General features: G+C 45.0%; 5 protein-coding genes across 5 annotated transcripts; 2 read left to right on the top strand and 3 right to left on the bottom strand.

Annotated features, from left to right (window-relative positions):
* Window positions 1-4,492: 4,492 nt before the first annotated feature.
* Window positions 4,493-6,402, bottom strand: LOC126557471 (E3 ubiquitin-protein ligase makorin-2-like). Its single transcript, XM_050213263.1, has 2 exons — window positions 5,367-6,402; window positions 4,493-4,976 (listed from the first exon to the last, which is right to left on the bottom strand). Exons 1-2 carry the CDS (start codon window positions 6,368-6,370, stop codon window positions 4,508-4,510), a joined length of 1,473 nt encoding a protein of 490 aa, XP_050069220.1. The 5' UTR covers window positions 6,371-6,402; the 3' UTR covers window positions 4,493-4,507.
* A 13,865-nt stretch (window positions 6,403-20,267) lies between these two features.
* LOC126563568 (antigen 5 like allergen Cul n 1-like) lies at window positions 20,268-21,848 on the top strand. The gene is made up of 4 exons (XM_050220217.1): window positions 20,268-20,274; window positions 20,705-21,201; window positions 21,274-21,509; window positions 21,578-21,848. The coding sequence occupies exons 1-4, from the start codon at window positions 20,268-20,270 to the stop codon at window positions 21,846-21,848; spliced, it is 1,011 nt and encodes a 336-aa protein (XP_050076174.1).
* Window positions 21,849-21,879: 31 nt separating this feature from the next.
* LOC126559756 (antigen 5 like allergen Cul n 1-like) lies at window positions 21,880-22,784 on the bottom strand. Its single transcript, XM_050215933.1, has 2 exons — window positions 22,237-22,784; window positions 21,880-22,149 (listed from the first exon to the last, which is right to left on the bottom strand). Exons 1-2 carry the CDS (start codon window positions 22,782-22,784, stop codon window positions 21,906-21,908), a joined length of 792 nt encoding a protein of 263 aa, XP_050071890.1. The 3' UTR covers window positions 21,880-21,905.
* A 1,935-nt stretch (window positions 22,785-24,719) lies between these two features.
* On the top strand, window positions 24,720-25,448 carry LOC126561605 (glycine-rich selenoprotein-like). The gene is made up of 3 exons (XM_050217856.1): window positions 24,720-24,847; window positions 24,926-25,010; window positions 25,098-25,448. The coding sequence occupies exons 1-3, from the start codon at window positions 24,829-24,831 to the stop codon at window positions 25,261-25,263; spliced, it is 270 nt and encodes an 89-aa protein (XP_050073813.1). The 5' UTR covers window positions 24,720-24,828; the 3' UTR covers window positions 25,264-25,448.
* Window positions 25,449-28,389: 2,941 nt separating this feature from the next.
* On the bottom strand, window positions 28,390-52,957 carry LOC126557424 (chitin deacetylase 1). The gene is made up of 7 exons (XM_050213202.1): window positions 52,903-52,957; window positions 37,841-37,935; window positions 34,055-34,166; window positions 33,783-33,910; window positions 32,236-32,378; window positions 28,833-29,438; window positions 28,390-28,751 (listed from the first exon to the last, which is right to left on the bottom strand). The coding sequence occupies exons 1-7, from the start codon at window positions 52,952-52,954 to the stop codon at window positions 28,403-28,405; spliced, it is 1,485 nt and encodes a 494-aa protein (XP_050069159.1). The 5' UTR covers window positions 52,955-52,957; the 3' UTR covers window positions 28,390-28,402.
* Window positions 52,958-71,113: the final 18,156 nt, after the last annotated feature.

Below are 71,113 nucleotides of genomic sequence, written 5' to 3'. Positions count from 1 at the left end.
AGGCCGTGGTGATGAAACACCTAATGTGATTAGACAAAAAAAAGGAAGAAAAGAAAACAGAAAATCGAAAACAATAACTTTTTAATTGTTAGAAATCCTTAACACTTTTTTTCTCTCGCTTGTTTCCTTCTCTTTGCTTTTCATGTTTTGTCGTATTCTGTTTACGCATTTACGTTTTGTTTTCTGTATTTGATTTCGTTTCATATAAGTTTTCTGTTTTGTTTGTTTTTTTTTTTACACACTACCACTCACTAATTGCAGATCGTCTTAAAAACAAACCTTAAGGCATCTATGATTTCCTTCCATGTGTTTCTTTTGTTTGTGTTTTTACCATCTTCTCTCACATTCAAACCACTCTCCCTCTCTCTCTCTCTCTCTCTCTCTCTCTCTCTCTCTCTCTCTCGTTCTTTCTTTCCTCTCATACACACGCACACACTCAGGTTTAATAAAGAGAGAAAACTATCCTCCCGAAACAAAGTAACATCTTGGCGAGAATGATAAGAATTCAATCTCTTCCAACACCACATTTTCCATGTCCACAAAAACCCGCAAAATTATGATGAATATCTCATGTGCTTGATCAGATCACAACCCCATTACTCGTGTCCGTGTTTGCTGCGTTTCTAGTCAATAAAAAAAAACTGACGTTTTCGAGACTTTTCCCCCGGTTGTACCGGCGTTAATGGGGTCTTTGAATTAGTCTTGATGTATGGCGTTTTTAAACGATTATGCAACAAGTGCGATTATGCAAAATAAAGTCAAGGTAGCGCTAGGAGATGAGTAGCCAAGATTAGCTAAACAGTCTCTAGCAAACGCTGCTTAAAAATTGTTCTCAACTCTTCGCGCAACTTCCGCAACGCTACAAGAGAGTGTAATACCCTTGGTCCACTACTCTTTGTGGACTAATTTTCCCCCAAATGTGATCCTCGGAGTACTTCCGGATGGAATCGTTCGGTTTTGGAGCTTCGAAAAACCCACCTTCAGAGCACATCTTAATGATCTGAGAGGCATCTCAGGTGTCTAGGATGTTGGAGATTCTACTTCGACAGCTCATCTTCGTCGCGCTCGAGTTCATCCAGCGAAAATTCACAAGGTTTTCTCAGTGTTCTTGGAGGGCTAGAGAAGATTACAGCGTAATGGCGGACAATGAATACCTCCCGAGGTTATGGAGCCTAAGAAGAAAGGGAAGAATTCAATATTGTCGCTGGCGTCTAAAACTTGCTCAGCTACTTGTGTATTAATTTGAAGCAAGGCCTAAAGATGCTTTAGGCGTGGAGCCTTGTGATCAGTTGTACTTTGGATCACATTTAAAAAAAATCTCTCGAAGTTTGTAAAACACGAAGCAGCAAGAGCAGACTCTTTTGAACATGTGGATGCTGTTGCTTTATCACCTCTGGACAGTATCCGCTCTAATATTGGGGTTTGTTGCTTTGTTTGTTCCGCCAAGATGGGCGCCATCTTGATTGCTCTTGTTCTCTCTCTCTCTCTCTCTCTCTCTCTCTCTCTCTCTTTAACTTATAAACTTAATCCTAAAAAGAGGCTTACATACTAATCGTGGATACTGGTTTGATTAACGCGTGGACAGGACCACACAAACACACCCACACACACACACACATAGACGAGCTCACTGTACCGAAACAGTGGATGCGGAAACAAAAAAATCAAACGTAACAAACACGTGCATAACAAGCGTTTGATTTTTGTTTTCTTCTTGTTTCTTCGCTTTTGATTTGTAATCCACTGGCGATATTTAATATATATATTTAAAAAAAACAACACAAACGAGTGAGTAGTCCGTAGTTCGTAGTGTGTGTGTGTGTGTGTGTGTGGGTGTGTTTGGGTACCATATTTCTTTTTTCCCCCCTCCACACTGGGGACGATGGCGCCACAACATTTTTTTTTTGTTTGCTTATCACTCTCCGGTTTTTTTTTGCTTCCCTACCTCCCTTTGCCACCACATATAGCATCCTTTGCGAAGGATTTAGCTCGCATGCTCTAAAACACCCACAGAAGCACACACACGGAGTTTTGTTTTTCTTCTTCGTTTTGTATAAAAGCTATAAAAGATAGGAGAAACAATATTTATATATGTATATATATATATATATATATATATATATATATATATATATATATATATATATATATATATATATATATATATATATATATATATATATATATATATGTGTGTGTGTGTGTGTGCGTGTGTGTGTGTGTGTGTATCGTATCACAAAAATCAAGTAAATCGTGAGTATGTACTAGAGTTAGTATTATTTCATACTTCTTATTTTGGTGGGTGAAACTACCCGCCCCATGGCTGCTCTCTCTCTCTCTCTCTCTCTCTCTCTCTCTCTCTCTCTCTCTCTCTCTCTCTCTCTCTAACGCTCTTTGTGTTTTTTTTCTACTTCCGACTTCATTTGACTCGGCGCGTTCCTGTCTGGGTTTTCTGACTCTGTTTTTTTTTTACAATACGTTGACATAATAGCTCCTTGCTTATCATAACTATCAGATACAGGGGGTTTGTTTTCTTCTTCTCTATTTATATATTTCTTAACACATCGAATCCAGCCTTTCACAGTTTGTTTCAAAACACGCATGTATGTCCTATTATTTCCGGTTGTTTTTTTTTAACAAATCTTATGTGTTTTCTTTTCGGTAAACTAAAGATAACAGTGCACATGCAAATTTAAAAGAGAAAAAACACCTGCTACTACACCGCATCCTATTTTCATGCTGTTTCTCCCAGAATCCTGGATTTGATTACTTGACTACGCTTGGTTTTCTCCCGTTCTTGCTCATTTCGCGACTATTCGAGATTTTCCTACACAATTTCATGATCCCTTCCTTTCTCCTGTTCCAACCCTCCCCTCCCCTCCCTTGTCGCTTATTCACGCCATCCGGGAAATACACTTTTACAACGAGAAAAAGCAGTACCGGAGCATCGAAAAGAGCGAGAGAGAGAGAAAGAGCGGACGGGATCAAGCGCACATCCGCCTGAAAAAAAAAAATACAAAACAAAACTGCGCGGGAATCTTACGAACACGCCCAATATATGTGTTTTTTAAGCAAAGCTCGCTTCCGTTTCCTAACTTTTGCCATTTCCACACGGACAATACTGAAATAAGCCAAATTAAATTACATTATAAATTACAATAGCGGATGTCAAAAAAGGAATGGCGGGGGGGGGGGGGGAGGGGTGGATGCAATATAATTTAAATTTTGTTTCTAACTGCCTTTCAAAACTAACTATCTTCAGTAAACTAATTGCTCATCACTACAGAGTGAAATTAAACAATAATTGACTATCTTGAGGAAAAAACACAATCATCATCAAGAGAAGAAAACGGCCGCCAAACCGTACAGCTTGAGTACGGGCGGACGAACTAGAATGCGTTCTTCGTTAGAATTCCTAATAATTTATCGACAACAATAATTTAAATCCATAGCGTTGCTAATAAATGGCAAAATAAAAACCAACTCTTCCCCGCTTCTTCCATGCTCTAACACATTTTACCGCGCTTGTGATCTTTTCCCCCTTTTTGGATTCATTTGAGCTTCATTAGAGAAGGGCGTTGGTTGCGTGCGTGTGTGTGTGCTACAGATATCGCTAGGGCTTACGGTGAGGTAGATAGATTTTGGGATGCACTTCAAAAAGGGAAGAAAAAATCGAATTTGTCTAGCCTGCGTACGAATCTCGTTGTGAGTGGGCCAGGAAAAGGAACATTTTTCGATCTCTCTCTCTCTCTCTCTCTCTGCTCACTATGGCGTCCTCTAACTTTCTTGTTGCGTTTTTGGATGTAGAAAACAAGTACATAGAACATAAAAAAAATAATTTGGTATTAGCAAATAAAGATCTCGGTGCAGATCCGAGGATCCACCAGATGCGGCTTGGAATGCTGTACTGCCATTTTTTTTCGTGCGCTTTGCTGTTGGTTGTATGGTTCCGAGTATGAGGGCTGATGGACTGTTTACCCTTTCCCTAACCTTGATTTGAGCATTTCCGTATTTTTTTTCGTTTGTTCTGTCCCTCGGGAGAGAGATGAACATATCAAAACCATCCTCTCCACGTGGTGCCGATTTGATACTTATAAATAGTCTCCATGATGTCCTGTTTCCTGACATTCGGCACACGGGCACAGTTGCACTTCGCTAAGCTATTCCCCCGCCTGTGTTGTGCGAGTATAGTAGTAGTGTAGAATCAGCTAACGATCCGTAAGGATTGGCACACAACAGCAACATAAAAAGGTCTGCTCGGTTCTAAACGCACTTTACCGTATCATTCCATGCGTGCGTGCTTCAAAATCGTGAGTGTTTTTTTTTCTTGTTTCGTGTATGTGTGTGTTTTAAACTTTGGCTATTAACTGTTTTTTAAACGCTTTTCTCTCTCTCTCTCTTTTTCTCTCCCTTTCGCTCATATGCCTCTCACCTACGAGCGTTCCAAAACTCCAATCTAACTTCCCCTGCACTACCCCAAAAAGCTGGTTTAATGCTTCGTTGCTGATCATATCAGATCAAACATAAAATCATCTTCGTAGTCAGAGGAGTCGGACGGGAAGCCTCCGCCCCGCCCGGAAAAATATTCCAGGTCGTCCTCCGAATAGTCCAGATCGGAAAAGATTGAATCCATGTAGTCGTGCAGCAGCCAGCTGCGCGGTGCGATGATGGTGGCAAAGATTTCCTGCAGCTGCAGCGTATCGGCATGATCCATATCGCGGTGGCGGCCCCGGGTCAGGTTGCGCCGGCGGGACGGCGCACCGAGATCGACCAGCTCGCCGGACGGTAGGGCATGGCGGTAGAAGCACTTATTGCCGAACGGGCAGTTCCCGCTGCCCTTCTTGAAGTGCATACAGTCGGTGTTGTTGCAGGCTTGTTTGTAGTTTTCGATCAGGCGCTTCTTCTCCTCGCCACACTCTACCCACACAAAGCTGGGACAGACAAAGTCGGATGGTACGCGACAGGTTGGGCAGCTCCTAAAAGTGGCAGAAGCAAACGGTATACGTAAGTACTACAACTCTATTTGGGACGGTTTCTTTTGCGGAGGAATACGGGGGGCCATTCTGGTGGACAGGGCGAAGGTTATAGAGCCTAAGAAAAAGGCTCTATAACCTTCGCCTGGCTCTATAATTGTGAGGGCTGGCGGCCGCCATGTACGATTTTTTTCCCCTCTTTCCGCTAAGGTTCACCTAAGTCGATCAACCCGTCGAAGTTTATTTAAATTATTCATTGAAAAAATTTAAATCACTCACACACTCTAACTCAGTGCGTACACCACTACGCATCACCAAACAAAAAACCGCCCCAACTCATGGCTCTTGTACGAGTCAGAGCCACAGTGGACAGTTCAGCACGCGACCATTTACCTTTTAATTTTGTTGGCAAAATTGTTTGCCTTGCGCCAGGTCCGGATGCAGCCGAGACAAAATGTGTGCTTACAGTTGGGCAAAATGCCGAATCGCTGCTCCCGGGCCCGCTTCTCCATCACCACCTCCAGACAGATGCCGCACGATTTGTCGCGCGAACGCTGCACCGCGAACGCGTGCTCCATCTCCAGCTCGTGCTCGCGGATGCAGTCCGCATTGTGGCGGCGCTGCTGCTCCTTGTCCCGCGGGTCGAGACAGTATTGCTGGCAGAGCTCGCACAGCTCACCGTGCAGGTACACACAGTCGGCGATCGGACAGATTCCGTCCTTCTCGTAGTTGATGCAGAGACCGATTTCGCCGGGTGCAAGCGCAATGTCCTGACCGTTGTGATTGTTGTTCATTGTGACGACGTTCGCGTAGGAAAGCAGCGACGAACCAGCGTACCCGACCGCACCATCCTCGGCGTCCGCTGCCTCCTCCTCTTCTTCCTCCTCCTCGTTGTCCGCCTCATTATCAGCTTCATTATTTCGCTCTTCGTCGTCCTCCTCCTCCTCCTCTTCGTCCTCGTGCTCCGCGTCTTTCAGTTCCTTGTGCTGGAGCTTCTTACGGGGAGTTTGTTCCTTTTGCTGCTGCTGCTGTGTGGAAAGTTTCGATTTCGGCACAAAAACGGGCGCATCAATCCAACGGGAAAGATCCAGCGTGGTAGGATTTAGCTTGCTCTCCGTATCTTCCTTCTTCTTGGCCGCCAGCGTATGGTTGGCGGCTGGGCTGGTACCGGTGCTGCTGCTGTTGCTGCTGCTGTGGCTGCTACCGCTACTGCCGCAGCTGCTACCGCAGCTGCTACCGTGCGTCTCGTGTGCGGTCGGTGCAGCGGGATGGATGAAGCGGCACGAGCTGCCAAACCGGCACGTACCGTACTGGAAGAACCGGCAGACGATCTGCGCCGCGGCCGCATTATCCAACGGTGGAACCACCGGCATCACCACATCCTTGCCCTTCTCCATCGCGGGCAGGATTTGGGGCGCGTGGGAGCCTATTTTGGACGCAAAGCTGGTGGCGAGCAGAGCAATGGAGTCGGTGAAGTCTCGCTATTCTTCGCTGTGCCGTTCAGCGAGACCTGGTGCTGATGTGCGGCCACAGTGCACGCACCTGTGATATGCACTAAAATACACTGTTGAACACTGCCCACCAACAGTGCGTATATTTTCTTCCCTAGCACCGTGTGGCGTGTGTTTGCGTTGGCTCACGATCGCGCACTAAACCATTAGCTACGGTGAAATGAAAGAATGAGAAAACAAAATTAGACAAAAATATTTAGCCAAAATAAGTCGCTACGGGAAAATCGCCAAAAATCTAGAAGCAGCTCATAAAGAAGGTTTTTGGTTCGACATTTGTATCGTACGTTTGGAAAAAATAGCATTCTGGTGAGGGAATCGCAGAACGTATTGGGCGAGGGCCTTCAAACAAGGCACGCCGGCGGACGATTGGTCGCGGTTCGTACATATGCAAGTGTGCAGTGATGTCATGTTTGGGGGTTTGCTTGCTTGAGAATGGTCGCACAGTAAGATCGTATCCAGATGGTCAGTCATATGCATATGGGTGACCTGATTGTGACCACAATACCCTAGGCAGTTACCGATTCTGTACGGTTGGTGGCGACTGTACAGCGTGATTCTTGTTTTTTTTTTTGGCGATAAAGAAATCCCCTGATTTCCACTTCCTGCTACGATTAACGCAAAAGAGCGAGAGCGTGCACACATTGTAATGGGTGTTGCGGGTTGTGCTACGATTAAGTCATCTACGCAGGGAGAAAAATGCCATGTGAATTCACCATACACAACCAGCACCAGCCTACAGTCGTACTCCTGTGGCTGTGTTTATCTCGTAGGATACTCGTTCGCGCAACGGGGCGGCCCGATGGCAAAAGGCGACTGCAGCGCCGGTCTTCTCAGAAGGCAGGACCGTGTTTCAAGTCCCGTCCGTTACCCCACCGTCTGTGAGGACTGACTTTTCAACAACGTGGTATCAGCAAGTCTAGTAAGCCATTCGAAGGACGGCATGACCTAGTAGGTCGTTAAGCCCTAAGAAGAAAGAGATGCGCGCATCACAGTCGGTTTCCATGACATAGCAAATTAGAATTACAAAAATATTTTAAATTTAAATTCGCTGTACGAACGTGTGCTAGTGACGGCTCAGCAACAAGATGAATCACGTTTCGGGGAGGGTTCACAACGCAAGTGGTGTGGACAGTAGCGCGGATCCAGCCGCACACATTATTGCCGAAATGGTTGTAGTGATGTGTAACACCTCACTTTTTTTTTCTTGAAATCGGAATAATCCGACTTCGATCGACATTCCGGAGTTTGCTCCAGAGTAACTCTGGACTTTTTGGGGCGTTAAATCCGCTTTTTTTACGTCGAAGTCGGAGTGGATTCGTGAATTCATTCCCCAGTTCACATCACTAAATGGTTGATCTATTCGTTCTATCAAAAGGCCTCGAGCCACGGGACATTTTCAACTGTTGAAATCGATGCGAAACTGTCAAATTTTTTCAAATGAGTGATTTCAGCTTTTCCTCCATCTTTCGTGACCCGCGACCTAAAGACCACGGGCCACGGGAGATTTCGAAATCCAAATTTCAGGTTCACATCGCTTTTTGTGAACCTGGAGCATACAAAAGATTTGCAAAAGCTGAACAATTTTGAGAGTTTTTGACTGTTTCGCATCGCATTTCAACAGTTTGAAATTTTCCCGTGGCCCGGAGCATTTAAAGAGAGAAAGAAAAAAAGGACCCAAGGATACGTTTCCTTTGGTAGCGAATAACGGCAAGCGGTAGAAAGCTGTAAAGAAAAACAGAAAAAAACGGTATAAAATTTCTTTGTTTTCATCGCACGACGGTAATGGAGGAAATTTCTTTTCCATTTTTTTCTACCGTTCTTCTTACTTCCTCGCTTTTTGGGTGATGGCACTTGAGCGTTTGCTCTGCAACATGGCGTTTACTCGTACGCTCACACATATGCATGTATGCAACAAAGCTATGCAAAACGCGGCTACAAGGGGAAGTATGGAGGGATGGGGGGGGGGATGCTGAGTTGCGTCTGAGCGTGTTTCTTCTTCTGTTCCAAATTTGATTAGTCAGTTTTGTTTTCTTTTCTTTATGTGGAGTGACACAACTTAACCAAATTCCCGAACACGGCGATGGTGCTTGAATATGCAACGTCAATGTATTTGTGTGTGGTTCGCTGGATGCGAATAAGGGCAGAATGTAGCAGTGAGATACAAAGAAGCGGATGGTTTCGACAGAGAGGAAATGAAATTCTAGCCTATCAAAAAATGGCGTAAAAGCTTCAAATTTTGCTTCTTTTCATATAGAAAGTAAGCAAAATGTCGCACACACATACACACACACACACACACATGGGAAGCGGATTTTTTTCACCCCTATTTTGCTGATACATTTTATGCAGGTTGTGTAAATTCCGGAACGCAACTCTCGACACACATACAGACACACACACACACTAACGCGCCGATGATGTATGGAAACTGCCGGGGATGGAAGACTATTTTGAAGTTGATTCATTCTCATGTGTTTTCTTTCCGCTGCTTTTGTTTTCATTGTTGCTGTTGTTTCGAGGAAGAAGAGGAGAGAGGTACCAGAAGGAGAAGGGGGGGGGGGGGGGTAGTTATGAATGAGTAGCAGCCCCTCCGAGAGCTTGTTTGATAGAAGAAGAATGTGTCGCCGGGAAATAGTTTCGGAATTACGCGCTTGCCACTAGCACACACACTCGCACAAAAACACACTCACTGTTTGATGAAGACGAATATTCTTCCCTTTTTGGGTTGTGCGGAATCACTTTTTGCGAAAACTAAAAGCGAAAACAGGAAAAACACACGTTACACACGCGCGCAACGGACGTTCCGCAACTGCTTTTATTGCTGTCAGATGTGCTTGGCTGTGTGTGTGCGTATACGTACGCCATTAAACGCAGCTGGTGGTTGATTGAAATTCTTCACTCGTTTGTGTGTGAGAGTAAGTGTGTGTGATAGAGAGAGAGAAAGCTTCTATCGCATAGGAAAGTTGGATGGATTACACATGTATTCAAGGGGACAGAGCACAGAGAAAAAAAAACCTCATTTTACAACACCATTTACACCCAAAAACATCCCTACTTTACATCAGGACCAAAAATTCATCACTTATACAGCGTGGCGGGTGGATGTGTGTATGAGTACACATTTGTTTTTCTTTATATCATGGATACTGCGTAGTGCAATTTTACAAGCCTACACACAATCCGGGAGTAGGAAAAGTTTTAGGGAAAACTATCAGCAATGGCAGCAGCCAACCTCCCTCCCTTTCCCCTCGCAGCAATCGCAAATAACCAAAATGCAGCCATACTCATTGCTCACTTACACGCACACTCAAACGCGAAATAATAACGACGTGACAACCACGATCACCGAGCCATCATTTAAAAAGAAAAGGGAAGTGCTTCGGAGACGGATCGAGAAACGCGATGGAGGCAGAAGGATAAATTTTGCCTCTCCTTGGGTGGTTTGGAGGGTGGTAAATTTTTGTCGTTCTGACTGTGTGTGGTCCGCAAGCAACGCTACGGACATTGCCCGTGTTGGAAAAGCATTCCACCCAGCGGCTTTTCCAACCAAAACACCCACCGAGCGTTTGTATGTGGGTGTGTGGATGTGTATGTGTGTTTCGAAAGAGGTAAGAAAACTAGGTTTTGGATGCTACAGTAAAATTACCCGTCCCGGGGGTGGTCTTACCGCTAGCGTGCCCTTTAGCAGGCACCGCCGACAAGCGCCCCTTTCCCAAAATCTCTCTTGCGCCCGCCTGCCTATTTCAAACCAACGGCAGTTTTTTGTATGCTTTTCTACGTTTGAAGTGCGGCGGAAAATGCTTTACAATGCGTTGCAAAAAAGTTACACACAAAATAACGAACACGGAAGAACACGCACGCACACGCTTTTCACAACCACTGAATGCTGTTGGGCTTCCGCAGCGCACTGACAAGGTGCAGCCAAGTATGGGAAACGAACGGCACTGGACATACAGTTTGGCAGCTGGATCGGTAACTGGCACGTTTGACAGTATGGCAGCTGACAGCAGTCGTGCACAGGCTGCCCAAGTGACCGTGAGAAAGTTAATGGGCATGTTTCGATGTAGCGATGGGCGCTACGGGCCGGAATCACGATCTCACCCAAGAATAGTCCAATCCGATCCGAAAGAATAATTCCGGAAAAACGATTCCGGACTTGTTTTAAGTGCGCGAGTTACCCGAGCTCCACTAACTCATAGATACAGTTATCAAAACTATGCAACGGTATCAGTCCCAAACGAACATAGCATTGCCATCCGGTCATCAGGCCTAAACCAACACAAGATCGTCATCCGGACGATCACCGTTATCTACGTCCTTCATCTATGTCCTTCCTTTCATCACTCGATCACTTTTGAACACAAAACCTATATATAAATCGGAATAAAGTAAAAGGACGGCACTCTCAGCCTAACCGCCTTAGAAGAAGGAAGCATTCATCTCTTTTAACTTCGTTACCATCCGAAGTGATAGTTTCGCTAACTGGCGCCCGAAGGGAAGTGAGGTGATTCTAAATACCAACCCTGCACAAACGACGAAGGACCACTTTCGATCTGCACTCGAAGGCATCTCTCTCCGAAGAAGCTTAGGACCCGCAGAAGGCAGAGCCTAAAAGGACCGCCCAAAGCATCAAGCAGCCGAAAGCATAAACAGGAACATGATCTTCGTCATTGCGATACTGGCGTGTGTCAAAATTATTCTTAATTTTAACTTAAGTATATAAGGTTCATAAGTTACCAAACAAGTGAGTTCTGAAGGTGAAACAAGTGATACAAGTTAGATAAACGTTAAGAACCTATGCAAAAAGGTTGTTCGAATAGGAAGCTTTTCCGGTTTACAAATCGGAAAAGTTCCCGATTATGTTCGCGATATTCCCAATTTCGAAGGAAACGCTAGTAGCCTTACAAGATGGAAATGAGAAGTAGAAAACGTACTTAGAATGTACGCCCATCTTCCCAGAGAATCCATTGAGTACCATGTAATTGAGGGAACAATTCATAGGAAAATTAAAGGAGAAGCGGCAGATGTGTTTAATACTAGCTTCATAACAGGTGATTGGTCTGTAGCATATCTGCTAAACATCTCTTTAGAGTATACATTATTTCGCATATAACAAGCCTTACGTAGCATTATACGGTGAGCGGAAATTCACCAATTTAACAAATAACCTGCATTAGCCAAGAACGTAAGAAATGTACATTCAGCTATTTTGACCACGCGCACGCCTTAACATGAACATTCAAACACTTACCAGCGCACCCGGCTAGCGAGCGACGCAATGCAACATGATATCAGTTCAAAACAACCAGCGAGTCTAGACAGTGGTCAGCAACACAAAACAACAAAACACAAACAAGTAACTTCATGCATAGCAAGCATATAGATCCAACGACGAATGATATCCGACACATTTCTTGCAAGTGCAGCAATCAATCGCACCGTGACACATTTTATGCTTACGTTAATATTTTTGTACGAAATGCAATAGCAATAAGAACAACCACTAAGAAATAATATTGGTTACAAAAACGACCAAAAACTATTGTAAGATTGGGTATAAATAAAGCGGTCTTGGAAGCCTTCGACAATCACAGACAGACAGGCTGAGAGAAGGTACAACAAGCTAAACCTTGCGTTCAATTCTTTCTAGAGGTTTGAGTGTCCCCCTACCCAAGGTAAGGCCTCAAACCTCCAACAAGCCAGTAAGGGATATTCCTTCTGAACATCCAAAGTCGCCTGGCCGACTTGCTCCGCTGATGAGCATCGAAAGTCCCCCTACCAAAGGTAAGGCCTCGATGTTTCCAACTTTCCTGTAAGGAAGATTCTCATCCAGAATCTTCAGACTGCCTGGACAGTCACAAAAAAGGGAAAGATATTGGTCCGCACAGTTAGCAATCATGTTGTTCTGTTCTCGTCGCGATTATAAGTCCGAGTTTCTTCTCCACCACATGGCGACAGTGAATCTCTTCTTCCCACCACATGGCGACAGAGAACACAAATATTCTTCTTCCCACCACATGGCGACCGTGAGTTTAAGCTGTAATCTTCGGATGGTGAAAGTGTATAAGTGTGAAAAAAAGGAAATGAATTAATCAAAGTGCATAAGTGTGCCATATTAGATGGCTTAAGTGACACTACAACGAAATGCACAAGCAGAGACATAATTGCACAATGGTGAGCACCACACGAAATTCGTGATTGTTTTTGGTGTATACGGAAAGATAGTGAAGTGCAAAAATGAAGAAGTTTTTACTGAATAAAATCTCAATATTAGCCAGAACAATGTGGATAAAGTGATGTGCGTGATATGCATGTGAATTAAAAATATAGTGACAATCACCGAGAATGCCCGGTATAAGGTAAAATCAAAGGAGGAAATGCCTTGTGAATTTTGTGCAGACACGTATCCGTAGTCAACACTTCAAGACTATTTGGAGACAAGCATATATGAAAAATCTTAACGTAAATAAGTTCCAAAATTGTGAGTGCAAATAACAAAAACAAAATCGTTAAAGTGACAATGAACATACGATCAAGCAGAAACGTAAAAAAGTGATTTACCGGATTTACGTATTTACCATTTTTAAACGAAAATGTCTTTAAACACATTCTAAAGCGAACTTCACGCAAAAAGTGACGATAATTAGCAATGTTCTAAGAGAAAAGTTTATCATACATCATGGCAAAATAAATTCAGATGGAAAATATGTCTTAGCATCATATATCCTATTGATTGAAAGCAAAAAGAACTGCTATAAAGCTATAAAAAATACAAATTTTAAAGTGTGTATCATCCGGCGATAGAAATAATGACGTACACAGACAAAAGTGCAAAGTAATAATATGTCGCGTGAAGGCTAAAAAAAAACGTGAACTCAACAACAGTGATGTGCACAATATGTGTAGCAATAAATATGTCTTGAGTATAGATAATGATAACAAAAGACAGGCTGAGAATAATCTATGATTATCGTATGGAACCTTTGGGATATATAGGCCAAAACTCTTTAAGATAAAGATAAAAAATGAAAAGTTAATTCACATAAAAATCCACAACAGTGAAAAAACATAAACGACATTAAAGAACGTGCATATTAAAGTTGTGAAAAGAAGACGCAATCGTAGTGATGATTCAAAACATTGGAAGGCGAGACCACGGTCACAAATGTGAACCGGCGGGATCTAAAGAGACAGGAGTCTCCAACGTAGAAGCCTAGGAGCCTGAACGAGGAAAGTCTGAACGAGGAGCTTAACGGACAAGATGATCTACTAGAATGCAAACGGACAGAAGTATCAACGTAGACGCAAGCGACTACAGGTCTCAACGTGAAGTGCCAACAGCAATCGATTACGCCGCAGACGTGTTTTTCAACCTGATGAACGGCAGATAAGTACACATATTCAGACAAACATAGCATAACTAAAGACATAAAAATAATTATCAAAATAAGACAATCGGTTATTAAAGATTACAGTAGAAGAACTTAACCCTGACAAAATGGCAAGCACGATAGAATTATTGACAGTCATTGCAAATTTTGTGCCAGTGTACGACGGCAACGGAGACAAACTAGAACACATAATCTCCGCAATAAACATGTGTAAATCAATTACCACACCAGATAACCTACCTATTGCTATCCAAGCAATTTTGTCCAGACTAACAGGGAAAGCAAGAGACGCAATTGTAGGAACAACGAGCACGATCGACGAAATCGTTTCATCATTAGAATCGTCGTGTAGAAAAATAGAGGGATCAGACTTGATTATGACGATCCTAAATATAACAAAACAAAAAAGTGATTTTGAAAGCTTTGCTGAAGAAATAAGCAGACTTACATCGAAACTTGAACGAGCCTACATAAAAGACAGCATAGGAAATGAAGGAGCTAAAAAACTAGCGACCCAAGCAGGAATCAAAGCTCTAATAGCAGGAACAATAAACCAAGATACTAAAAACACCATTAAGTATGCCAATTGCACTTCTCTAGCAAAGGCAATCGAATTAGGAATAATCAACGAGGTAGAACTACTAGCATCAACACAAAGGGTAGAAGTAAATTACTTCCAAAATAGGAGACGCATAGATAAAAGAGACGATAGATATCATAACAGGTGCGAAAACCGAACAGTTTTTAGGTACGACCATTGTCCACAAAACAGATACGACAATCGTCCACCAGACAGATACAGAAACAGCAAGAGGAACTGGAACAGAATCGATAGAGCAGGGAACTCACTAAGCATATTGAACATACAACCTTACATGTCTTATCAAAACCAGGCAAATGGAAGACAAAATTCGAATCTACCTAACGCAATAAGATTCGAAAAATTACACAGATATCCTAGAGAACAGTATAAGCAAATTAGGAAAAATGTTGAAAATAATAGTGATAACAGAGATCATGCTAAAAAATATGGGACAAATGAAAACATTGTAGAGAACGATATCAAGCATCATGAAAAATCATATGAACTTAGCTGTATAAAAATAAATCCAGATTTGAGAGAAAATATTAATAAGAGATCAGTTAAAAGTATGTTCCACATAAGACAACATAAACATGAAAATGAAAATCGTTGTACAAAAGAAAATGCTCAAGAAAAACGTATATTAGAACAGGAAAAGATCTTTTATAATGGAGCACAAACGGAAGATAAAGATTACAACTACGAAGAATACAAAAAATATGAACGCGAAAGCAAATATGAAACAATGAACTATAAGCAATATGAAAATGATGAAGAATCTTTGAATAATTTTACTCAGTATAATGAAAAAGCATTTGAATATGACTTTAAAACAGAACATTCTAAGCAAGAACAAATGTGTAATGAATATAACACTGGAGAAGATATAAAGAGAATCAATGATTTAAATGATATGTTTGAAATGAATGATATATTTAATGACATGAACTGCGAAGCAATTAATGAATCTGAAGATGCAATTAACAAAAGTAAAAGCGCAAAGAAAACGCATAAGAACACTAAGAAGCATATGAATGAGTTATATGAAAAAGAAGTGAATGATACTGAAAATGAATTACAATGCCCATCAAGAGAGGCTGATAACGATGAATATAACAATACCACTATATGTGAAGTACAGCGCAAAGCATCGATAACTAACAATGTCAAAGAAAAGTTGAAAAAAATACTTCAAGAAAAATTGCGAGCATTAGCATTCATTAAGAAAGCAAAATTCGATTTGAAAAAAGATGAAGAACCCTCATTTCATTTTGAAGATAGCAAACAATCCAATATTAAACTCATGCTCAATACATGCAGCTATAAATATTCCAATATCAATTCTTTGGTTAACGAATCAGTGTACATAAAATACTATCCACCTTAGTCGAACGCTTGACGTAACATTAAATATAATTAAATTAAGAAAAAAAAAATACAACAAAAAAAAACATTATATACAATTATAGAACTGAAAGAGAATAATGTTACTCTTTCGCAAAAATATTTTCACTCAATCTAACATTATTCTTCTAAACAGGGGAGGTGTAGCATATCTGCTAAACATCTCTTTAGAGTATACATTATTTCGCATATAACAAGCCTTACGTAGCATTATACGGTGAGCGGAAATTCACCAATTTAACAAATAACCTGCATTAGCCAAGAACGTAAGAAATGTACATTCAGCTATTTTGACCACGCGCACGCCTTAACATGAACATTCAAACACTTACCAGCGCACCCGGCTAGCGAGCGACGCAATGCAACATGATATCAGTTCAAAACAACCAGCGAGTCTAGACAGTGGTCAGCAACACAAAACAACAAAACACAAACAAGTAACTTCATGCATAGCAAGCATATAGATCCAACGACGAATGATATCCGACACATTTCTTGCAAGTGCAGCAATCAATCGCACCGTGACACATTTTATGCTTACGTTAATATTTTTGTACGAAATGCAATAGCAATAAGAACAACCACTAAGAAATAATATTGGTTACAAAAACGACCAAAAACTATTGTAAGATTGGGTATAAATAAAGCGGTCTTGGAAGCCTTCGACAATCACAGACAGACAGGCTGAGAGAAGGTACAACAAGCTAAACCTTGCGTTCAATTCTTTCTAGAGGTTTGAGTGTCCCCCTACCCAAGGTAAGGCCTCAAACCTCCAACAAGCCAGTAAGGGATATTCCTTCTGAACATCCAAAGTCGCCTGGCCGACTTGCTCCGCTGATGAGCATCGAAAGTCCCCCTACCAAAGGTAAGGCCTCGATGTTTCCAACTTTCCTGTAAGGAAGATTCTCATCCAGAATCTTCAGACTGCCTGGACAGTCACAAAAAAGGGAAAGATATTGGTCCGCACAGTTAGCAATCATGTTGTTCTGTTCTCGTCGCGATTATAAGTCCGAGTTTCTTCTCCACCACATGGCGACAGTGAATCTCTTCTTCCCACCACATGGCGACAGAGAACACAAATATTCTTCTTCCCACCACAGGTCTAGTATCAAATCTACATTGCTGCTTTATTACTAAGATAAAAGGGAGCTTCTTCTTCTTCTTGGCGTAACGACCTCTAAGGTCATGGCGGCCATCGAAATGGCTTTCTAGACTGCTGATATCACGTAGTTGGTTAGTCAGTCCTCACTAAAAGGGAGCTAAAAACCCTTGATCATGAACTTACAGGGATCAGTAAAAAATCTTCAGAATCCGTAAGCGGTTATTTTAGTCGAGTGAATGACAGCAGTGGCTAACAGCAATAGTAACGCAAATTCAGACTGATACTATATATGCTATAAATTCAGAAGTATATATAGCATATTTTACAGAAAAAGCACTCGATTGTTTTATTAGAGGTCTCGAGAACCCTCTATGCTTTTTGTAGAAAAATCATCATCCAAGTAACTCATCATCATCCAAGTAACTCGGGGCGGTCCGGTGGTGTAGGCGACAGCGGCGCCGGTCTTCAAACGGCAGGACTAGAGTTCAAATCCCATCCGGACCGTCCCCCCGAAGTGAGGACTGACTAACCAACTACGTGATATCGGAGAGTCTAATAAGCCATTCGATGGCCGGCATGACCTTAGAGGTCGTTAAGCCAAGAAGACGAAGATTCGAATCTATGTAAGGATTGGGATTCGAATCTTTGAATTAGCTTTGCCCAACACTAACTGCTCCAGCAAGCCAAGAATGGTAAACGTTGAAATCGGAACCGGCTCCGGAACTGGAACGGAGCACCCATCACTAACTCACAAAATGGTATGCCACCGAGCAATGACACCAGCCTCAAAGACTATCATACCCAGCCAACAAAATCTCACATCTCACTATAGTGAGATGTACCTGTTAAATATAGTGAGAAGTGAGGTTGACTGAGTAGTCTATTTCTTAGAGCCAAATTAGAATGCCTTGCTTTGATAGGACGGGAGAAAACACAATAAAGGACCAAAATCTCATTCTCAATTCAAGTCAGCCGTGATCTCTGCTAACATTTCACACTTTTTCGGCACTTTATCCAACCGCCTCGCAATTCCTCGCAGGGAACCTATTGTGTGAACTGATTAGCACACTTTCCTCGCCAGGAATCTTTTCTTGTGTGATCGCAGTTTCACCTTAAGGTCGTTTTTTGTTTTGACATAGCCTTGCATACCCATCTATCATAATGTTTTCCTTGTGTCCCGAAGGTCAGTCCCATGAAATCTCTGTTTCTTTTTCCTTCACTTTATCACATGTTTAATTTTACTATTTGCCACCAGTTATATGAAATACAAATAATGCTCACACAATTTTATAATTCACATTTTTTTACCTTATCTCATTCCCTACAAAGTCTAGTAAGCCATTCAGTGGCCTTAGAAGCCGGCGTGACCTTAGAAGGCCGTTAAGCCAAGAAGAAAAAGATTCGAATCCTTGTAAGAGTTGGGATTCGAATCTACGAATTCGTTTTGCCCAACACTAAATGCTCCAGCAAGAGAAGAATGGTAAACGGGTTGAAATTGGAACTGGCTCCGGAACCGGAACGGAGCACCCATCACTAACTCACAAAATCTCAATCTTGTAAGAAAAGTCTAATTGCAAAATGATCAGTTGATGTGTTGGTAAGACAATAAAGCAGTACCCTCAAGAAAATGGGAAATGTTCTGGAATCATTTTCTTTCTTGTCTTTTTGTGAACTTCAATCTGCCAAGTGTTGGTTGCCTTGATTTATTTTGCACGTATCTGGAGAGTCGGTCCTTTGATGCGGTTAGACGATCCGGGTGAGATTTGAAACCACTCTCATCGTGTTACCGAGATAGGCGTTGCTACCATTATGCCAATTTAATTTGAGTCCAGACTAGATCAGATGTCCAAACGATTGAGCTTTTGGATCAAGTCAAGGAAGCCAGCTAACGGCAATGAAAGCAGATCTAGAGTAATTATGGATATAGAGCCAAAAATGGAGCAGAATGGTTCATTGAAAGCTTTGATTCACATTTTCAAAGGTAAAAATTGTAATCATTGCAAAGGATCAGTTTATCAGTAAATTATCTATCAAACCGGAACTGACCGTAAGATTAACCCATGCAAAGTACTCGTGCAGCGATCTCTACATTGCAAGGAATAAAGTAATCTTTAATAAGCTCTGGTAATACTTCTAGAAACCGTAAAGCAAAAATGCAAAAACTACAGTAGCAGCTTACATACCCGTTTACACCAAACAATTACGCCAGACATCTAGCACGACCAGATTCAGAATGATGTACACATTCCGGAAGTAATGTTGGTTTGCATTCCGGTTCTCTCCCAGTATTAAACGCTCCCTGCTCCCTACTTACGAGCCATCTGGCTTGGAGCTTCCCTGGACAGTATGACATTTGCAACAGTGATCGACTGCTTCGGATGATTTTATTGTTTTCATTAAGCGATTGAATTACGGCGAGCAGACATCACCCGGTACGGGCTAGCCCGCCCCCTACGGTCGCTTGTACTGTGATGTAGTTAAACTTTGACCTACAACCTGACGAGGCGCCAACCATGGACACGTGCCTAGCACGGCTAATAGCCCTGGACCTGGGGGGCGTGCTGTTGCAGTTAATGGCGATTTGTTGGAACAGTTTGGTCACGTTTGCGTGGGGGTATCACTATTCTGGAGGCCAGCCTGATACCTCCTGGTTCGTAGGAGCATTAGAGGCTTTCGCATGGCACGCGCTTTGCTTCAACTACTCTGCCTATTGATTGTTTCATGATCGTTTTTGAGCAGATGGGATAGATCGACGAAAATCAAACCCGATTCAAGGGTCACTATCAGCAAGGCCGTGCGTGTGTGTGTGTCTGTTTGTCGGGATTAGTTAAGGAGTTAGGTACGCTCTCTGCCGGATCGGGGGATGCTGATCGCGAGCCGGTGATACAAATTAGCAACCGATGGCTAAAGCGAGACGAACGCGAACGGTTGTGGAGAAGAGACAGCATGCGGTGACGAAGATGATGCTTCGTTCATCATCCCTAATCGGCCAATTCTTCCGTTTTACGGCACTGAGCGCAAATAATGCTTTGATACCCTGTTGCGGAATTAAAATTGGAAAGGAACGCGTTTTCGCGCCATTCGTATATAAGCGCCGTCCTGCCGGGATGCTGCGCACAGATTAGTTCCTCGATCGGCTGGAGTGCGTTGGGAAGTTTCTGAGCTAAGAAGAGACCCTGCTAGAGACGGACGGCGGGTGCTTATCCTACCCGAAACGAGTAACACCTCAACGCGGTAGCTCATCAAACAACCTTACCCTGGTTCTACGCACCACGTGAAGTTGCAAAAAAAAGGCAAAGCACCATGCACGGTATGTAGCTAGTTCGCCATATCAAACTTTGCTGAAGGAAGGCAACGATGTTGGAGGTGTAGACTCTGTGCAGTGAGAGTGAAGGAATCGTTGGATGCGAACGGTGTGAGTTGTTGATATTTTATTGTTGCCGGTCATGATGTAAACATTACACCTTCTCCACCGTGAGCCTCGGTCCAGTGCCTAGCATCCACAAGCAAAAGTGAAGGGCTATTGAACACTCAACGATCAACTTGGAGACGTTCTCACGGGGTGGTCCTCACGTCCGGAAGCTAGCACCCGAGAAGATGATGAATGATTCGACAGTTTTGCCCAGTGTTACGGTACTCTTCGTGGGAGAACTCCTCTGACTCGTGCAGCCTTCCTTAGCATACATTATGTTTGGCGGTTTTTTTTTTCGGCATTCGATAATTTACCGCTACCGATTTAGGATTAGGTTTGCGCAGTGTCTGTGCAGTGCTGCTAGTGAGTTGCATACTGGACAAGGCCACCGTTTGCACTTCCGACGCTACAGAGCCATGGTACGAGGTGACAACAGCAGGTGACGATGAGTCTAGTACGGAGCCGACCACAGAGTTACCGTACGTCGAGAGTACGAGCGCAACTCCCTGGATGGAATCTACGGAAACGTCGCCGACAGCAGACTACGCGGACGCCGTCGAGTGGACCGATACGAGTGCGTACGATGTCTACTGCAAACCGGAGCTATGTCTGCGCTACAACCGATATGGCGAGCTGGAACCTAAGAGGCACGTTGCCTGCGGGTTCAATGGTTCGTTCGCAGCCGACTGTCCACCGGGGCGAATGATACTTAAGATCGATGCGCAGCTCCGCCACTACATCCTGCATCTACACAACGAGGCACGCGATCGGTTGGCACGGGGTGACGAGCCAGCGTTTGCTCCCGCCTCTAGAATGCCGACTGTGGTAAGTCGCTCCCCAAACAGGTGGTAGGGAAACAAAACAAACAATACATCTGCTTGGCTTAACGTCCCGCAGACTTGGAACGATGAGCTGGCTAATTTGGCGGAAATTAACGTGCGCAGCTGTAAGTTCGAGCATGACGAGTGCCGCAGCACGTATCAGTATCTACACGCAGGGCAAAATTTGGCCGTAGGTTCGTATTACCTTGAGACGGATATCTTCGAAATCGTGCGCAACCTGACGACGCTCTGGTACAGGGAGTATGTAGACACGACGCAGGAAGTGTTGGACAAGTACACCACCGACTACAAGTAAGTGGGTTTCGCTAATCTTCCGCAACGCAACATTGCTAATTGTTGTACTTGCTACCCGTACACAGTGCCACCATCGGACACTACACGCAGATGATCTCCGATCGCACGACCGCAATCGGGTGCGGTGTCGTGATCTACCCCAAGAAGATAGAGGACTTTGTGTTCAAGATGGTGCTGTACGCCTGCAACTACGCCATTACGAGCATCGTACATCAGCCAATTTATTTGAAAGGTGAGCCGGCCAGCCGTTGCGTAACGGGCACCAATCCAGACTATGGTGGTCTCTGTAGCTTGGACGAGAATCAACTGATTAAAGCGATACCTGCGTACACTTGACCGAGGTAAAAAACCGGATAGAGTTTTGTTGGTTGTTTTATTGCGATATCACTCACGCTAGAGGTGACAGTGTTCACAGAGGGCGGGAAATTTATTATCCTTCTTGCACGTCTTCTCGTACCGGTTAACGTTGCAGATCGGTCGATTGACGATGTTGATGTAGGAGTAGTTGCAGCAGAGGATATACGTATCGCACACTAGGTGCTTACGGTGCTCCCGGTATGAGAGTAGTGAACAACCCATACGACACACGTTACAGTTGATTAGCTGCAGAAAGTGTCCGATCTGGAATTTACGGGCGCTGTAAATGCGAAACGAATGATAGGATTAGTTGATGACACTGACTGCTTCCAATGTGCCTGCATATACTCCCCGAGCACACACTTACGATGAATGTTGAGAGTAATGCTTCACGTCCGAAGGTTTCGTTACTTCATGCTCCAGATACCAACGGTCGATCAGATGCAGGATAACGTGCGGGAGCACCCGTATCTTCAAACTATCTACGTTCGCAGCAGATACACATTTGGTTAGCTTGCCGAGCGTTTGCCCACTGTACGGGAACCGTAGCGTACCGCGGCACTTGTCGTGAGCAAAGTTACACGTGTTAAGGTTCATCCGGCAAAGGTCCGCCATTTCCGGGTCCCACGTGACGGAGTGCATCGGTCCGAACGTTTCGTTGAAACCGGGCAAATGGCCCATAGCGAACGTTTGGCGCAAATCATTCGCACGTTCCAGTATCTGGTGCTGATAATGGGTGAGAATAGTAAGGCTTACGTTAATATACTTCGAGCAGTTTCCATGCAGCGTGCCAACGTTTCCACATGCGACGTGATCCCTACAGATGCTACAATACTCTTCGTCCTTGTACGATACGGTGCGTTGTGCTAGCAATAGTAGGTAGGTGAGTAAATTGAATGAGAGTGATTGGTTCATGTTTGAAAGAGGGAACAGAACAGGCAAGTCGTATCGGTAAAGCTTTTATTCTGCACGTTGTGCATTTTTACGGGTCTGGGAAACAAATTAAAAAAGGTAAAAATCACGAAATGATCATAAAACAACTGCTGCAGTAATCGTCATGTAATGGTGATACTATCTTGCTTTTGTAAACAATGATAAGCATGGAGAGAGGTTTTCTTAACGTAAATTGCAATAACCTTTTGAAATTTAAATATTTTTTCAATTTTTTTTCTGACAAAACTTGTTTCAATTCGATAATTAACCCTATTCCAGCCAACCAAGTGCACGGGAAGAAAAATGTTTTAAATTGCTTTTTTCTCCAGGAAACCGATTGATTTGGAATTTGTTTTATGTGATCGTAATTGCAACTCGTTTTATCGGTGTATTTGCTTAAATGTTTCTAAATTTATTTACTTATTGCAGGCAGCCCGACCATGCGGATAGCCAGTAACTTAGGAAGATTTTATTTTTTTTTACACTTTATTCAATTGGTGTATTCTAATGAAAATTGAATTATCTTTTTTTCCTTCGGTAGATAAAAATACAATACGTCTTCTTTAAGTCGTTTTCAGGTAATGAGTATTAAAAGATGACATTTTTTTCTAGAATTAATAGAAACTTTCACAGTTTTTTTTCTGGCATAACGACCCTTCTAGGTCATGCCGGCCATCGAATGGCTTTCTAGACTCTCCGATACCACGTAGTTGGGTAGTCAGTCCTCCCAAAGGGGGGACGGTCCGGATGGGACTTGAACTCCGGTCCCGCCATTTGAAGACTGGCGCCGTTGTGGCATTAACAACCGCAACCTTATCGTAACACCATAAGTCTTACGTACAATTTTTAGAATTTAACTACCAGTAACTAAGAAGTTAAGGTGTTTTTGTTTGAATAAAAATCGTTCTTGACGATGATAAAAAAGGCGCTGACGTTTTGGGCTGTACGTATGTGTTTTGGGCTCTCCAAATCAATCAGTTTTAATACTTTGGTGAACAATAAATTTAAAAAGAATATGTATGTACATATGCTATTAATGTGTCGTTTAAGTTCGTGTTTTTTCCTTGCTTTTTAGAATAAGGCCTTGTATAATACCACTAAAATTTTTGCTATTTTTTAATTAAAAAAGTCGTCTTTGAATAATCATAACATAAAAACGAATAACAGTAGAATTGTCGCATGTATATCAATAAAAAGAAGACGAGTTAATTGAATTTTCATAAGGATGTAGCAGCAAAATTGGATTACGTTTAAAAAAGTTATAAGCCTCCCCTGTTGCTGGCTACAACCCTGTGAAAACCGGTTGCCTGAAATAGGGGTATGGGAAAAAAGTATTCAGAAAATTAGATTCAACCAAGTTAGGGAATAAAATTAACTGCAAATTCCTCACATAAACTAAATTTCAAGTTAATCAGATTCTTAGAACCGAGGAAATAATCAATTTAAATCAGTTAGGTTACACATGTAGTCAGGTTGCCTGGAATAGGGTTAAAGCACGAAGCTAATAATTTTGTTGTTGTTTTTTTTAAATTTTATCGAAAAAAAATGTGTCAACTTTAAAGATCCATAATTTGGAAATTACTCTGAATTAAGGCAGCATATTTAATTTTATTGAAAGAAAAAGAGTTATCTAAAATTTCACTACTATGATACATTGATTTTGGATTATGTTTTATAAGTAATAAGTCTCCAAAGTTGCAGACTACCCGTGATACCCGGTTACCTGCAATATGAAGTTTTTCTGATTGACGCCACAGGGCTAATAATATTTCCTTTCGATATCATGGAGTAAATTTTAAAAATTACAAAACTGCAATATTATTTTTCCCGCGCATTTCAATCACGATCGAAGCACTGCACGCGGGTAGCATAAACGCACAGTTGACGTACGACGTGTTCCGTTCATGGCCATTACAGCCAGCTGTAATTTGATTTGTCATGATGTAAATCAAGGCAAAATAAAGCAAGCAGCAAAGTACGCAGTTAAACTTGTGCTAAACAGCAATATTACGGCCGTTTCTTGAAAATGGTGTACATTTCAAGAAGTAAGTATCTCAATTGTACCGTCCGAGCGTATAAAAATTGTACTTAATTGTCGAATTCTTCTCTGTTTTGGTGCGTAGACGGCGCGGTACAGGAAGCCCAACCATGGGGCGTAGAACGCATAAAGGGTCTTATAATGGGATTCTTTAACTTCCTGGTGATGTTGTAAGTATGTCTGCACGTTTAACGCGCATCAGACCCGCAGCCGACATAGTGAAAGTGACATATATTCTTCCTTTGCTTTCGCTTTAGTTTCCGCACGATGCTGGACTTCCAGGGAGGCGGTTCGGGCGGTCGCGATGCACGACGTGGCGGTGGCAGTGGAGGTGGCAACGATGGTCCACCGGGAGGACCGCGCCGAAGACCGATCGGTCGACCGATGACACTGTCCGATTGCACCGTACCCGGCGGTGGATGAGCACGGTAAAGTGCCAATTCGCTAACGAACGGTTAGCGTTTGGCACCGTATGCCCCCAACTCACTACCATCTAGCGAACCTGTTCCGGCCCGTAGGGACACTCCTACGTATGACGGGCGCGTCCTAAACCTTCGCTAAAAACCAGGCGGATGCGTCCCGAAGAATGGGTTGTGCAGGTTTGCAACACTTTTCTACTGCGTTTATGGTGGTGGGAGTATTTTTGTTTTGTTTTTGATTTGTGCAATTCGACCGACGAATATCAGCTAGCGTTACGGATGTTCTCAGCGCTACTATCAAAAGTTTCAACCACTCAACAGGTCATTATTACGCTATCGTTTCTTTGCTGGTAAATCATTTGTGAAAATCTCTATGTTTTCACTAACCAATCGTTATTAAATAATCTGTTTTTTTTTTTACACATAATTTATAATCTTGTTGATGGATCGCAGTCTCTGTATTTGGGCAAAATATCCGAAAAAGTCTTCACAAAAAACAGTTGCGGATCAATTCTACTATCAAAATTTTCGGCGCGTCAATATTCTTCGTTCTTCGTCTCTTTCATTGGCACTATAATCTTGCGGGGTCCTGCCATTTCTGGCTACCTTGACTTTATTTACCCGTAGTTGGATAATTACTCTTTGGCTTTTTATGTATGTCTTCTTCTTCTTCTTTCAGTTCTCACTTTATCAATTTATGTAATAAGATGTAGAAGACCATCGGTATGAGCACCACACAAGACCTGACTTGATCTGTCTGTTTGAATGCGAGAATTGATTCGAATGCTATCTCACTGTATCAGCCGAGATCCCAGCCAAATTTACTTACTTACTTACTTAACAGGCGCTACAACCGCTTTGCGGTCTTGCGGCCTGACGCAGCAGAATCCGGAATCGCTCACGGTTCCGCGCCGTCGTCCGCCAATTCGTTATCCCGGCCTTGACGGCGGATGATTCCACGCCATCCTCCCACCTCAATCTGGGCCTACCACGCCTCCTCTGCTCGTGTGGACGGTCTAAAAGGACTTTCTGAGCTGGGTCGTCCGGTGCCATGCGTATAATCCTTCGGAGCCTGGTGAGCCTAATTCGCTGCACGACAGTGAGGTCGTCATACAGTTCGTACAGCTCGTCGTTGTACCGGCTCCTCCATTGTCCTTCCACACATACGGGGCCAACGATCCTTCTGAGCATCTTCCTCTCGAACGCGGCTAAGAGGGCTTCGTCTTTTTTGGACAGGGTCCATGTATCAGAAGCGTATGTGAGTACTGAGACTATAAAGGTACGATACAGTCCCAACCTCGACAGTCGCGACAGGTTGTTTGAGGTGAGATGTTTCCTCAGGATGTAGAATGGCTGATGGTGCCACCATCAATTTGGTCTTTGCCTCGTTAATCTGCCACCCGAGGTTTTCTGCCGCCTGCTCGATCCTTTGGTAAGCCTCTGCTGCCTGGGAGAGCCGCAGACCAATGATGACTATATCATCAGCGTATGCCAGGATCTGGGTTGACTAATAAAAGATGGTTCCCGAAGTCTCCACCTCCGATTCGCGGATGGCCCTCTCTAGCGCCAAGTTAAATAGGAGACAGGCGAGCCCATCTCCCTGACGCAGGCCTTTGGTGGTAGCAAAGGATCCTGAGAGTTTTCCATCCACTTTCACCTGACATGTGACGTTGGTCATGGTCATTCTAACAAGCCTGATCAGTTGGTCCGGGATTCCAAAAGAGCTCATGGCCTCGTAGAGTTTTACCTTGGCTATGCTGAAATCTATGAAGTGATGGTACGTATTCAACCACTCTTCAGCCATTTTCTTCAAGATTTGCCACATGGTGAAGATCTGGTCAGTGGTAGATTTTCCGTTACGGAATCCTCTTTGATAGTTTCCAACTATCTGTTCAACGAATGGGACAAGCTTACCCTGAAGGATTGGGGAGAATATTTTGTAGGCGGTATTCAACACCGTAATACCGCTGTAGTTGTTGCAATCCAACATATCTCCCTTCTTCTATATGGGATAGATGATGTCGAGATTCGAATCATCGCATCGATCGAAAGCATCAATTCGTTCATTTTTTTATGTGAGAAAGAAAGTATCATAAAACACCATTAGCCTTTGAACTCTTGGCCTGTTGTAACGGTCAAGTACTATCATCGTATCCAGTTGGATATATTTGCTGAATTGTTAATAGCTATTCACTTACTTACTTGTTCGTCTAACGCTGGTGCTTGTGAAATGTATGGATTCTGGCAGTTCCCCGTTGTAAGCGCTTACCCATATTGGTGTTAAAAGACCAAAAGTTGCAGAGCAACGGAGTTGGTAAGCAATATCGTTAGACCTAGCCCTGACTAGCCTGCTATAGGCAGTCTTGGTTCACTGAAGAGGTCCTCCTGTTCACTGACATTGGATATTGGACGTTGTCACTCTACTAACTTTGATAAGCTTGACCGGAACTTCAATAGAGCTCATTGCGCCTTGTAAGTTGTACATAGATCTACTATTGAGATACTTTTAAGGTAAATTTGTATTGAAAAGCTTCTCAACAGTGGTTATTAATTTAATTTAGTATGACAGCTCTGCGCCGTGTCTCAACAGTGGTTATTCAGGCCATTTTGTGGTGCATTCTTTCACCTACTTTCGACTCCGCCTCGCCAATCAAAGAAACCATCGTCGTCACATGTTTGTGTCAGTTTATTTAACGTTTTTATGTATCGGAAGTTCGACCATCAATATCCGAGGACGCACTGTTTGCCAGGTTCGATGAGTTACTTTAGCGTGCTCTCGGTAGGAATTGCAATTACAAAGAGAGACTCATTTATCCTTAAACACTGCGAAGAAAACGGTTGAATGATGACCGTACTACACCTTGGAAACGGCTAAACTGTATGAAACGTTTCAGCCCACACATATACACACACACACACTAGTTCTACGATGCCGTACTAAATCTGCGTAGCCCACACGTGTGCTTGCGTCCCAGTCAGTGCAGCCCGCCCGACATGTCCAAGCAGCGAGGAAAACCACACTTCCGGTTCAAGCTCGAATGTTATTTTGTTTTTAAAAAGAAAAACCGTTACATCTAAAACAGCGGATAGCGAGAGGGAAGGGAGGGGGAAAGGAAGGACCTGGCGCTGCTGCGTGACCGGGCTTACTTCTGTTCCTCTTCATCACCCTGTTCGCGACCGGCACTAGCACCACCACCCTCCGACTGGTCGATGTAGTTATCGCGCCCAGGAATGCCGGAACCGTGCGAATCGCCCAACCACGGATAGACGGCCGGACAGTCGAAGCAGGTCTCCATGTAGCGCGTATCGCTGATGTTCGACGTCGGTTCCTTGAACGCGAGCGCACACTTGTTCGAGATATTGCACGGTTTCGGTGTTAGGGTGGATTTGCTCTTGCAGTTCCATGGTTCGTACCCAGCGAGCTGCTTGTTCGTCTTCGGGTCCGTAATCCAGGTAAGTGCTTGCGTGATCGTGACGAACCATACGTCCGGCCTGTGGGTGTGTGTGAAGTAAGAAATATCCAAAAGGGTTAGATAATCACCGCGAGGACTTCTGAACGACCCAGGGACTTACATCGTTTGCGTCCAGTCAAGGAATTTGTGCAGACCGCCCTCGAGCTCCTTAATCTGGAACCAGTTCGTGTGGAACGGCATCATGTACGGTGCCTTGTTCTGGTAGTAGTACCGCTCAAAGTCTTCCTGCAACCAAGCGAACACCTCCTCCGCGTCGTGATTGTGCAGCACGCACTGGTCCATGTACGGACAGTGGCCGCCCTCGTAACTCTCGACAAAGTGCGCATTCAGCGGCACCTCCCAGATGCCCGGGAACGATTTCGTCGGACAGGTACCGCTCTTGCATTCGTGCGGGATCTTGTAATCGAGCGTGTACGGCCACACCGGGATCGGGCTCGGCGGCACACTGATCGAGCTGTCGTAGATGAAGCCAAAGTCTTCGATCACCTTGTACTGGGTGTTGCGGCCCGGCTTCAGGAACGGTGCCCGCATGCCATTGATCTCGTTAGCGGTAACGTTGGAGAAATGCTTCAGAATCGATCGCATACCGATCATCTCACCGACCCACTCCTCGTAGCCCTTGTCCTGGAGACCCATCTGCAGGGAGATCGTTTCGACTGCGATCTCGTGACCATCGTTGGCGAGCGTCTGGATTTGTTGGTAGTTGCTGGAAGATATGGAAAGGAGGGGGAAAACATTTAGACGGCTTGGAGTGTGACACTTTGTAGACGGAAAAGAAAGGGGTTGTATATAGCGTAGGATTGCCGAATGCTTGCAGGAACAAGTACGTCTGCCACCATCTTGAAACATCGTGAAACATCCTAGCATTTCCAACACACACATTATCGCACTAGATCGTATCCAGATTTACGCGATAAGCCTTGACATCATATTAATGCCCTCATCAAGAAATCGCATCACACCGGTAGACTAATTATGCTCGACGATACATTGATAGCTTAGCCTAGCCAGTCGGATAACCGTATCGGAACATTGCTCAAGATTAGTTTTTCCTTCTACCTGGTCTAGCAGCGAATAGCGCAAAGGATATCCCCCGATTTTTTTTTCTTCGTTCATCCACATCGTCCTCTAGGTCTTCCTATTGAAGAACGACCATAAAGTAATAGCTAGCATGGTGGGCTTTCCGTACTATCCATCATGTGAGAAGCTTTCGCTGTGGCGCGTCCAAACCCGAAAGGATACCTTAATCCCTTTTCTTCACCGTCACGTGTGCGCTGGATAACCCGCATGGAAATATGTGTAGCTCGCGGAACCGGGAGCAACCTCGCAACCGCACACACTCACGCCACACATCGCCGTTTCGATTAGATGTAATGAAATTTCCCATCAATTTCTGTCACGGCGTGAAAAAATGTAATCATAAAAATTGATTATGACGTTCCCACATCGGGATGGGCGGACGGCGGGCGCAGATGTGTGTGTGTGTGTGTGAGTTGGGATTTGAGAATGTGAGCCAACCATCAGCCGCTGGCAAAGAGACCGGAAGACCGTCCATAGTAGATGCAGATGCAGATCCCGATTGTCGGGAATGGGTCCCAGAATATGCGGGATGCTAAAACGCATTGAAGCACCATTTAATGCGAGATACCTGAACGGCAAGACGCATCGGGAGGGAGGGCGTTGAAAGCTGGCAACGTCCGTGATGCACACCAGAAAGGATAAAGGTGAGCACAACTCACAGCGAAGGATTCTGCTACGGGGACGAACACACATACACATACACACACCCACAAAGACTTACGAGAAAAAGCCCGCACAAGCAGCGAGCGATGATGGACGAAAATTGAACCGACAAAATAGAACGGTTTTGGCTTGGCCCCTTGCATCCACGCTTATGGCTTTTGCTGGTTGGAAGGCTAGGCCAAGATGAAAGGCATACCGGACCTTGGTGGTCGCTGGTGTGTGTGTGTGTGTGGAAGCGGAGCAGGACATGATGGAGGATAAGGTGGCAAAACGTCCGGTGGCTAGATTCTTACAAAGACAATTTCTATTCCCTGTTTTTCCAAACCGATTCTCTATGATGCTCCACCGGGTACGGCGTTTAGTGTTGGTAAGTCCGTTTTTATTTGAAGGAGCCGCCATACCATCGGGCAGGGTGATAGGGAAAGCAGCAACAACAAAAAGAAGAAGAAAAACCCCTCAAGCAAACTAGCAGGTAAGAGAGCAGGAAAAAAAAGGAGCCACTGGAAGAATTTATTGCACAATTTTTCATTTTTAATGGTGAAGTAATGCTCCTACCGCGTTCCGCGATTTCTAACAGCCCCATGAGGTCCTCGTCCCGCGTAGGAAGCAAGCTCGCAGCTTCACATGCTTTCCACCTTTTTCGCTGTCCGTCGTTAGCCCTCACCCTGTGCACCGAACGCCCTAAAGTCGTTTGCTGTAGCGTGTCCCGGGCGAAGGATTATTGCCGTATCTATTGCTGACGGTGTTTTGCATTCGCAGTTTGGATCACGAATTTGTCTCCGGTGTACACACTCGGAAGTGTACGGTGTGTAGTGGTGGTCGCCCAACGGAGTCGGCGATGATGATGATGAAAAATCGGCCCAAAATCTGCACTTACCGCCAAGTATAGAGTATCTTTGGTGTGAGTTTTCTAGCCGAATTGGTTTTTTGTTTTTTTGGTTTTGTTTGGAGCTCCGGGTTACGGGATAAAAATTTGGCTAAAAGTGGCTAAAATCTGAAAACCCCATCGCTTCTATCCGCAAGTTTAATCCTACACGCCATTTTCTAGCTGGACATTAACACTTCCAGGTGTTGAGGCATGTCTCCTTGTCGCCTTTTACCGATCCGATCTCGCTGGGAGCATTAGCTAAATTACCAACTGTGATGAGCCGAAGGAAACTAGGGGTAGACGACCGACTGTTTTACAACTGCGCGACGCAAAGTATATCGTTCGGCCATTAATAATTCGCCCTGCAAAAGAACACTCCACCAAGGACAGTCGGCGAATCCTTGGCCACAGTACCTCGTGAACGGTGGCGAAATTAAAACCCCATTGAAATACACCAGTGCACCGGTACGTGTTCTGCCACTCAGTGGGGCTTCTAATTGCCAGTTGCAACTGGCGCCCGCATGTAGAACGATGGATTAAACCAAAATATGGGTTTCGCGAGGTTCCATATTCTGGCGCGAAGAAACAAAACAAAAAAAAAAAGAAGCTACCGGAGAATACCTCAGCACAAATGATTTGCTACACAAAGCGCAATACATTTGAAATGTCAGAATGTCTGCTACATGCACCGAACATCTGTTTAATGTAATGTTTTTTGTGTGTGTCCTATCTTTTGCATCTGCAAAATCTGCTAATGCAAAATCCAACGGAAATGGATGCATTTTTTTTTGCTCTTCTGCTTGGTATCCTTCCCTCAGAAGATGCTAACAGATCTACAACTTCAATAAACCCTTTTACCGTAATGAAATGGACACCGCGAACCTGTACGTACCTGTACTCGTGCGAGATGAAGAAGGTACCCTTGATGTCACAGCCGTTCGGATTTTTGCGCTTGCCGTTAAACACCTTCCGGTAGTGTTCGTAGTTGTTCAGATTGACGGCACCGTCGAAGGTGAGCAGTATGATTTGCGGCGTCTGTAAGTGGGAAGCAGAAAGCGATATGTATTGTGAGTTTAGTGTAGAGTGTAGCGATTTGATTAGATAAGTTCAGATCGCCGGGAACGAGGCTGAGAATAACTTTGTAGAATGTTTTTGCAAGGTGGGGTCTTTTGGTTGACTAGACGAAATCCTCTGGACGATTGGAGACGTTCGAAGTAACGAGGTTTGATAGAGGACGATGTCCTGACAACTAATGATGCCTCTAGGTGGACGAAGTCTTTCCTTGGAGAGCAAAGCCCCTTACACGCCAATTACCAAACTCCGCTCATTATTAATCCTACCACTGGGTTTAATGGAGTGGTTAGCTCAGTCTCAAAACAAATGCTCAAGAAAAACAAAATGGAAGATACAATAAACGATCATGCTAGTAGCAAAATGGGCACGCCAGGATAACAGCAAGAATAGCAAGGTAAGGCAATCGGTGACTACCAGCAGCTTATCGTCCATCTCGAACGTCAGTATCTCATGCAACAAGCTACCGGAACTCTCGGTCGGAAATTGGGATATTGCAAGGACACGATGACAAGCGCGCTAGTTTAGCAATGCCGTAATGCCGAACACCAAACCACGCTAGCACGTTCGCTCTGCACTTGATGTAAACGAGTTGATAATCAGCACTCGCGAGCACCTTCGACCGGTTGGTGTTTGCTGGCACAGCGCAAAAATTATCAACCATTGTCATCGTGTCAGCGTTCCGCTTTGCCAGCAATTGGGATCAGGTTATAGCAGTAACCCGCTCCCGGAAACAACGGAATATTGAGCTCAAACCCGGGAAGCGCAGATAAAGAAACAGATTACTGCTTCTTTTGCGATGTTTCGATGCATGCTCGGTGCAGGTATTGAGCTGATAAGGATATTCCGCCGCTGTGTGGATGCGTGATGCGACCGTACGTAATGAAGCTATCGTGTCTGGCTCTCGCTCGCGCGCCCGCTCGTGCAGCCAGCGATGAAATCCGTTGATATTTTTCTTCCGATTGGGGATTTTCCTGTTTTTTTTTTATCTTCTTCCTCGTACTCTTGTATGATTGGTATGGAAAATGGCACAACGAACGAATGCTGGCATCGCATTATCCCGAAAACTGCGCCACCGCCATATGCGGTGTGTCGGCCATATTGATCCTGTAATCCACGCGAGATAGCATCGTGCCAGCTTGCTGCTGCTGTTGTCCCTGTTATTACTGTCCTGCACAGTAGTTCGGAAGAGCCATTAAACAAACCGGGAAAAAATGCACCCCAAAGTGAACGATTGGACAAAAAAAAAGCGATAAAAATGACTTCCATAAGAGACACACCAACAAAAATTGGGACCAAAACAAAACGGGTGGACGTGCAGCAAAGGCAAAAAAAGGCTAAATAAAAACATGAAATACATAGCCTTACCTCTTCCGGGTCGAGACCTTTCGGGATCAGGGTGCCATCCTTGTTGCAGTAACAGTACGGCAGCTCGCATTCAGCCGGGTTACACTTTTTCGCCAGATCGATCGGAGATTCGGTTGTCGCTGTCGGTGCTGTGGGGAAAGAGTTGCCAGAAGAAAAAAGTGGTGAGGCACGCTGTACAAATTTCAACACCGAATCGTATGTGTATGTGTGAGTGTGGTGTGAAAATGGCAGGAAATTGTATTTAGCAAACGGAGAGGATTCACATCACTTACTTGACGCTAGTGGGCCACATTTAGCCTCCGCCTTGAAAGTGCAGTACTTCTGGATGTCATCGAAGTACAGACCGGATGGGCAGCGATTTAGGTACGGAAATCCATCAACGCACTTGGGATTGCGGAACCGGGCGATGGCAGCGATAGAAGAAAGATAAATGGACGACATCAGTAAGCGGGCACCGTAAGTGAGTAATTGTATTACGTGTGAACAGAACGCGCGTGGAGACGTAATATCCCCTTTGGGGGGGGGGGATTATGGTGGCGCTCAGTAGAATCAGTTAAAAATTGAATGCCGTGAGCATCCTCCGAATTTCCGCATCTGTCCCGGTAGATTTTGGCGGGAGGGGTGATAGTTTTTTTGTTGTTGGACGCGCTGGCAACTAGAACCGGATATGAAATTTTACGCCCGACATCGGTTTACCATCTTCCCAGCATCTGCTCCTATCTGCTCGCCATCGCGACAAGTGACCGGAAGGAGCTTTCCCAACAGCTTCAACAATATCCACGATAAACGTTACCGTTTGTTGTTGCTCACCGCTCCGACTTCAGCTTCCACCAGAAGCGAAAGAAAATGGCCATACATACTAAGCGCCATTACTGAAAATCGACTACACGGACTATGAAGTTGCCATAGCGTACACTAACCCGAAGGATACCGGACGGAGGTCATACAATCAACCGACGAATGGGCTGTAAATCAACTACTTAGATTCGTTATTTAATCGCCAGCACTGAAAAGTGCTACCGAGCACACCGGGACCAAAAAAGGTAATTGGTTTCCCTCCGGTGCCCTGGTGCGGGAAGCGTCAGAAGCGGGAAGAATGTTGCGCCCGCCAGAGACTCCACCTCTAACGGGTTGGGTGGGCTGCAGTCTCCAACATGGAGGTTAAGTTCACACACACACACACACACAGAGGAGCAGGAGGAAGAAAAAATGGCCACAGCAGCACGAGCAAGGCGACCGAGTGTCCAGGCTCTGGTGGATATAGTTGGGCCAAGTTTATGGTTATCTTTAATACTTCGAGCATAATATTTTCCATTTCCCGCTGGCGTTTGCAAACCTCCAAAAATTGCAAGAAAGCCCCAGCTGGATATAGTGCGACGAAGAGTTCTGTCGTTCCGAGCGCAGGTTGGCACGATAAAGGATAAGCCTGGTGACTAGGGTGATGTGCCTCGTTTGGGGGCATTTTTTTTTTTGGTTCTTCTGATGTGCCGGCAGGAGAAAGTCCTCTACATTCGCTGTCCCGCACTAGATTGACCGGAGCTGTTGTAAGCTTAACGTCCCGAGGTAGTCGATTACGGTAGGTCGTTGCGAAACACTCCGAAATAGTTATCCAATTTTTTTTACCTCTTCACATCAGCTGACCTTCCAGACACCAGAAGACTCATCAGAGTTGAAAAAAATACACATACACACATACAAAAAGGTCAAAGGGGAGAGCAGATTGTGCGGTGAAAGAGAGCAACAAAAAAAAAAACAATGGCCGCTCTTCACCAGACAAAGACACGTCAAGTTTAAATATTATTTAATCCCTAATCCTCCGAGCACTGGAAAATATGTTCTGGATAATTTTTATCACACAAAACAAAGTGAAGCAAAAAAAAAGCAATGCTAAGGACGGGTTACGGAGTTGCAATAACAACAATAACAGGCAAGCACTCCGCACAGATTGTGTGAAAATTTTTCTGCAAAAGAAAACTTTCAAAGTAAAAAAAAAGATAATAACCACACACCAACAGCCTTTTCTTCTGCGTGGGAGGGAAAAAACAACCCGACTGACAGCGTTTTTGTCTTCCCGTTTCCCATGCCTAAGATGAAATCAACAGCAGCAACAAACCAAAAAAAAAAAGAAAGTAAAATGAAGGACTTGCTGCACAATCCCACGGACACAAAGCGGTACCGGAAAGTACGCCGAATAGTAATAAAAGTTTGCTGAATGTAATTATTATCATTCTTGCCCCTGCTGCCGGCAAATTTAGCCGGTAAGAAGGCCGAACGTTCCGTGACGAAAGTGTTCCAACCGTAGAGGGCGCCACCTGCCTCGCCATTGGAGAAACTTCGGTGCTCCTGAAGCAGGAGCTGGTAGACAAGGGTGACGATAATATACGAATATAATAGGCATTTCCGTTGTTGTTGCTGTTGCTTTTTTTTTATTCGGTCACCGTTTCTGTGTCGCTGCGGTGCTACTGGCTTATATCCTGGCTCTCGTCTAGTGGCATCACGTCTCACAGTGAATGCTGCTGTCCATCCGCGCGTAATTGCGAATACGTTTTCGTTGGATATTTTGGTTTTTTTTTTCGGTGGACTCTACAATGTGTCGTCTCTTCTGCTGTTTCCAGTGTTTTGTATCTTTATTCTTATTTCGCTGTGTGTGTGTGTATGCCTTTTTTGTTATTCGCTAGAAAGTAAAGGCCTACGGTATATTTTTCCAGATTGTGCCAGGGGTTTTTTTCCGCAACCTCGCTTCGGTTGGGTTGGGGCTGTTTTGGGATGTATCTTAGCCGCGTACTACCGAACCCTGGAGGTTGGGATCAGACGGTGGAATTTATGTTGATTACATTTGCAACGCAACGCCACTTGCGAGGGCGGTACGGTGCGCGTTTACACCTGTACCAGAGGTTTCGGGTGACAGAGACTTCTTAAGATTTCTTACTTGGTACTCTAGGTCTTGTTGGAAGAAAGAATATCTCTACTACACACACTGGTCCTAGCCGAAGACATTTTTTTTTCCTTTTAATTGTGGTAGTGGTTGTAGTTGCCGGAGGCAACCTTTTGTCCCAAGGTGACCGGGAACTGGAGAAGCACCATATTTCTTCTTCTGCTGACCGGATGGTGCTCGGGAACACTGGGAAACAAGGTCGCACAATTTATAGCCTCCCCTCGAAGAAAAGAAAACACACTTCCTAGCGCCCTAAACATCTCCCGCACCGTATCATGTGTTTTTGCTGATGTTTTGCTAGAGGTGTTCCATTATTGGGAGCGCATCCATTTTGATGGATCACGAAACCGGCACGAAAGGTGACAGAATCACGCTGACCATGGGATCCATTTACACACACTAAATGTCAAGATACCAGACGCCACCGGTTTTCGCGTTGTGCCAAGAGATGGCCGCTGTCGCCGACACACCCGATCCGGTTTCCGGTGGCGTAATCGTCTCCTCCACACCTCACTCGCCTCAATCTTAAAGCTCCGGTGTCAGAAAAACAGAAGACAAAAACTGGAGGAGCCAACAGTTTGGAGGTACGAAACAAAAGAAAAAACCGGGTGCCGAAAAGTGACCATTCCAAGGACGGACGAGCCTGCCTTGTCCGCTTGCCGATATTGGTGCTCTTCACTGGGCTTTCTTGCGCTGACGTTGCCAGTTGCCAACCGCAACTTGTCAAGGACGTGTGTGTTGAGGAGAGCATGGTGGGGATCGCCAATCTCGGCCAGAAAAAAAAGGACGGATAGTGCAAGCTGATGTCTTGTTTCGCGGTTCCTGGACGTCCTTGTCGCATGCCGGTCCGGGCGCAGCAGCTTTCCGTCCATTGCTTAATTAAGGTGCTGTACGCGAGCGCCAGCCGGTTACCAATCCTGGTTACCATGAAGATACCAACGGTCGTCATCGCTTGCATCATTGTCGTGTGCCTTCCAGAGGAATTGTTGTTGTTTTGCGTGTTTGCAAACGGGTGGTTGAATTTGTTTACCCTCCAAGCAAACCTCCCCATTCCCCCTCCTCTCCCCCCCCCTCACCCCTCCCAAGGATGTCGTTGGTAAGTGTTGCGGTGTTGGGTAGGTACCTGATAAAATCGACGGCATGTGACCGGGTCGGCGAAGTTACCGTTGCCCTGCTCGATGGGACACTTGAACTCCTTCTCCTCCTTGTTTTGCTGGGCTGTAAGTAGTGGTAAGAAGATGCGAAGATAGGGTATCAGTAACTGCGAGGGAAGCATCGGCACAACTTGTATGCAAATCGAGCAACCGCGTGCGCCATCATGTAGAATAGGATAGATTTAGATGTTAGCAGAAGATAAACGCTCGTAGCGGAGGTGGGACGGGATTACAACTCTGGCAAGGGGCGTAAGAAATGTTACCCTCTCAATGTCGCTATCCTTACCCTCCTGTATATCTGTGCTTGGTGAGCACATGCGACATCGGTCCAAGGACTTTCAATGCCGTTTTGAGTGACTGTTCAACGTAGCGAGCAAGGCCGAGAATCTACACACGAGATGTTGCTCCAAAATATTGTTCTCCACTGATCCGCTCGATAATCAAACGGAACACTCAGAACGGTAGTAATCAAGATTCTGGACGATATCGTTGATACGGGGCTGCGCTGGCAACTATTTTCCTGGGGAGCAGCAGCAGCAGCTGGTAGCTTCTTCCGAACCGGGTGTCTAGTTATTGCATGCCAAAATTTCGTCGGTAGACACATCTTGAGGGTTAGGTCTAGCGTCGGTGGAGCTAATTAAAAACTTTGGCCTCATCCCCCCACACAATTACCAGGAGAAGATTTTGAGGACGCAAAGGTTCAAGCATCGAGCGAAGAAACAAAAGAAAGCTAAAATTGAACCAGCTGCAGGACCTCGGATCGTTTGTTGAAAGTGTCCCAAACTCTCCCGCAGGTCACCAATTCCATACCACCCCCCCCCCCCCCCCTGACCCACCCTTAAAAATACTCCAACCTATTGTCGGCTGAGAGCGTGCAGTTATGCACTCTCGCTGCAACTTTCACTATGAACTTTTATCGCCCTTATTCCACGCGTTGCGCCTTACCGGTAGGCAATTCCGTTGCACAACGGCCTGATAGTCGTTGCACAATTCGAGCGCGATGGCTCGAAGGGCACGAATGGAGGGCCCGGACAGGAAAAACTAGTCCAAAGCCTGGGAAAAAGCAGGGATTAGATAATAGAGGTGATATAAATAATTTCCCAACCACTGGCTCCTAACCTAACACGGTGGTGCTGCAGTAGCAGTAGGCCCTCGTTTCGATAAACTGACATCCTTCACAGCTCACACTGTATTTGAGGCACCCTGCACATGACTGGTGCAGGGTTTTTTTTTGCGACAATTCTGCCCAAACCAAAGAAAAAAGGTGTCATTCACTTGTGTGTTGTGTGTTGGTGTTGGCGTGTGGCGAAATTTGCTCTCTCTCTCTCTCTCTCTCTCTCTCTCTCTCTCTCTCTCTCTCTCATGTCCTGATCCTAAGTCCATATCACGGCCAAAAATTGTAGAAAGTTGGAGGGAAGCTGTATGTGCACATGTTTCCTTACAGTGTTTTTATTGTTGGTTTTGTTTCCAACCACGTGCTTTATCCACAAAGAAAATGGAAGGTTTTAAAAAAAGGAAAGAGAGAGGAAAAAAAAGAAGACACACACACGCCCGGCCCGGAATAAATTATGCTAATACTACGAGGTGGTTTTTCGTGTGATTGGTGTTGTTTACTATTTATGCAAATGCGTGCGAGCGAAACCCAGAAATCCCTCGATTGCATCGATTTTTCGGATCTCCCCCGCCCGAAAACGCTACAAAACTGCCAGGCGAAAGGGGTCTCCGTCTGTGTAAAAGATGGCTGCTGTGTCTTGTTGGCAAAAAAAACGTGGTGCTAACCCTTGCGCAGGCGATGCGGTCTAGAGGCTTTAAATGGCGTCGGGCGGCTTACGACACCTACGGAGTGATTTCGTAGTGTCCCATCTTAACTAAATCGAGAACCGAACCGTGCACGATGCAAATTAGTGACGAAAATAGGTGTCGGTCGTCGATTTTTCGCTCGTGGCAAATATTTGATGATGATACGGACGTGGTGCGAATTTATTGCGATATCTTTAAGGCTAATGTCATGCTCTGAAATGTCATCATGTAGCGGATCTGCAGAAGTGGCAATCGGCTAGATTGGTATTGGAGAGAGAACAACCATAAGACAACCATCTCAACAGTGTACTTAGAACGATGGGAAACAAATCAAATTCGATTAGGCGATCTGTTGTAGCACACTGAAGTACTGAGCCGAGTGTAGCGGTAAACGCGTGCAGACACTAAAACGCAGTACAGATACAATGTCAATCGTCTGTTAGCACTCTTCACGATATCTTCGGCAAAAGGATAATGAGCTAATAAGGCGAACGAGCTTAAGACGAGTGACGGAGGGGGACGAATTTTGCAAAAACAAAACAAAAACGCCAATGTCTGCCGTTTATGGTCGTACGCTTTTGTTTCTTTGCTGGCGGGACGCGTCGTCACTTTCCCCGCCATCTTGGTTGCTTCCGGCAGTGGAAAGGTTTTCGGTTTCATTAGTGAACGTGATCCAAGAGTTCTATGATGTAATACGGTTATTTTCTTCGAAGATATGGAAAAGGAACGCACCGTAATGAAGGGGTAAGGAAAGCGATGTGGGAGCGGACCATCTCCAGCTCGTTATCATCATACTGCAGCACTACTGAAGGCGCGTACGGTGATTAACCCTTAACGGTACGGCACGCACGATCGGTTGAGAATTTTAATAGGATCGTTCTGTTTTGATACCAGTCCCAGGGTGTAGGTGTGTTGAAACGCTTGAGCACTAAACTTCTGGCTGTTTTGCAACACCGGACGCCAGTATCCATCGTGCAGACTCTTAAGGGTTTTCTTACAGTACTTTGGCAAATTCGCCGCAGATATGGATGTCATTTTTTGCGTTCTTGCTCTGCACCGTTTTTGATTGTTCCTACCATGGGAACACTCGGATCGAGCCCAGACACGCAAAATTGCATCGCATATGCGATGAAGCACATAACCTTGTTTTCTGCCTTCTCCTTTATCTCATTTTTTTCGATTTTCATAATTTGCCTTCGCTTCCTTTTTTTTCTTCCCTTACGGGTAGCAGCAGCACGCGCTGGCAACCCCAAGTATAAAACCTGTTCCACACGGATGAAGCATAAGTACGATTGAAATACAAGCAAAAAGAACAAAAAAAAAAAAGCAACAAACCAGCATCGAGCCGAAAAGGTCACTTTGGCGGGACCTCTCGTTCCGGAGCGCTTTCTCCTGGCCGTTACACACAAAACTGAAGCAGGAATGTTTTGGATTTTTTTTTTTTGCATTGGGGTGGTTGAGCTGCGTCCGTCCGGACAACTTTCCCTTTCGCTCGGTCCAAGGTTTGCTGAAATGGGTGTACATCACACACACACACACACACACACATACACATCTATAGTTTGCCGACTTGGATGGGAGTAATTTTGCGACAGAAGAGTGAGAAACCAGTTAAGTCAAAGTATGATTATCAAGTAGGAGTAGGAATGTTGTGCTCTCGTTTAGAATGTTTGACGCTGTGCTGGTGATATTGGTAAAGCTGAAAAATTGTGGTCAGAAAAGCGTCCAAAATATGCAGCATTCGTGGTTGAGCGAGCTGTTGGAATAATTGGAATAGTTTGTCCTGAGCAAACGAAGCAGCACTGGATTTTTGATTATTTTCGAGGCTTTAATGTAATTTATGTGGCGAGTGATGTGATCCGATGATTGAGATGGAGGTGGCACGGCAAATTCATCAAGTATCAATTGCTATCCGAAACGCTTTCCCGTAGTGAAGACTGAGTATCCATCTGGGGGGGTATCAATATGTTTCGTAAGTCAATAGATGGCCAACAGGACCTCAGCAGTCTCAGCGTAAAAAAAAACCTCAAAAGGGTACAGTCAATTCTTTCCAAACATTCTTGACATATGAGGGTTAATTTAATGATATCTTACACCCGAAAGATATCATACATCGGTGACAAATGAAATCTGATCTTCACTACTTCACTTCACTACCACACCTACCATACGCTTAGTATAACAGTAGACGAGCTATTGCCCTCACGATCGCTGCCCATAAGTCATCCCGTAGCTTACTAATCGCTACGAATGTGACGAAAATGTGAAGCCATCCAGAGACAAACCATCCAAATCTGACATATTGCTCCACACGGCCCATCTACCTCTCTGTGTGTATCGCAACCTTCTCCCGCACCTGTATGCATATGCGCGCGTGCCGGCGTTCCAATAAACCGTAGGGTTGTTTCAACCCACCATTTTTTTGTTGCTGTTTGCTTCCCACTGCTGTAGCTGTTGTTGTCGTTGTGGTCGTGTAATATAGGCAAGCGAAAGTGAAGCTATAAAGGTGAACGAAAAACTGAAAGTGGTTTGCTTCGCATGCACACGCTTCCTTCCTTGCAGCCGATCCTACCCTCGGGTTTCGGGCAGACGACGGACGTTAATAGGTCTTCGTGACATTCCGGAGGTCTGCTTGGGGCCATTTCACTTTCATCGAGCGTACGTTACAAGCATAACGGTGGCTAAAAAGAAAGAAGACGCCAAACCGGCCCCGGATAAAGTGAAAAGGGCTCTTAACAACACAGCTCGCAGCGTCTCTTTTCAATCCACTCAAAATCTCCATGACAGTTCCCATTTCGCGTTGCCTGGGGAACCCGCCAGAGGAGGAACTACCACGGCCTTCTCACATGAGGAGACACATACACACACATACACGAATTGGACACGGTGGACCGTCTTTGCGTTCTCGCTATTTCGCATCCACACCTTCAGGGTGAAGCCTTTTCGCTGTTATCGTTACGGTTTGTTCCTTTCGCTTGTTTTTGACTGCTGGTTGTTGTGTTGTCCTGCCCTTTTTCTTTCGCCCCATCGGCCGCTCACTGGCCGCACCGTAATGAATTGCGAGGGAGGTAGGTCTTGTTTTGCGATGCATTCCGGGTTTTTATGTTATCCTTCTTGTCTTTTTTTTGCAACTAGCAGTACGCGAAACCCGCGTGTCTCGCACGAGGACGCGTAGTTGATGACGTTACAACAAACGGTACCGTTCGCCAGCGCAACAGAGAAGGGCACACGCACGGGTAAGGATTTATGTGATTACAATTTTTATGTCTCCAGGCAGCACACCTTCGCACATATCGCTGGTCCGGATGTTTATCTCACGGTGCGCTGAAATCTTTGTGATAAAAATTTTGTTGTTTCGTTGCTGCAGATGATATGGAAAACGCACATCAATCTCCATGGGAAGTTTTTTTTTTCTGCTCATTGCACGAAGTTGGGAAATAAAATGTGCAGTGAAATGAAGTTATCCGCTACTTGCTATAAAGTGGAACAGTGGAACAAAAACGTGAAATGCAAAACGAAAACAATGAACTTGAGTTTGGTGGAAGGGTGTAGTGCGGTGGAAATATCGCTTGGGCTCTGGCAAAAATTGAATAATCCAAAATCGAATTGCTCGGTAGCAAAAATGGCAGATAGTAACACAAAACTTTCGAATATAACGCGAAGTACTGGCGGGGTGGAGCTGACGTGGAGCGGGGATGAGAGTACACGAGAGGTGGTTTGGTACAAAACTACAGATTTCTTCTACAACTAGCGGTACTTCAGCTTCCAGTAAAGTTGTCCCTCGATGAATCCTGACGAGTGCATGCAGACTTATACAAATACTTCACTGAGAGCACTAGTCTTCACAAGGCAGGAGCAGTGTATAAATCACATTCGGATCGTTCCACCGTAGTGAGGACTCTATTGATCATCGAGATCTTGCTGATGCTGATCTACGTGGTAAGCCATTTGATGGCCGAGAACACCTAGCAGGTCATATGGCGAAGAAGAAGAAGAAGAAGAAAATCATGTCCAAAAATGACGAATTCCTCTAAGCCAACGGAGAGTCCTCATAGGTTAGTCCTGTCACGAGAATGATACTGGATCCAACTACGTGGTATCAGTTACTCTAATAAGCCATCAGATGGCTGACGTGTCTAGCCCAGAAGATGAACAAGAAGAAGAAGACTTTGTCCAAAGTTGACCCTGTCATGTGCATGACACTGGACGACCCAGTTTGAATTTTTTTAAAGGCCATCCACAACGACAAACCAAGCATGGTACGCTAAAATCGTATTCGCTATCAAGGATTTCTCCAAAAATAACTAGCTGTCAATTTTTCGTCACACGCTATTTTTCGACCTCGAACGTGTATAGTCAACCTAGCCGAATTCTCAGATTTTCTCTCTCGCGACGTGCGATGTACTAGCGCCCCTTACATATTTTTCTCCATCGATACAGCAAAAAGAAAACCCGCTTACCAATCGCGTGATGTGTCCTCGTAGAACTTTGGTGCCCAGCAATACTAGCGACACAGTATGGACCATATTTCAAGACTCTCTACGATGTCACCACACCCATGTGTTTTTTGGAAAGGAGTGTGGAGTGTGGTGGAGCAAACAATTTAAAACCACACCATATTGTCGTCGTCGGCAAGCGGTCCATTGCACAATGGAGAGGACAGACAAAATACTACGCTTTTCCACCTGAGGAATACGCTACCGTACGGTGACGGCGTTGCAAACTGGGCAGCACTGTTTATGGGAAAACAAACAAGCCAATAAACATGAAAGATTGTGTCCTTTAATAAAATATATTAATAACTCTACGGCGCCATTTTGTTTTCTTGGTTAGTCGCGGGGGAAACCCCACGCGGGGTAAATTGTTTCCGATCAATGGTCGGACTTTTTCGGACACTCAGTAAGTTGCAACCCGTTTGCAAACTGAGCGCACGAAAAAGGACACCATTCCGTCGGTTGGATTTATCGCCATTTGACGTGACCACGTGGTAGAACGTGCGGTGAGGGAGGGCCTTAAATGGATGCCGTGATTTGTGCGTTTTTGTGTGCGGTTCGCGAACAATTTGCGTGTCCATTTTGTCGTAAGCACCAGCGGCAAACTCGTACGGGCACGGGGCACCTTCGAATGCCCGGTTTTTATAAGCCGACGTTGAGCCTTGGCAACCTTTGCAAAACCTTGTAAAGCCTCTCTGTCGGTGTGTGCGTGCACAAAGGGCACGATGTAGTATTGTTTTCTTGATCTTCGGAACGTGACCTACGGTGGGCCGGTCGGGATGTGAAAAACTCTCTGCTTTCCCGCTTTTCAATCACTGCCCTTGTCGCTCCTTTTTCCGGTATGTCATTTCATAATAAAAACGTGATGAATGTAATGAAATATTAAGTCCCCATCGAGATGTGGCTCCAACTCCAACGCAGGTGAAGGTAGATTTTGGAGCGATTTTCGAATGGATCTGGTTTTACGATCTTGGTTCCGAAGCGAACATTAGGCGAGAGAGTTCTTTTGGAGTTGAGCCTGGCGAGCTTTGGGCGTGAGATTATGTGAGTGAACTGGACAGCTGGAGATGCCTCCCAATAGCCACTATGTTTTGTGACCTTGTTGCATAAGGCGTCGGATATTGGTTTCGTAAGAGTTTATCCTTTTTGTGTGTTTAGACCGGAAAGTTTTCATTGATTATAGATGATGTTCTGGTCAACAAAAGAGTCGATTAATTGTCATGGACATTAATTAAAGTAATAAAGGACAAATTCGGGGGATTACAAGTCAAAGTATTGAAGAACAGAAAGGACTCTGCAGATGTGGATCTTTGCGAAACTTATCATTTCTTGGAGATGTCACAAGACGACCCATCACTGTACATGCTTTTTTACGACGTAGACAGTTATTTATTTATTAGCTCTTTCATCTTAAGAGTCAGGAAATCATTGCATTGGCAGGTGATAAATTTACAATTTCGACCTCTTGCCATTACAGGGCAGGGATGATGAGTAGAGTAATCATTGAAGTCTTTAAGTTTCATAATATATTTAACAGCTGTTGAATGGCTGAAACGCTACAAATTACGACCGAGTAGGTGTAACACTACGCTATGTTTGCACTATGTATTAATCAGAAGTAATGGTATTTGTCTTGACTAACTAAGGATGTCCACTTCCTGCACACAAACTGCCAAAACAAAAAGCTACCGTTGAATGTTCGTCCCAATCGTGCAACCATGACCATGTGTCGTCTACTTCATCTGTTGACATTAGAGCACAAACTGACCTCTGGCAGGTATTTTTGGAAAGTGTGTGTGTGTGTGTGGAGCCGCCTCCCCTATCACAACCGTCTGACTAAAAAACCTCAAGGATTCCTCTTGCGGGACGCATTAATGTCGGCCATTGTTGTGTACCCATTAGACTTGATAAGCGGATGTACGTGTGTATGTGCTTTTTCCTTTCTTTGTTGCTATGCTATTGACTCAGACGTTAGACTTTAAAACGCCCGTTCAAGAAGAAAAAAAAGTCCTCCTACGTTTCCGCCCACTCGAAAGCATCCACCCGCGAGGTTGAGTTTTGTTTGCTCGTTTATTTGCTCGACTCGCTGTTTGACTGCATGTTTGCTGTTGCTGTAAGTCAACAGAACGGCAAAAAGATGAAATAAAATGAAATGGCGAAACAAAAACCGAAAACCCCTAAATCGACCCTGCAGCGAGTCCGGAGTCGTCGAGAGATTGGAAGACACGGTCGTGAAGCGAAGCGGACGGGGCTTAGCACTGTTTGGGTAGAGTTTGTTTTATGTATTCGCACATTCCAGCCCATGCAAAAAGAAAAGGTTACTTTGAAAAGGCCAACCGTAAAGTGGATGGCGTTGCCTTCATCCTTACCGAGCGGAGAAGTCATCCTTCTCGGGGGGGTTTTTTTTTTTTTTTGGTTGAGAGTTCTGAAGATGTGCCTCCTATTTCCGGGGTCTCCCGGAAAGATTTCTACCCTAGGGATGGACACACTATCTCGGCGGTGGGTATCCAACCTGCCGTCCTAACCTTTGCCAAGTATATTGCTGGCTTCAAAAATCCCACGATTATCGGTAAATTATCTCAACCCGTTTTTAAATGACCGTGGCTTAAGGGGCCGTACCACTATCTCGCGCCTGGCGATAGTTCGTCGGTTTCCGCTGCAACGGGTGTGCTGTGCCCCTGCTGAGCTGCTGAATGATGTCGGCCTACCTAATCACACGGGATGCATTATTCAGTGGTTTTATGGGTACGTTTATCTGGTTGCCAGGTCAGAGCGTACGCGCTTGGGGGCTTTTTCGAGCCGAGTGTTGATTTCAGGGATACGATATAGATCCCATACGGTGTGTGTTTGTGTGTCTGTGTGTGTGTGGTGCTTGCAGGTTTGGTGCCGAAATAGTCGAAATGTATGGTTTAAAAAAAGACGTGAACTTCTCATCCGAAGCTGAGTAGTGTGCGTTTATGGGCGATACTTCAGAGGTTTAGTATCTGCGGATTTCGAGCGATCTCTAAGGGAAAAACAAAAACACCACACACTCGTGAGAGCCTGAAGTTTTGAACTTTGAAGGTTCCCGTCGCCCGAGGTATTTAGGAGTAAAATGTATGACTCATGAATAATAGTATACAAATGTATTTGACTGCTGTCAAAATTTGAAAGCTTCTTTATATAGCTTTGCGCTTTGACTAAACTGACACGTTAAAGGGGCTTTCCTGTAATGAGTAGACACATCCGCTATTTTAAGACAAATTTTGACAGATTAAACCGAACATTATTAAATGCTGATTTTGTACAATTTTGCCCACACGCAATCGAATTATGCCGTCCTCAAAATGGCACTGTAGACGGAAGTACACCGAGCCCGAGTGTATCGGTGCTAGAAAAATAACTAACCCGCGAGGATTCGCACACGCCGCATACCATGCATGGCACTCCGCACTGTCCAATATGTCCCTGCGTCCGCTGACAGCAACACCCCGTACCACACTGACTGATGCTTGGGCCGGCTGGCTAGAACCAACATTCCACCACTGCACACACGCACCGCGGTGCCTAATTTGTGTCTAGCGCACGCTTTGATTTGCATTTGACCCATAATCTCGCCGGTAACCGGAAGCGAGAGTTTATCGGGTCCGCAGCTTATCGAGATGAAAATTATCGGGTAAACAAATTATGCGAACGGCTCCCCGGTGTGCGCGTGCAGCGTAATGCGACTTTATTTCGGCGCCGGGCCGCGTGCAAAGTCGTGCCGCGGTTCCGGGATGCTGATTTTGAATTTTGTTGGCAGTACAAACCGAAATCCTGCGTGCGGTACACGCTTGCGGTGTCTGTCTGCCTGCCTGCCTGCCTGCTAAAGCCGCAGAACGTTAACCCTGTGTCCTGCACGAAAATCACGTCGCTCTGTTATTGGTGAACCCTAGCATGCTTAGCTTCGTCGATATTCATAATTGTATTTTAATCAGTGTTGCCAGCAGTTTGTGTAGGTGTATGCATCATCCGCTCGTACGATGATACCGGTGAGCAGTGGTCTGAGCTCCAGAAGACTTAAAGGTAATGTCTTCATCCAACGCTTTCTTCTTTATTGCGTGGAAAATGAACCGGATGTCCAAATCTGGCAACACTGGTGTGCCGGATATAAATATGCACAAAATTGCGAGACCATCCATTGACCTCTCATACCCACCGGAAGTTGTGCGAATTGCGTGTGAAAAACGGTTATCGCGCCTGTATCGAAAAGTGGTACCCGTGAAGATCGTGGATAATGGAAGCTGAAGCGGAAAAATCAAATGCAGCTTTGTTTTGAGGGTGGTAGATTGCAAAAACTACTTTGGCACTTTGGTAGCTTTTTTCGTGCTGAGCAAGAAGAAAAAGTAAAAAAAAACACTTTACGCAACTTCCCATTTGAATGTGTTTGAAAACAAACAAAAAATAGGAGAAAAAGTGAAATCGTGTAAAACGAGAGCTATTATTTTGTGTGCGCGCGTTCATTTTCCAAAATGTGTCCGATATGAATTGTGAAATGTGTGAATTTCCTTCTTTTATGTAAGTGAAATTTTCGGTAAATACCCTTCTGCTCTTAATGAAAAGAGGCGTAACACAGTGGGACCAGACCAACCCAACGGACGAGCGTATGAAATACTGCTTGTCTAAGTATCGCAATTACAATTGGGGCATCTGGATGGAGCCACCTAAAGGATTTTTAATATGGCTGCAGCACAAACAGCCATCAAACCAACATGTCAAATTTGACATTTTTGAATGAAATCTTTTGCAAAGCATTTCTATTTATTAAATATCACAAATAAAATCATTACACAACTAATGTCTAGTAGCTAGCTTTTTTCTATGCAAGTTTAATTAAAAACAAAATGATTTGAGTTTTTACAGTTAATCTGTAAATGCCTATAGCATTTAGAAAGGCTGCTAGGGGTAGATGAAATTTCCATAGAATACTTATAATATGTTAAATTTTGAGTGAAATATGATACCAACCATGGTAAACTACAGTTATAAAAATCTGCAGGACTATGAAAGTTGAAATATTAAAATATTTAAATAATTTAATAAGTTTTTTGAACCATTTGAAACAACGTTTTCGATTGAAATTTAATTTTTTATCGAACTATTCAAAAGTATACAGACAATATGGCGGAGAGCTGTCATATTGAAACAGAAAAATAAATAAATTCAAAAGAATATCAAAAATCCTTTCCAGTGCAGTTTAAAAGCCACGATACACGCAGCGAAAACTTGACCGTAAACTCAATATTTGATAAAAAAATCCGTCAAAAAATTTACGCTTCCTGTACCAGGGGTCTGTGAATCGCAAATGAAAATACCAATTTCAACTCATTTATTGCACCTTTTAAAATGTGCTTCTTCTTCTTATTGGCGTAACGACCTCTAAGGTCATGCCGGCCAACGAAAATGGCTTTCTATAGACTGCCGCGATAACCACGTAGTTGGTTAATCAGTCCTCACTACGGGTGGACGGTCCGGATGGGATTTGAACCCCGGTCCAGCCGTTTGAAGACCGACGCCGCTGTCGCCAACACCACCCCTGTGCTACATATTTCGAATAAAAAAGTGAATGTTTTCTTCGTTCCTCATTAATTTTGTTTTCCTTTTTCATGAAAATCAATCCGATAAAAGTGCGCGCAACAAGTTTGTTGTTCTCGAAGTTACAAACTTTTTGACCAAAAGTTTGTGCCTTCCCTTCCAAATTAAGCCTAAACTCATTGATTTTACGCTTCGTGCACCGTGGCTTTAATGTTCTTAACACCATTTAAATGCAAATAATTTTAAAATGAGTGCCAACCTTTCATAAAATTGTTAAGAAATCTCCCAAAATTATATTTTTTCAAGCTTAATGAGTGTTGAGTATTGAACTATAGATGGTTGATAAGAATAGGAGCGTAGCTATAAGCATATGATTGTATAAAAGTAAGGAATAAAATCAGAGTCAGTGGCAAATCAGAACCGAAACGGTAGAGGGCTACATTTTTCCGGAGCTACTTTCGCTACAGTGAGTGACATCTATTATGATTATGAATGGAAATAATATTCGGGGTCCTTTTTTCATAACTATTTGGCTTTCAAACAATCTACTTTATTTAAAAAATCTGTGCAAAAAGAAATTAGAAAACGACTCCATGTCTGCCCTTTACTTTGAAAATTTTTGCTTGTCTTTACAAATGCGAGATTTGAAACCGTACCTGCGCTGGAGTGGAACTCAAATGACGTTACCTTACCTATTACGCCAGGAAGCGTACTGATAATGGATAATTAGGAAGTGCTACATGTTCTACCGATGGTTTGTGTTTTGCATGCTTATGGCTTCTAAGTAAATAGACTGTTCGTTCAATTTGAAAGCTATCATCATTTCTACGTTATGTATCGGGCAAAAATGTAAATGACAAATAAGTTTTCTTTTGCGTAACAAAGCAATCAAGGGTAAAACAGTCGGTGGATGTATGTAATAAATTGAACGTTAGCGAAATGAAGCGAAACTATAACCATTTTAAGCAGTTTGACAACCGGATGCATACATCTGGTGGCGCCACGAAAGTGTAAATGCACCGCTGAAATAAAACAACGGACCAACAAAACCGATACTCAAAACAAAACCAAACGCGCAAAATGCCAATGTGGTGGGGTAAATGAAGTGAAAACATCCGAAGACGGAATAAAGCAACCATCGTGAGGGAAAGAAAACGAAAACCCCCATTACAGCAAACCGGAAAACACAAAAAAAAATAATGGTTAAAAATCGAAAGCTCAAACCCACTCGCACGGATTGGAAAATTGGTTCCCGTTATCGGTGAACGAGTTCACCGCCAAACCGGCCAACCCTGATCGGTGGATATGTGAGTAGAGAAAAAAAGGCCAAACAAACAAAACAAACAATAACGGCGAAAACAATAACATTAGCAGCATCACGAAACTCGCGACGTAAGAAACCTACCCTTCCACCCACCGTCCACTTCCTTTCACCCCTTTCCAATGTCCCTACCTGGAGGGCGGTTTTATGCAGTTGCGTTTTTCGTACGTGCGCCCGATGCTTTTTACGGATGAAGTAATGTAAACCGGCTTGTGCGGCCATTCCGCGACACTCGGCTGACGTTTCACTTCCCTTTTCCGTCTACCCCTTTCTGCACTTATCCCAACGAACCGAATCAGTGCTAATGGCTGCGATTGTCCGGTGCCGCCGAGCGGCGCGATGTGATGCAAACCAAAAAAAAAAAAAAAAAAAGGCGCTTGGTAGTTCGGTTTCCCTTCCCACTGCTATTCGTGCGCGACATTTTGCCGTGCGGCAGCGTACGGGTTACGTCGAGCACGGCCGCTGACCACCACCAATGGTTGCGCACGCGGCAGATAGAAGATAAAGAAAGGTGGTTTCGAACGGTGGCACCAGAGAGATCAGAGGAGTGTGTGTGTGTTTCGGGCGAGAAATTATGGTCGAGAAAGCTTGGACGCGTTGTGGCACCGCTCCGTGTAAAGCTCAATGGAAAGTCACGGGAAGGAAAGAAGAATACGCAAGTAAAGTGGGCGAGCAATAATGATTCACACTCCCAGGGCATGCAAACATAATTGCAAACAATAATGGCGAACATACGGTGTACACGCGAAACCCAAATTGTGTTGAGCTTCCCCAACGCGCCCGTCTTATGGCGCGGCGCGCCACGAAAGTTTCCAATAAATCGATCCGAACCGTCGGTAGGCTGAACCAGCTTTGCCAACACCGAATGACAATGGAGGAATCCGGAATGAAACAATCCGGATTGCGAGTTGTTGCAAGCGTGTTTCCTGTATCTGCCAGGCTACCTGACGCTTCGCTCAAGCGGAACTACACCATATGCACACCGACATACACACACACACGCTTTTTCTGGTGTGTGTGTGTGTGTGTGCACATGTTTTTTTGTCTTCTTCTTTGTCTTATTTGGATGGAGAAACAATGGCGCCACCTTTAGCGGGGGAGCGTTGAACGTTTAAGCGATTAACAACCAGTCGTCTGACTTAACAGACGGAAGTTACGCCATTTTTTATGTGTGTGTTGTAGTTTCCTCTTCTCGGGAAATGTATTCAACAGATGCGATTGGGAAATATGCTGCCAGGGTAGCATCAACAGTGGAGCAACTCTTGTGATGTCTAGGAAGGATGAGTGATAAGTGCCCAGTTTGGAGATCTTTGTAAAAATTATCAATTTCGGAACGGAACTCTCTCTCTCTCTCGCAGGACGCCCTCTTAGGAAGGATCTAACCTGACACACCGTAGTCGGCACCGAGCGTGCCGTTGCTAACACATCACCTTTTCCCAGGAATGCCACCGTTGAAGGCCATCTCGGGCTCGCGTTTGAGTTTGAAAGTGAATGTCAAACGTGAAATTGATACAGAAGGAGAAGAAGTATGCTCTCTCCCCTCCCTGCCGGGGGGTGCGAAACAATGATTTATACGCGGACAATATGCCTTGCCCGTTGGCGACGCGGTTTAGCTGAAACAGGTTCAGTGCGTTCGTTGCCCAGGTATCGGGTACCGGGTACCGTAGTACGCAAACTTTCCTACCATTTCGATTCTCAAACGAATGTTGAAATTCAACTATCGTTTTGTTGTTTTTTCGAATAAACGTTCTCGTAGCCAAGCCACTGTTGAGCGGCATTGGATCGATGATCTGATGGGTTAGTAGGAAGTTAGCTGGAAAATAAATTTGAATGTGAGGAATGTCTCATTTTGCAAAAGATTTACCGTTCACTAGACACAAGGCGGCTCCAAAAAAAGCCACGGCGAGGGCACGCATGATGTCCCCGGGCGTCGTTACCGATGAAGGAGACGGGTCTCTGGGTAAGAATTTTCGGGTTGACTGGACACACGCGACGCAACCGTCAGACTATGCGTACTACTTCCGGCTACGGTGCTCAAGCCACTCACACAAACACATAGACACCATACACCAACACTAAAACTCTACGCTCACGGCTTTCTCTTGAAACGGCTTAACTACTTCCGAGATCTTCCGAGAAATTGGCGCGTTCACAGCACGACTCGAAACCATCGAACGGTCTCACAGAAAGAAGAAAAAAACACGAGCCCCCTCTAGCACAAGGCCTCTCAACTACCGTGTGCAGTGCACCACCGGGAACAGTAACTTTGGTCAAAGGTGCGTACTGGTGCGAGACTAGTACACCGGGTAACGTTTCCAAATAAAAGAAGTAGAATATTTGATCGCAGCGTGCCTAATACTGCTCGGTTTCGCCCACCGGAATTGGCAGTTTTTGATTGTAGATCGTGCGCTGGGGTAGCTGCAACCTGTATCTGCTGTCCACTACTAATCGCTGACTGGCTGGTGCTGCCAGTCTCGTTTGCGTTCGGATCTAAACTGGCACCTGGGGTCACCATGGTGAAGCAAGCATCCCCCATCGGCATCGGGTCTTGCATTCGCCGCCTGCGTTCAATCGTACACACACGCACGTAGCGACACGCAGCGAATATATGCGGCATTGTGCAGAAGGGTGGGAGAGCAAGAAACAGACAAAGTGGAAAGGCGAGAAAGAAAGAGAGAGAAAGAAATAGAGAGAGAGAGAGAGAGAGAGAGAGAGAGAGAGAGAGAGAGAGAGAGAGAGAGAGGTTCATGCATGTTCATAGGAGTGGTACAGTGGTTCATACAATAGAAAGGCGTCTGGCTGGCTGCGTGTCTGACTTGAACGGTGGAGAACGCTTCAGAACCTCTAGGGTGGCAATGTCTGCCGGCCAGAACCTCATTGCTAAGCCAACCGGTTATCATCATCAGACCGTTGCTTTCTGCTCTATTTTCTGCTACTTCCTTGCTACGAAGCCCTGTCGATTCATCATATTCTCAGCCTAGGGTTAGAAGGCTTTGCCAATATCTTCTCCAAGTCATCAACTATTTCTCTCGATCGTCTTGAAACCTAAGATCTCTTGCTAACCAGAAGCTAGTAACCTCCACCACAAGTCACTCAAGAGTGGTGACCGGAGCGGGTGTTGTAAAGAGTCCGGTACAGATGATCAAGGAACAGCGCTCACGTACATGTACTGCGGCGCTCCACTCTTTCCCGTTCACCTCTTTATTTCTTTTCTTCGTGTGTGCTTCATTTCCTTGTACAATCTCCCACCCTAGTGTTGGGCTACGGACATCTTACAATACACGTCCAAAGACTTCGAAATGTCTTTTGGGGTGCAGTTTTTTTTTTTGGTTTTTTTCTCGTTGCTGCTTGTTGTTTGTGGCCTGCCTGGTGGAGTAATTGGCGCTAATAGTGGACTGTACGGCCTGTCTGCTCGTCCGTGATGGGCTGGTGCAATTTTGAGCGAATAAGTAATTGTTCACCTTAACACGATGGTAGATGATCTGTGGAATTGATAAAGAGCCTTGTGGTGAATTACCGATGGACACATTTGAAGGTTCAATAGCAGCTATATTATAGTTGCTGCTTAACAACTCAAGCCACTGGCGGGCCAGCTAGTAGAGGCGACAGCGGCGCCGATCTTCTCACGACAGGACTGGAGTTAAAATCCCACTCGGAGTGGGGATTGACTCTCCATCTTGCATGGTATCAGGAACTCTAGTAAGCCAAAGAAGGAATACTTATCTAGAATAACACTGGGTCCTGAAAGCGTAGAGCAGTTACAATCCACAGCTTTCATGCCTCTTTATCCGAGATCCGACTGACGTTTGGTTCATGATAGTTGTTGCTGTTGCAGTAGTTGGGTGGGACCAATCACGCGAAGGAATGGCCGAATCCGAACACAGTTCCTTATGCAGCGCCAGATCTACTTTGCAACTGGGTTTAACCTCTTTTCCTGGACTTGCCTGGAGAAGTACTTAACCGAGGGACCGAAGTTCAGTTAGCATCGATTTCCTCTAATTCTTCCGACGGAGTAGGAAGGCACTGCTGAAGTGCGGGACCTATATCCGGCGGGAAGGCAATGGGAAGAAAACTTACCCTTACCTGACAATTCCTCCCAAAGTCCTAAATGTTCTTCGTTGAATTTCAGAAGTAAGTCCGCTTTATCGCGACAGTTCCATCACCCGACAAACTGCATCAGAGAGCCACATCCACATCATGGTTTTGAATTAGTATTAACAACTTTTTGTATACCGTAGAGAGGCGAATGTAGTCTGAGAGACTCAAAACCTCTGTAAATAAATGAAAAAAATTGCACGATGAAATGCTGTTTTCATCTACGGTAAGCGCAAATATATTGTGACTACAGTACAGTGAAAAAAAAAGTACATTTTGACACAACGCTTGAGTTTGCGCTGCACTTTTGCGCTCCTTGTAGTCTGAGCATTAGATTTAGATCATTTAACGAAAAAAAAAACTGATGGACTGGAAGTCCTGGTTTTGCATAGTTTGCAGATATAAATTTCATATATTAAGCATATTTATTCAACTCCTACTGAGGATTTGGCAATTAAGTTTACCCTCTTACCATTATTCTTATTTGCTTTTCGAATGTCTGCACAGGTTCAATCTAAAGCTACGCACGTTTCTCATTTTAGAACCCCTTCGCATCGGCATGCAGTGCCACTTCCTTGTGCAACGTGGTGGGACTGTATCCAAGCAATATTAATGTTGCCACAATCGAATGTTTGTGAAAGGAGTGCTTGAACAAGAAAGCCATACCATTTAACATCTCCCAATGTATCCAATCCTTTTCAAAATCGCGATTACCACACTGTGTGTGTGTGCTTGTGTGTGTGTGTGCTCTACAGGGAGAATCCACAAACATGTCGCTCGGTATCGTTCTGTTTCCGTTTTTTTTTTTCGGGTATCAACAATCCATCGGGCGTAGAAGGATGTTGCACACCCTCGCACCAACTCGATTTCCTTTGCTCACCGTTGGTTCCATTTCCATTTATTGAATGTACAATCGCTGCGGTGGATACGTGACGCTTTTTTGGCTAAAGGACATAAATACAAAAAAAAAAAACACGTGGGAAGAATGTAACGAAGCTTTCAAGGGTACGCTGTACGGTGAAGGCTTACTCCGTAAAGCCGAGCAACTCGACGTCCAATTCGAGATGTATCCATCACCAAAATCTAGTGTGCTCGCAATCGTTTCGATATGAAATGCGCAGTATTTGTTTAGTACGACCATAACCTCATATATACGTAGCAGGTGTCCCACACCGCTCATACACCTGTTTACCCTTGCCTTCTTTCATCTTTTGCCCAGGCTGGTTTTTGATCCGCTATCTCGGCAGTGCTGAAATCGATGGATAGCAGCAGCAGCAGCAGCAGCAGCAGCAGTACATCATAGCGAAGAAATTGGATAGGTCAGGGCACGTAATATGCGACACAGGAGTACAGGAAGTACAGCAGAGCAGGGTGCAGATTGAAGTATAACAAAAATATAGCGTGCCGTAAGGATACAAATGAAATTTTGGGGGAAGTTTTTTTTTCGGTCTGGCACAACCAGTGTACAACACCGGTACGCTCGGGTAAAAGTTGTTATTCAAAAGCGTTGTAAGGTGCCTCCTGATGACTAGTATGGATGGGACAGATGGAAGGACGATGCGCGCCGTAGCAGTGTATGCCCAGTCTCCGAAATTCGAATTTACTCAGCAAACTCCGTCAACAAATGTTTCCAGCAAACGGCAGGTTCTATAAAACGGCTCAGAAAGTTCGACAGCAATCCGCAAAAGCGAAGGTATTACGTACCCCTGCTGGACGTACGTACGTTTCGCCGGTTACTCAAACAGCAGGTAGATCGTTCTCTAGTTGTCAAAAAGAATATACACCTGCATATGTGTGTACGACACACATATGTGTGTCACGAAGGGTTGGGCATCATTTTGACCAGTTGACTTTCGCAGTTGACCTGCCATCCTTGTATCGCCAGTCGCTGGATTTCGGTTTTGAGAGGAACTGGGGGAAATTCGTTGCCACCCAACAATCTGTCGACAGTTTGTGTTGGAACCCCGTACATGTTCGGGCAATTGACGAATTTTACGAAGCCTCTCCCCTGCCTGTCTTCCTTCGAATACCTCACTCCAGCAAACTCTCTGCCCAATTCGTACGTAAGTTCATTTCGAAAAGCTCCGAAACTTTCGGACCGTATGTACCTAGCTTCCCTCCCCTTGTGGTACCAATTGTGGTGGCTAATTGCGCACGATGAAGATGATGCATCTCGTGTGGCAGCATTGGATGCGAAGTGCGGTAGCCCACTTCTATCTGTGCTGAGCGTCTCGAAGAGCGTCTGTGTTTGTCTTGTTGCCGAAATCCAGCAAATCGAAAGCAGCCGGCTCAAGATGGCGGCAGTTTGGAGCGTTCACGCTGAGACGGCTGCCGGCCCTGCGTCGAAGTCGCAGGAAGTCGATGAACGTTGCCGATAGTTAAGGTGCAAACGGTGCACTGCAAACGGGCCCAAAATCCGGGTGTTCCCGGGTGGTTTTGGGGTTTTATTGTAGCAAGAAGCGTAGAAATAATAAAAAAAAATTGAAACTTCAACTTCAACGCACTCAGTTTTGTACCGGTAGCTAGCAGCGGCAGAGAGGGGTGGTAATAATGGATACAGGGAATGGGAAATAATGTAGAACTACATGCAGTAGCAGCCGGTCCAGGCAGGCAAGACCACCGGTTGGAGGAGAAATTGCAGGATTAGGGCTTCCGAAAATGCTTCCAGCAACTTATGGGTCATAATTGCCGTCTCTTGCCACCAGTTGTGCTTCCTGTATCGCGTACCGCCGGTTCTTTGCACATTCTTCTTCAGCTTTTTTGTTGTGGTTGTTGTTGTTTAAAGCTAGATTATTATTTTAACTCCGTTAAAGAACTAATGCCACCGGTATGACACATGACTGTGTGTGGTGGCGTTCCATTTCGATGTGTGCTGTATCACTGCTCGGCAATAGGGTTGTGTGAATTCAACAGTGTTTGCTCGGTACAGTCATATACGCTCATGCTAGGCGCTCTTCGATCTGTCTGCAGACTGTACGTTAACGTGACAGGCGGAAAGAGAACGAACCGACCGAAACATTAGGACTATTAGGCGAAAGGAATTGGCGACTTTGACAGCACCGTGCGCTGCAAAACTGCATCGCACCGTGCATCATCTCAGCCGGTGGTTGTGGTTTTGTTGAAGATTTTGCCAAGAATTTTGGCCACACTTGCCACCCCAAACCAGTGACGAGTCGTATAAATCTATGTTCCGTAACCTCAAACGCATGAATAGAGCCCGGAGCAACGCGCAAACGCTTCACTTGAAACTGGGCGCCTGAGTGTATGCAATCGCATGCAGCCTGGGATGCAATACGCAGCGAAACCTTTATCCCTAGCCGATTCCTCCGTTCCAATACATTAAGCTGCCGTGGATTTACGCGAGGTCTGCTCTTATATTCTTGCAGCTGGGTCCCGCCTTGATGTAGTGAATGTATGAAAAAAAGAAGAAGAAATAATCTCAAATTCTGAATTTCTTTTCCTATAGACCTTCCATACTTCTTCCACACTACGGTGATGTACTCGAATATTTTGCGCAAACCCACCCCCCACCCCCCCCCCCCCCCCCACCCCACAAACGGAAATTAGCTTAGCAAGTCGGTTTCAAAATATTGCTAGCGGGAGGTACCAAGTCATGTAGGAAAATGAAAGTAAAAAAAAAAAGTACGGAAGAAATTACCTACTTGCGAAGAAGGACATAATCGTGAGCGGAATAGACGATGGAAAAAAACAGCACACGAGAAAAAAAAACCCCTGTATAAATATGGTCTCCAAAGTTCCTTGGTACACTAATCCGAATCGCTTTACACTTCCAGCACGTGAAGCATAGCTGGTAGGAAAAAGAAAAGTTCCGTTTTTTCTTACTTTCAGCTCCCTACAAACAATAGACCAAGCGCCCCCGGGGTCACTTGATGTCTTGCGCCGCACAGAAGGCGGGACAGGTTGCAGGGTGGAAGAGCAGCGAGATTAGAAGTTTTTCTTACAGTACGGTGCGGAAACATTTTGACACAAAAAAAAAAAAATGGCGAAACAAGAGCAAAAAAAAAAAGATCCGTTCAATGCAAGAAGCCGTCCAAGGATCTGGAACGAAAGCCGCGTCCGAGCTTGAACGCTGAAACGGACCGACTTCGCCGCCGGTCGATAGAGTCCCGCGCTTGTTCTACGAGTCTCCTGTCACCTCGCCCAAACCCACTTTACGCCCTGTGTTGTGTTTTTCCTTGCTTCCGTCTATAAAGCTATTAGCTTGCTCTCGACGGAACGGAGATCCTTATCGAGGCCGGGTCGCTGGTTTTCTATTTTCGTGAAAGCTTTCCAGTGCTGCCTTATGTAAGATCCTGTGGGTGGGTCGAATGAGAGGTGTCACCGCACGAACCTACCGTGTGCTGGCTGCAAACGGCGCAGGCTGGGACGCTGGATGTTGGTGTCACATCCATATCACACTAGTGACCATCTTGAACGGCATTGACTCTTCCATAATTTTTTTTGGGGAAGGTATTAAAAATGGGCAATTTGGGAAGTTGTCGTGGTGCGGTGGTGCGGAGGATATTTGCAAAAGGGAAGCAAATATGGCTGTTTGCGGAGGTGAGCCGCAAGCAAAGAGAGAAGAACTTTTTTTTTTGTTATTCTTTTGACCGGCCAAAGTTCGGCTGGTTCGCTAACCTTGAAGTAGACAGCATCGCTGCTGCGACTACCTGTAAGTTCCTAAGTAAACCAAGTTGTTTCGTAATAGTTTCCGTAATTCACTCCGGCACTTGCCGCCGAGAAAGAAATTAGGTTTGAATTGAGGTTAATTTGCTTTGATTTGAACTCGCACAAAAATACTCCATTCGCAGTGTTCGGTCAACGTGGACGTGCGAAGGTTTGTGTTTGTTTGAAAATTCGCCAAGAGCGTGCCACCGTTCCGCCGTGCATCTCCTTTCATATCTTACCTCACTTCTCTGTGCTCGGTTGAAAAGTTACCCACGGCACTTCTTGGACGCACTACGATGAGGGCGACATGTTAGCATTGGGAACGTAGCTCGATCGATTCATTTTGGCAGGACAAAAAATCATCTCAAAGCAGACCGATAGGGTATCACGATTTGCGGGTTGGTTTGATATCGGGACGTGGGTAGGGGAGGGATGAGGATGGACGAGAGAGCTTCCCTACCGTTCTTGGACGTGGAATAGCATAAAATGCGTAGCGTAAAGGCGTAGCATATGAGCGGAATACCTAATCGTGGCCATTTTAAAACAAGTCGAAACAATGCACAATGGGTGCAGTGTAATGAGCTAGTGGGGCATAATAAGATTCCTTGTTTTCAATTTATTTTTTTTACAGTCAACCACAATTTAAATGAATCGAACGGTTTAGCACACCATTTACTACAGCTCACCTATCCAATCGGTTGATGCCTTACGTTAGTCTTCTCGATTAGAAGCATCACAGATAGGGATTCTAGCTGTCATCCAAGTGAGAAGATAGAGATGGTATGTGTGAAGGTGCGTACAAATATCTTTTTTTAAATTTCGTTCACAAGAACAAGATTTTACATTTTAGCTCTATATAAATGCAAGTTTGATCTATCTTTTAAACTTTGAGGACTTCAGACCTACTAGTACCTCTGGATATTAGTATTCTCCAGCTGAGCCCTTATTAGTCTTCATTCGAATTCAAAGTTCATGTATCGCGCGCGTGTTTCGGTGACTCCTACCCAAGGTAAGACCTTAAACCGCCAACATGTCTGTGAGGGGTAATCCTTCTCAATATCCAGAGTCGCTTGACCGACTTGCTCCGCATCGAGAGTATCGAGAGTCCCCCTATCAAAGGTAACGCCTCGATATCTCCAAATTACCAGTAAGGAAGATTCTCATCTACCTAAAATCTTTAGACATTCCAAGTAAAGAAAACTATTGATTCGCTCAGCTAGCAAATATGTTGTTCCGTTCTTCTTTATATCACTCTTTCAATGAAACGGAATTACGGACGATGTTTCCACTTTCGTACGTCTTGGAAGGCCTTCCCTAGCATCAGAGAATCCGGACAAGCCCATCTCTCCGACACAGTAGCTAGAAGAGGCCCTTGTGAACTATCTATCCGCATTTATCTGACAAGTAGTCTTGGTCATCTTTGTCTTCTTGGATAGTCAGTCAACCTCGGCTCTGCCATGTGTGCCACATGGCAGAAAGGGAGTTCAAATCCCAACCAGACCGTGCCTCCTTAGTCAGGACTGGCTATCCAATCTACATGGTATCAGCGAGTCTCGTAAGCCATGTCGATGGCCACCGTGACCTAATGTGGTCGTAAAATCAAGAAGAAGAAGAAGAAGTATTTTCCTAAACCCTTCCCGACTGAGTAGCTAAACGAATTCACAAACCCCAAACAGTATCAACGATAATTTATTTATTTTACCGACTGTCCTATGCTTGCTCTAATGTGCAGGACAATGTGTGTGTGTTTTTTCGTCCTCTCCCTCTCAGCTGTTCTGCACCATTTCTACTTCATTGCAATCGTTTCGGTATTGGGTTTGTTTGGCTTGTTTAGTGTTGGTTGTGGTTTTCGGTGTAGCTTGTGTTTAGCCACTTTTGTTTTGCTAACTTTTCACATCCCTTTCATCCATACATCTACAACCTATCTGGCTTGCTCGGGCAGTTGGAGAAAAAGGAGAGTAACGTGTTTGATGGTGTTTTGGGTGAAGGAGCACTTTGGCACGCTCCAACGAACACAGTAGTAACCGTAAGAAGTGGTGCGAGATAAACGGTAAGCGAGGCAAATGAGTCAACACCTCGACAGGGCCGTTTACTGCTCAACGATGCGAGCCGATGACTCGGGAGGTACTTAGGATTACAAGTGCACCAGCTAAATGGTGTCGAAACCGTCGTATAATTAAACCCTGCTTCAGAACAGCAACAACAAACAAACGAAAAAAGCACCCTGAAGGTGAGTGTAATAATCCGTTACAAGCTTGGAAAAACGTGCCCGTGTTAGTAAGCAGGTGAAAGAAGGCGAAGCAAGAAGTTGAGCTTAAAAATGACAGCTCTCCGGCGTGGACAGCGGAGAGCATTGCTTTTGACAGCAGCGTCTGAATTAATGCAGCATTCGTACCGCTCGTTTAAAGCCCGTACACCAACGATGATGGCACGAGCTGCCCGGGAGCTAAGATTAACGGATCAATTGTTTTGCTAGTTGTTTGCAGATCATAGTGCCTTGTGGTCACCGTTTGTGGCCTCGGACGCGAAACGTCTTGGATCAGCAGATAGAACCATTAAGCGTTGGACCTGCGGACACCAAACAAGCTAACCGATGTACCACCGCGCTCCGTGCTGGGTTTTGGGTGGTTTTTGGGTAGGCGAGTCCATTAGCACATTCCGAAGATATACACGGCGTGGACATGCCCGACTTCCGGCAAACAGGAGCGGTCTCCCTCGGGGCGTTTCACGTTCCACCGTAATGGTGTTGCGAAATGCTTCGGGAGTTCGCTGGCGGAATGTTCAGCCATTTAGTGTACCCGGGGGGTGGGGTACCGGATCCGGGGACGCTGCGGAGCGGCGTTGAAGTTTAATCGACCGAACCGCGCGTGACATTCTTCGCGCCCCAGCCCATCGCTGGACGGACGGACGGCGAGCGGTGAACCGAGTGATAAATAATCCCCCTTAATGGACATTCATACGCGTCCTTGCGGGCAATAATGCGTGCGGCAACTCGGCAGACAGACAGACAAAATGCACACTCACGCACCGTGTCCAGCTCAACGGTCCGGAATGTTGGACCTGTAGTGGACCTCTTTTCGTTCGGGTCGTGAGGCATCGTGATAATACAATTTCCGTCATGTCCCGGCAACTGGTACCTGTCCGGGCGAGTTATCCTGATCGATAAGCTCTATCAAAATGGTTGTCCGCATCCTGCAGTGCACGAACTGAGGTGGGGGATGACGAAGACGACCGATGATGATGATTGTTTCGCGCCCGGTCTTGGTCCTTTCCATGGACGTGGATAGTGGTGGATACGTCGACGACCCGTATCCTGACGCGCAGGTGAATGATAAATGATATAATTAATTGGTTTATTATCGTCAATTGTGGATGAATTTTTTAGTGTCGAGCTGAACGAGCCCCATAATGACATGCCCTTAACCGGGTACCGGGTTGGTCATACCCGAGCCTGCCACTCATCTCCAATAATGTCTAACCCGCGGTGGGAATGGCACTTCTCGGAGAAAGTTATTCGAGGAGAAAGTGGAAGTGTGGATAATATCGATGGTTGTAAATTGATTAGAGTCCTGGCGTTGCGCAAGGACGGAACTGGACGGGGAGCAGTAGTGGAAAGAACGTAATGTCATGTAGAGAACGTTCATTGTTTGGATGTTGGGCGATTTATAGGCCGGACACGGTAATCGACTGTGGTAATCGATGGTAGGACGGTGGGTTGAAATGAATGCCTTTGAAGGGAAGGGGTGGCAGGAAAGTCCACGGCGTGCATCGTACGGATAATATTCTCGATTCTTCCTATCGCTCTTGTTTTTCTTGCTCTTGCCCAGCGCAGCGTTCACATACGTCCCAAAGTCATTGTGGCAAATGAGTCTGATAATCCTCGCTAATCGGGCGTAATTAATTAAAGAGACACTTGCCGGATGCAAAGCTTACCCCACTCGGTGCTGCCCGGATCTTCACCGTTTTCTTCCCATGTTCTAAGCTTTTTAGTGTATCGGAAGTCCTTCTTCCACGAAATGAAGTTTCCCGATGTGTGTGTGTGTTTTAAGTATGATATCGTAAATCGCATTTGCGAAACGATTTGATTGAACATCACCATCCCGAATAAGCAATCGGGAGATTAGCAAACAACAGTACGAGCAGCTGATGCTCGACAAAACTCGATGTCTTAATGTCGCGAGAAGGGAACACGCACAAACCAATACGGCAAAGTATATCCGATACCGGCAGTAAAAGATGTATGATGTATGTAGGTGTGTTTCTTTTGCTTTGTTGGGTTTATTTGGATGCCCGCCAGTAAATCCCGCATCTTCATCCGATCCCGACCAGCGGCTGGTGTCAACGGTGAAATTGATCGCAATCTCGAGTGTGAATGGGCAAAGTGTGCGATAAAATGACAGATTTAGGCACATTAGAGGCTCCTAGGTAGGATGCGGGTTGTGCTGACTTTTGTTTCTTTTTTTTTTCTCTAATCAACATCCGCTGCCTGCTCTTTCCTGCCAACCGTGCCTATAGTGTGTTGTTAATCGCAACACAATCCGCTATATAAACGCGTTTACGCCAAACGCAAACGATACGTTACGCTTTCTTGATGATGCTATGCCAGTTGCATACCTTTGGGCGCTGTTATTACATACGGGCTTATTCGGGACGGCGCTACAAAGCGCGACAAAATGCTGCTTTATCGAAACGTTGTGACTATCCCACTGGAACGCGAGCGAGTGGAAAGAGAGCAAGTGAGCAGATTCATACAGAAAACGGGAAAAAGAATGTTCGAGCGTAGTGAATATTGGGGGTGCGGTGGATGTGCGTTTAATGCGATAATGCATTATGCGTTTTTTTTGTGTGTGCTGCTGATGGTGCCTTTGCTGCCGCTTCCTAACGACTTCGATGACAGCAAAAGTGTTTGAAGTGACAAGGGGGAGCGTGAGAGAGGGAGCTACAGAATACGAGCGGTGGAATAAGGAGGAAAAGCGCTGGGAAAAACTAATATCTTGCACTAGGGTGCTAAAGAATGAAAGAAGAAAAGGCGGAAAAAAGGAATACAAGGTAAACACGTGTTTCCCGATGTTTTCGTTTGTACTTTTGTTCCACTTTTCCACAAGTATTCGTTCCTTTTTTTTCTCGGCATATTTTTTTTTGGCCCTATTTTTCTCTCGAGTCTTGAAATGTTTGGTTTAGTTTGGTGCGGGTCGTTCGTTTCGGATCCTGACGCTGGGAATGGCTGTATGTTTCACTTATGTAGTTCCGGAATCCTGGTTTGATACGTTTGGTTCTGTTCGCCCCGTTGACGTAACGATCGAGTAGGTGAGAATAAATGCAAACCAGCAGCAGGAACCGTGGCGGGTAAGTTGTTTATACAAGCCTTCCCGGTAGAGTGCGTGTGTGCGTGTGGATATCAGGACTTTTTCTTTATACAATTTTCACTACATGATGCATCTTGATGACTATGCATCACTCAACGCTGTAGCACTGCTGTAAAGCATAATTTTTAATAGCACACAGAGTATGAACTGATCTGTTTATTCTTTTCCGAAAACAAAACTGCATCCAGCTAACCCTGCGTTCCAATGTTGTTCCTGTTTGTTCCGAGCGCAAAAACGGGAAACGCTTGCTTTTTTTTTTTGTACGATCACTTTCCGTGAGGATGAGCACGAGCCTGGCGTGAGCCAGCGGTGAGCAAAACGCTCTCTACAGCAACAGTAAAACATGCCTCGAGACACGATACCGTACTCACAGCAGGGAGTAAAATCAAAACATGCCACACGATTTCCCATTTCCCCGATCCCGTGCCTTGGTTCTACTGTATTCCCGTTAAAATATGGTACCTGCTCTATCGCACCTCGCAGCCGAAACCCTAATCGCCGAATCCATCGAGCTAGCGAAACCGATCGGGTGGAGCAAGACTTTCCGAATAGTTCCCGGTCGTTTGACGTTCGCGTAACGTTCGGTAACGCTTCGGAACCGAATATCGGTAACCACCTATTATCGTCTTCTCACCAGTATGTTTTCGGTGGAGTGAAATGTTTCTCACTTCTCACGCACCCGTCTCACCATCGGGCTGCTGCACATTGCGCTGTACCATAGATCTGTAGCAAGACGGGAAAAGTTTAGAAACAAGAATCACTCAGCACAACACTCGGTTGCGAATACGGATTGCATAAACGCAACTGCAATATCCAACTGTGCACGCGTACACGCATATTGGGGTAGGGATGCACTTTTTGTAGAAGCTCGGTTCGGTTCGGAGGAGAAGAATGGAAAAAAGGACTCGTAAATATGATGGCCAGTGGATAGACCGAAGGGAAGATTATTTAACTTTTTTTTATTTTAATTACGAACGTGGCTATGCATAATCGAGCAACGAAAACAACGCGAATGCTTTACGGTATCAGATCATTTGAAAAGAGCTCTGTTCTTTAGTCGAGGTGTGTGCGGTTTCGAATATATTTAAAGCAATATGAAAATCATTACTATAAGACTTCTTCCTTATAGCAATAAATTGCTACACCACAATCAAAAGCCCTAACCACTCGCTCTAGGATTTTGACTTTTGTAGTCATATGCTTTTTATACTATAAGACTAACTAAGTATAAGACTTACGGTACCCAACTGAAGCAATGTTTAAAGATATCTTTTTAGACTACGAGAACGGGACGCGTTAGTGAGGAACCAGCCAAAGCAAAATATGTCAATATAGGCGTGGAGCGACATGTAATCAGGATCGTCGGATGAAGTCGTGCGGACCAACTCAAAGACAGTCAAATGTTGTCGAGAATTCTTAAGAATTCCATCTGGTAAAGTTTGCTTTTGGAGTTCATAGAAAATTTGGAAATAATCTACCGTACAGGACAGTACAAACGACTGAGTCGAGGGGATTTGTCAGCACTATTAACCCTTCTTCTTCTTATTCTTCTTCTTGACTTAACGTTCTTCTAAGGTCGCGCAGGCTATCGTATTTCTTACTAGACTCTTCCCGATACCACGTAGTTGGATAGTCGGTCCTCACTACGGAGGGACGAGTCCGGATGGGATTTTTCGTACAAGAAAAATGAAGAAACAGATGTTTTCGTACAAGCTACAGGTGCACAGTTCAACAGTTCACAGTTGTGTATATCAATTGGAAAACTGTTTTTTTTATTTCATGAAAGATGGCTTAGGCAAAACTTTCCATACATATAAAATGCCCTTGCGCCCTTGTAAATGCCTTTAACTAACAGGTAGACCAACCAATGTCCCTAGGAATCAGCCGACTGCTAATGTACTCATAAACAAGTTTAAAAAATATGTTTTATTCAGATTCAATCTAGATTTTATCTGAAGCAAATACATTAAGCTGGTTCCAGCAAACCGACTAGATGCTATCTTTATCCTTTTAAAGTGTTGAATTTTTTAAACTCATTAGAAAAACTCACCTCCATACCGGAGGCTGTTCGGAAGTGGGAGGATTTTTGCTCACTCTCATGAAAGCGTGCTATCCCTGTACCGCTTCTAGTCGGATGGTTTGGCTCACTTGGCTGTATGCGAGTAGAGCTCACCCTGAGAACATGCTCTGCCCCAACGATGCTCCCACGCAGCATGCAACGCATTCCACAGCTCACGCGATGAGAAACCCGAATGGTCGTCGGGTACGTACACTGCTCGGAACGTGCGGGACACGCGTTTCGGTGCTCGCGATACACAGCTGCAGCAATCGAGCTGGTAACGAAGACCGGTCTTGCGTTAGTTTTCCGTAAGCTTCCGTCCGGTGCGGTTCGAGACGGTTGTTTGTACTTGGTCCGGCCGTTGGTTGTACACACGCGCTCGAAGTATCGTAGTGACGGGTAGATATCGCCGACCGTCTAGGGAAGCTGCGCGTGTTCTGCCGCTTGTCGGCTAGAAAACAGAAGTGAAAAAAAACGTAACGTTTCGGGAAAAGCCGCTACGCTAGTGACAGATATTGGCAAATGTGTGTAGCTGCCGGGGGAGCGAATGGGATGCTAAGCGGAACATTAAGGGCATTGAGAGGAAACATAACATTACTCGACCCAACACGCACGTACCCAACAGCATTGGTGAAGGGTTTTTTTTTGTCAACGGATGGTGTACGGAATGGGTGTGATGTTCTATGGTAGAACAAATGAAGCTTTGTTTTTCCGTCAGGATCCTTACATTCGATTGTGACAGCGAGTGTAAGGAGGAGTGTCTATTCCGAATGTCATCACACACCACACGCATCAGTAGCTCAGCAGAGAGTTAGGCTCTGGCTAGTGTAGCACGGGAACCGCCTAAGGACCTGAGAGAGTCAATCACGCTGACCACCATCCGGTTTCAATTCACAATCTAATTACCGGCCACTACTAGCTCCCCGAAGACACGTAGTAGTGAGCAGAGGCCCGACCTGTAGCATCATCTCCAAAAAAACCGATTCCGACAGTCTAAGGACATTATTATCCTTATTGTGTTATCCCGTCGGGGCGGGTTGGGCTTTTCGGGCGTAATAAAAAGGATCTCTGCTGTTGCTTCCACCCATCTAACACTATTGTCTGGACCGTTGTACGGCATAAGTGTGCCTTTCGGCAAGTTTTGGTTCATTTTTTTTATCGGGAAAAGGACATTCAGTCAATGAAGGTTTCCATGTTTTGCAAGATAAGGGTACAACAAAGGTCCGGTGGAAGGCTCGCTGTTTGCAGGATGGTACCAAAGTGCGGTGTAGGGCTAGCTTACGAGACAATATTTGCTATGGCCGTTATCCTGCTCCCAAAGTCGGTATATTTTTAGAATAGAATTTTACCGACCCAGCAGTATGCAGTCGCTTGGCCAGGATGGGGGCCAGGTATCTATTACACAGTACAGCAAAATGTGCTCCAGTGTTTCGGGGCAATACATGACACACCGGTCAATTGATGTTGGATTGCACAAAATTGGAACTGTGCCTTTGGAGATTAAAACAGCGAAGGCAGAAGTAGTTGCAAAAAAATATAAAAATGCAGTCAGCAAAACGATAGCCTGCAGCTTCAGTAGACTAGGTTTCTGATGTTCGCTCTCTGGATGTGTGTGTGTGTTTTAGCTTTATTCGCTTTCGCCGTATTTCCCAATGTTCTGTAAAAAGGCTTTTCCGCGGATGCAGGGAGGACAAATGGTAAAGCAAAACGCTACCGACCCATTGGAGCAGTTCGCGCGTAGGAAGAATAGTCATCGAAAACGATCCAAGTTTTTGTTTTCTTTTTCGTTGTTCTGCTCATTTGGTGCTCCAGCAACTTTACGGCTTCTACAGGATAAGCCACAGCAAGGTGTTTGTGCGTGTGTGCATGTGCGATGGATAGTGGATGGTGGTTTCCAAGATCAGCTTTCTTTTCGCTACCGCTTTTTGCCAAGTCTGCTTTTTAAAATCCTTATCGCTTTCCTTCGCCCACCCTAACCGGGTCCGATGTACCAACTGTTTGTGGATGGTCGAGAGGTTTTAGCAAACCATCCACCGTAAAAGGAGTGGATCGATTCGTAACGTTGTCGGGACACACCCGCACCGAACCGTGGCCAAAGTGACAGTGAAACGAATTCGATTACCGGTCGGCTGCCACTTCACTGCCGGCCGCCTTACTTGCTGCCTGGGGGAACGTTGCCCATAGATCCTTGTGCGAAGTGGATCCCGCTCCTTCGATCCGAATTTTTCGCCCAATTTTCGATAGTTTTTGCTGTTACGCTTCGGGGTCGAAATTTTTTGTTTGATACTTTTTGTTTTCAAGTTACTGAAGCTGTTGTTTTACAGAAAAATTCTAGAAGATGGTACTCCAAGCCCGTTTGATGTGGAGTGAGGCCCAATATCTCTCGAGTATCTTGTCAAGTGGTGACCACTTCGATCTGAGGGCGGTTCGATGTTGACCACCGTACAGGAGGTGTCTTGTTAGCCGGCAAGATTGCATAACAAGGACCAAGCGACTTTCGGGGAAATTTGGTAGAATCGTTGCGCCCTCGTGGTATTAGTAAACAGTTGTACAGTGTAGTATAGTTTTAGGCCCTTGCTCCAACATCCCGAGATGTCCTGTGTACGTAGTGTGGCGTTGCACAAAACCGCAGCCTTTCGCCTCAAGCCTCTATCAATCAACCAAGAACCTAGCGTTCCGTAGCATCCTGCTCGTTTCGCTCTTCTATCAACCGTCGACGGTAGCTCATGCTTCCCTCCATGGCTGGTCCGGGTCTTGATGATAGCCTTCTCTTTCGAAGTTTCCTGCAGTGCTTGGCCAGTGCGCGAAGTATTACGTGCCTAAGGATTGTTTACCCGTGTGTACCACCTCTTGCAGCAGCACCGAGAACTGACCGGTGTGCGTGAAGAAGATCTGTACACCGAGTGGTGGATGCGGGCTGCTGCACTGCCACTGTAAAAGTGCGCCTACCGTACTTGTGTTGTGTGGATGTGTGTAAGTGCGTGTGCGTGGTTGTCCTTGCACGCTTTTGTGTGCGTGTTTGGAAGAATTAAAAGTATCCAACAGTACCATATAATGCCAAAGTGTCAGTAAGTCGAGAGAAGTCGTAGTGATTCGAGTGCAATACAACCGGCAAAGCGGTGAGTGTGTGTGTGTGTAAGCGTGGAAGAGATTCATCCTCTCGATTATCGTCCATTTTTGTTTTCTAATCACAAACGATAACACCGAGAATAACGACTCGGACAGTTTCGTGTGTCGTCCGTTTTCGTGGTACCGTTTCCTGCATCAGACATCTCGACATCATCAGGGTAAGTGGACTCAGTTAGATCTGTCAAATGTATTGCACGCGCCACGCGCTTCAGTTTATCTGCAACAAGATCATCCAACCATCATAAAGCCGTAACGTAATGAAGAAGAGGGCGTTTTTCTTGCTTCTCGGTAAATCGATGATCTGCTAATTAACCTTCACATGGCGATGGTATTCAATCCGCCCCCGGGGGTCACTTGATGCATCAGACATACAGGCTTGATACAGCGGTGTCCACCGATTTGACAGGCCGTTACCGTGTCGGCTGGGTTGTGCACAGGCAGGATGACAGCTAGCAGTGATATCTTCCAACAAATCTGTCTAGAAATGACGGGTTCGTGACCCGCTCGCACCAATCCGTTTATCCGTATTGAGCGATAATGTTCCCCAAGTTCGCCCAAGGTTACTCAACATTTCCTGTAAACCATTTAACACACAATCGCAGGTCACATTACGAAACCTGAACATCTGATTCCGGATTGCATACCTGTGCTGCTCCAGGTTAGCTCCAGGGCACAAGCACACATATATAGACGAATTGATTAGTGTATTAAACCGTCTCCCGTACATATGTACCAGATCAATCACGCGTTCAATGTGA

The sequence above is a fragment of the Anopheles maculipalpis genome, chromosome X (genome assembly GCF_943734695.1).
Source record: "Anopheles maculipalpis chromosome X, idAnoMacuDA_375_x, whole genome shotgun sequence".
In the NCBI taxonomy this organism is placed as follows: Eukaryota; Metazoa; Arthropoda; class Insecta; order Diptera; family Culicidae; genus Anopheles; species Anopheles maculipalpis.
This window is presented reverse-complemented; position numbering and strand designations above follow the sequence as displayed.

Bases quoted from the DNA above. Each gene is read 5' to 3' on its own strand.
- LOC126557471 (XM_050213263.1), bottom strand. From the start codon at position 6,370: ATGGAGAAGGGCAAGGATGTGGTGATGCCGGTGGTTCCACCGTTGGAT. The intron at 4,977-5,366 runs GTAAATGGTCGC...TGCCACTTTTAG, and splicing joins TTTGCCAACAAAATTAAAAG to GAGCTGCCCAACCTGTCGCG.
- LOC126563568 (XM_050220217.1), top strand. The intron at 21,202-21,273 runs GTAAGTCGCTCC...AACGTCCCGCAG, and splicing joins CCTCTAGAATGCCGACTGTG to ACTTGGAACGATGAGCTGGC. The intron at 21,510-21,577 runs GTAAGTGGGTTT...ACCCGTACACAG, and splicing joins AAGTACACCACCGACTACAA to TGCCACCATCGGACACTACA.
- LOC126559756 (XM_050215933.1), bottom strand. From the start codon at position 22,784: ATGAACCAATCACTCTCATTCAATTTACTCACCTACCTACTATTGCTA. The intron at 22,150-22,236 runs GTAAGTGTGTGC...TCGCATTTACAG, and splicing joins CATTACTCTCAACATTCATC to CGCCCGTAAATTCCAGATCG.
- LOC126561605 (XM_050217856.1), top strand. The intron at 25,011-25,097 runs GTAAGTATGTCT...CTTTCGCTTTAG, and splicing joins TTTAACTTCCTGGTGATGTT to TTTCCGCACGATGCTGGACT.
- LOC126557424 (XM_050213202.1), bottom strand. From the start codon at position 52,954: ATGCGTGCCCTCGCCGTGGCTTTTTTTGGAGCCGCCTTGTGTCTAGTG. The intron at 33,911-34,054 runs GTAAGTGATGTG...CTTTCCCCACAG, and splicing joins ATGTGGCCCACTAGCGTCAA to CACCGACAGCGACAACCGAA. The intron at 28,752-28,832 runs GTAAGTCCCTGG...ACACACCCACAG, and splicing joins CTTGACTGGACGCAAACGAT to GCCGGACGTATGGTTCGTCA.